The sequence below is a fragment of the Tasmannia lanceolata genome, unplaced genomic scaffold, assembly GCF_043159265.1.
Source record: "Tasmannia lanceolata isolate RefF3 unplaced genomic scaffold, GAP_Taslan_0.1 ptg000054l, whole genome shotgun sequence".
Lineage (NCBI taxonomy): Eukaryota > Viridiplantae > Streptophyta > Magnoliopsida > Canellales > Winteraceae > Tasmannia > Tasmannia lanceolata.
Window position 1 is genome coordinate 3,292,337 of NW_027518731.1, and position 72,089 is coordinate 3,364,425.

The 72,089-nt window shown below is 38.4% G+C and overlaps 3 protein-coding genes across 12 annotated transcripts; 1 reads left to right on the plus strand and 2 right to left on the minus strand.

Moving 5' to 3' along the window:
• Positions 1-2,740: 2,740 nt before the first annotated feature.
• On the minus strand, positions 2,741-27,453 carry LOC143864690 (histone-lysine N-methyltransferase ATXR7-like). 8 transcript variants are annotated; one of them, XM_077375451.1, is made up of 20 exons: positions 27,170-27,453; positions 23,518-23,747; positions 22,755-23,391; positions 22,454-22,576; positions 19,527-19,850; positions 19,067-19,435; positions 18,669-18,977; positions 17,941-18,474; positions 17,266-17,716; positions 17,031-17,186; positions 15,872-16,296; positions 15,673-15,795; positions 15,421-15,501; positions 14,056-14,109; positions 13,810-13,961; positions 12,752-12,798; positions 8,521-8,702; positions 4,492-4,541; positions 3,488-3,536; positions 2,741-3,216 (listed from the first exon to the last, which is right to left on the minus strand). In XM_077375451.1, exons 1-16 carry the CDS (start codon positions 27,224-27,226, stop codon positions 12,777-12,779), a joined length of 4,047 nt encoding a protein of 1,348 aa, XP_077231566.1. In that variant the 5' UTR covers positions 27,227-27,453; the 3' UTR covers positions 2,741-3,216; positions 3,488-3,536; positions 4,492-4,541; positions 8,521-8,702; positions 12,752-12,776. The 8 variants fall into 8 exon arrangements, with proteins under 8 accessions (XP_077231566.1, XP_077231563.1, XP_077231560.1 ...); XM_077375448.1 differs by adding an exon at positions 8,821-8,883 and having other exon boundaries at positions 2,741-3,536; XM_077375445.1 differs by adding an exon at positions 8,821-8,883 and having other exon boundaries at positions 2,741-3,536; positions 8,521-8,707.
• A 1,863-nt stretch (positions 27,454-29,316) lies between these two features.
• Positions 29,317-31,369, plus strand: LOC143864844 (B-box zinc finger protein 22-like). Its single transcript, XM_077375704.1, has 2 exons — positions 29,317-29,798; positions 30,916-31,369. The coding sequence occupies exons 1-2, from the start codon at positions 29,607-29,609 to the stop codon at positions 31,264-31,266; spliced, it is 543 nt and encodes a 180-aa protein (XP_077231819.1). The 5' UTR covers positions 29,317-29,606; the 3' UTR covers positions 31,267-31,369.
• A 4,620-nt stretch (positions 31,370-35,989) lies between these two features.
• Positions 35,990-56,448, minus strand: LOC143864714 (protein STICHEL-like). 3 transcript variants are annotated; one of them, XM_077375492.1, is made up of 8 exons: positions 56,265-56,448; positions 48,491-48,591; positions 46,367-48,387; positions 45,716-45,935; positions 40,308-40,874; positions 38,086-38,884; positions 36,445-36,517; positions 35,990-36,328 (listed from the first exon to the last, which is right to left on the minus strand). In XM_077375492.1, the coding sequence occupies exons 3-8, from the start codon at positions 48,350-48,352 to the stop codon at positions 36,227-36,229; spliced, it is 3,747 nt and encodes a 1,248-aa protein (XP_077231607.1). In that variant the 5' UTR covers positions 48,353-48,387; positions 48,491-48,591; positions 56,265-56,448; the 3' UTR covers positions 35,990-36,226. The 3 variants fall into 3 exon arrangements, with proteins under 3 accessions (XP_077231607.1, XP_077231606.1, XP_077231608.1); XM_077375491.1 differs by having other exon boundaries at positions 56,116-56,448; XM_077375493.1 differs by lacking the exon at positions 56,265-56,448 and adding an exon at positions 55,077-55,648.
• Positions 56,449-72,089: the final 15,641 nt, after the last annotated feature.

The following is a 72,089-nucleotide window of genomic DNA, read 5'->3' on the forward strand; positions in this document are numbered from 1 at the left end:
ATCAATGCCATTCACCAAGGAATCTTACTCGCTATTGAAAAGAAAGTCAGGGTGGAGTTGGATTCTCTAAGGGGCTGTTTGGATACGCGGACTTTAGAATCTGGGATTTCTTCAAAATTGTAGATGAGAGACAAGAGAAGAAGCGGACCAACCATCGTTTTCTGATTTCTCACCATTCTTTCCGTCAGCAAGAGCGTAACAGGTCATCCCATGTTTCCAGGTTTTAGAAATCTCAAGAAGCGGGAGAGATTTCTAAAAGCTGGTTTTCTTACTTAAAATCCAAGAAACGCTGTCATGACAGCACACAGCAGCTTGATCATGAACCCTGTTTTACACTGTTTTTCAAACTAAAACCTGGATTCTAAAATCCACGTATCCAAACGGCCCCTAACTGTTGTTAATGTTCTCAACGGCACCACTAACTGCTCATGGACGAAGAAACCCATGCTGTCAAAAATCAAGAAAAGCCTCTCTTACTTCAAAAGTTGGAGCATAATCCATATATGGAGGGAAGCCAATGCGGTTGTTGACTTCTCTGAAAAATTGTGCCTGTGCGAGGCGACAATTACACCCCCAACCCACCACGTTAAATCATTCCCCCAAACCTAACATCGTAATGGAAGATAGATGGGATGCAAATATACGAGATTGTAACTCCTATTCTTTTCACTTAATTAACTGCTCCCACCTTGCTTACCAACAAAAACAAAGATCTAGGTTTGTGGATCTGAAGCCCCGCCCCCCCACCCCACCCCCACGCACGCACCCACGACCCCCCACAGAGAGAGAGAGAGAGAGAGAGAGAGAGAGAGAGAGAGAGGGTACCTGTTTTGACTAGAAGACTAATGACCTCTTCTAATTACTAGTAATTTCGAGTCCAATAATCGGTATTGGAGTCGTCAAAATCGGTTGTCAGAATCTTAAACGAATAGGACCTAAACTTCCTACTGGCTAAATTGAGACATATAAAGGGTGTAAGCCCAGAAGGCATGATAAAAAGGCAAATAACAAAGATGGAAAATATCCCAACTATATATTTTTATAATAACAACATATTTACTAAGAAAAAAAAAAAAAAAAAAAAACATTTTCATTGCATATTCAACAACACCAAGCAAAGACACTCAATCGCCTGCCTTCAAAAGAGAGTTCAAAGTAGAAAACCTCCATTGACTATTCATCACCCTACACTTGAAAAACTTACATTAATCCATGGTTGCACTCACTTTAGTCGTCACTTATGATGTGCACTTGTAATCTTCTTTCCCTTCTTAAAAAAAAATGCTAACAACCCCTAAACTCAACTTTAATTCGATGTTACAATTATTTGGGCTTGCTCGCCCTTCCTACAAAGGACTAAAGATCGAGAAAGTCTCTTTATTTTTTTTATTTTTTTTGAGGGGTAAAGAAAGTCACACTAGCTACACAAGATGAGCATAAAAAAAAAAGGCACTAGCACTTTCTTTTGAAGCTGGGTATTGGGCCCATCCCATGTTTCGATGATCAGAGGATGCAATAAGAAACAGAAAATGTGTTGCATTAGAAAGGCAAAACGATAAGCCCATTGGGTTGTTCATCTATCAAGGCATCAATGGCATGTCATTAATTCTATTAGGAAAGTAGAGTTTTCCATAAATAACAATTTATTAAAAGAATAATAACAATTTAACCAAGGATGTAAATCTATTATATACAGTACTCTACTTCACTTGCAAGATTAAAAAAGAAAAAAGAAAAAAGAAACAAGAAAGTTGAAGGAGATAAAGAACAGGGAATATGCATACTTGTTAAAAACACCTGCCAGATATCGACCTGCCGGATTCGAACCGGCCACCTAAGGATTTAGATATAACTAAAATCCTTCACTCTCCCATCTGAGCTAAGGTCGGTTACCCAAATTCTTGCAATCAATGTTAAGTCGGGAGAGAAATTTCATGTGGGTTTGCTAAAAGTACATATATTATAGTAGTTTTTTTTTTTTTACATTATTTTTTCTCAATCAAACAAAAAACATTAGAGATATTATAGTCCTACTAGTAGTAGCAGCAGCAGTAATGTATTAATCCCCTACCATCCCATTCCATGTTAGTGAACAAATGCAAAATAACAGCGCGTTTAAAATATTCCATGGAATATTGGTCGGGCAAGTTGTGAGAGATTGGGCTGAGAGTGAAGGGAGCATGAAAAACACTAGAAGACAAAAAATAAATAAATCAAGTAGCCTATTTTTTCAGTGTTTTAGGATTTCTACAGCCGCTTTGGATACTCCTCCCTTGCGAACTAGACTATCCGCCTCTCCATTCACCAACCTCCTGAGGTTTTGGAAGCAAATCGGCCCTCCACCCGGTCCAAGATCTCACCAATGCACTCTGAAAATTTACAGGGATGGGGAGAACTACTGTCCGATAACATTGAGGGAATCACTAAGAGACTATCCATCTCTTTTCCCACCAAAAGTCTTAGACCCCGTAAAATCCCCATCACTTCCGCCGCATTTGAATCCTTGATTTCAATCGGTTCTCTCAACTCTTGAACTCAAATCTGGAGAAATTATATGGTGTAAGGCCTTACAACAATAAGGCCTTGGTACAGTGGAGGTACCACCCTTGATATTTGATCCAACACCAGTTTCTCAAAAAGTGAGCTACGGTTGGATCGAATATCAAGGGTGGTACCTCCACGGTATAGTTGTAAGGCCTTGCACCATATAAAACTCATCAAATATGTCCCCGTCCCCCCCTTTTCACTTTTCAGTTCCAGTTTCATAATTGGGCTTCCATATATTCTACGGAATATGTTTTCATGATTGCCAAACATGCCCCGAGTCTCATGGTTTTGGAACTGATATCTGCACCACCATATTTTGGTAATGGCACTACCCATTTGGTTTTACACTTTTCTAATTATCTTTTCACAGCTGTTACAATACTAACATCGGATCAGAAAAGAGTAGAACGACCAAAATATGGTAGTGGATATCAGTCTTTTAAAATTGAAAAAATGAAATGAAGAGGCCATGCCAGACACCCAACTGGTTCTACTTTGTTAGCCTATGAATCCATGTTACATATATCATAATGGGTGGGTAATTTTTGTAAAATGAACTGCTTGCATTGACAATTGCAAACCTGCCGGAATGATGGACACCATATCATGGGGTGGGGTCAAATCGCTTCAATTATGGACCACACCACTATCCAACGGCAGCGGATGCACCTGCTTGATTTCTTAAAAAATGTTAATCGGTGTACTGTACACCAGAATCCAGATGTTTTATCCCTTTCTCTTTTCTCTTTGAATGAGATCTCAATTTCAGCTACGGTTTCATTAACGATTAACGGTTCTATTTCATTATATTCCAATTCCATTCATTTAAGATCCCTGTGGTGTTACTGTCATTGTCATTTGATTAATTTTATTTTCTTAGCCATTTTTGTGGAACGGTCATTTCAAAAATTTTAGGTTGAGAAGGAGTAAATAAACATACCGTGCATGTTGGAAGCTTCTGAAAAATGGAAATCCCGACACCCATCTGCCTGCAGGGAGAAATTTGTACCGTAAGCTTCAATAATTGTAGAAATCAACTCAGTTATACCTAAGGAAAAAAATACATCAGGAATTTACATTAAATGATATCAAACTAGTGATTGGCTGCTAAATTTTCAGATGAATTTGATTTATCTGCCCTAATCGAACTCACTTTTTAGATGAAATTGATTTATCTTCCCTAATCGAACTGACTCAAAATATCATCTGTTAAAACTCCTGATGAATTTGATTTATATCCATCCCCACGGCCCAAGCCATGGCTTACAAAGTAGTGGAAAATTTTGGTAAATATTGAAGTTTGGCCAAGCTCTTCGAAAGAAAGAAATATGACAGGGGATTCAAAATCTGGTAAGTAATGTGATCACAAGCTTAATATTCGGGGAGCCGTATAATCATTTGAGATTGCAGTGTATTATGTTGATGAAAAATCAATAGACACAACACACATTGACTTAGCCATAAAAGCCATTGTCATGATAAATCTCCTCTTGCTGCGCAATGAACACACCTGTACTTCTCAAGATAATCTAGACGTTTTCAGGATTTATTGATTTTCCATCAAAGTTCTTGGAATGATAGAGATTGGATTATAGATTGATTAGACACACGTTGTGGGCAAAGGATCATATTTGGAGCAGAAATGAATAACCATTACAAATAGGGTTTTTGGCACTTTATACATCTTAACAGAGATCGTTCCAACTTGTGATAAATTAATTGATGTAAGCCACTCAACAAGGCACGAGATTATATAAAGAAAGAATGCCATGTGTTCAAAAAAAACCAAGGGTTTTCCCTTATATATATTGACTGAGCTAAAGAGTCTGGCATGAGCCCGTACAAAGAATTGGAACATCCAGATCCCCATGTGTTCAAAGAAAATTTACAATGTGAGCCTTGAATGAAAGAGAAAACTCATCTACAACAAGAGAAAATGGACACCTGTATACAGGATTGATCGATCACCCATATGAGATAGGCAGGGCTCCGACCTGAAACAGCACATAAGACCCAGATATAAATAATACTTTTTACTCTTCTGCATGTGAATAACATGTGGGTAATTGCTGAGGTCTGAATGCCGTATTACTAGAAAACAAATAAAATAAATTAAAACTAGTGTTTATTGGAAAAACTGTTCAAAAATTCAGTGGATGTATGAGAAAAAAATCCAAGAAAAAGCATGTTTATTTTCCTTATTACATATACAGACTATATATGTGTACTTTTTCTTTTTTTTAAATAAGACAACAATAGGTATAGAAGGATGGTTAAATGCATGTTTTAGCCATAGTTGTCAAACTCTTACGAGTCGTACGAGTCAACTCTCGAGTTGAATCGAGTAGCTGGACTTTGGAGTTGAGTCGCATGGGTGACTCGCCTCTGTTGAAAACTCTTACGAGTCACCTGGTGACTCTTACGAGTCGCTGCGAGTCGAGTCGAAAAAATAAGACTCTTACGAGTTAAAGTCGAGTCGGTGGGTCTGCGCTTTCTTGTTTTGATGATTGAAAACTTGGAAGTTTGAACTTAGAACGTAATTATTTTTTTAATGGTAGGCAATTACATTAAATGCGAAAGAAGACTGAGGAGGTCTATACAAATAAAGAGTCAGAAAAAGAAAAGAAAAGAAAAGAACAAGCCCCACTGCAAGGGAGAACCAACTCAAATAGCTCAACTCTCTCCCTAGAAACACCATCTCTAGCTAAATTGTCCGTCACATCATTAGCTGACCGCCTAACATAATGGAAATAAATCGATGCATCCCCCACCCTCCGTTGGTTCTCGTCAAAGAAAGAGGCAAATCTCCAAGGGAAGGAATGAGAGTCACTAAGGCACCTAATCACATTGAGCAAGTCTAGGAGAGAGGCGATTTTTAGGCGATTCTGTTGCTCCCTCCCTAGGTCGATGGAAACCCTAGGGAGGGTGGCAATTTCATCTCTCTCTCTCTCTCTCTCTCTCTCTCTCTCTCCTTTTTAGCGTTTTTTTCTCCCCTCTCTCGTTGCTCTCTCTCTCTCTCTCTCTCTCTCTCTCTCTCTCTCTCTCTCCGATCGATGTCTCTCTCTCTCCGATCGATGTCTCTCTCCCTCTCTCCTTTCCTGATCTCTCTCCCTCATCTCCTTTTCTTTCATTTTTCTGATCTCTCTTTCTGCTTTTTCTGATCCCCCCTCTTTCTATCTCTCTGGTCTCTCTTTCTCTTAGATCTATCTCTCCTACTTTCTGATCCCTCCCTCTCTCTCCCTTGATGGGCAAGGGAGGTGTTGGTGGCCGGATGATACCCGGAGTTTGGCAGATCTCGCAGGGGATGCAGCAATGGTGACTGGAAGTGCGGATTGGCAAGATCTGGTCCGAGTGGGCCGGATTTAATGGGGAAAGGATCAGGACTGCGTAGGTTTGATGGAGCGAGTGGGCTAGTGAGTCGTCGGAGGTGGTGGACGTGGCAGGAGTATGGAAAAGCGGGGGAAAAAAAGGAGGTTGGATGTGGAGGTGATGGTGGTGGAGAAAAAGTATGGAGGATGCGGACGGCGGTATTGAGATGACCGGCTATTCCAAACACTCCTCTCCCTCGTGAAATGCGGAAGGCACGTGGGATGTCGGAAAGGGTGTGGCGGATGACCGGCAAAGGGCTTTGGGAAGCCGTGAGTGGCCTTGAGTGGCGGAGGCGATGGGTAGCTGGAGATAGCATTGGAATTGCCGTCTGGAGATTGGGGGGTAAATATGGGTTTGATTGAGGTACAAGGTTGGGGCTAGAAGGGCCGAGGTGTTAGGTTAGGATAGGTGTTTTGGGTTGCAGGTAGTTAGCTGTAGTGGTGGAAGGCGGTGGCTAAGACTAGGGTTCGGTGGAAGGTAGGGTAGGGTTAAGGATTTAGGGTTTTGTGGAAGTGAAGAGGAAGAATGTTAGAGTGAACAATGGTGGTCTCCAGGGTTAGGTGGAAGGAAAGGTAGGGTTAGGGATTCAGGTTCTGGTGGATGTGAAGAGGAAGAAGTTAGGGTGAACAATGATAGTCTCTAGGGTTAGCCTGGGGTTTTTGGCTTGGTGGTTTAATGGGGATCCCCCGGGACGGGCGGTGGCGCAAGGTGGAGGCTGCCGAAGATCGGATTCGATGCGTTGGCTATAGCTTCAGGCCTTGAGCGGGATTTTTAAAAATCGAATTCGCCAGCCAGAAAGTGGTGGCGAAGTCTGTGTGACGTGGGAGGTCATGATGGGGCCTACAAATATGGCATTTTTTATTGGATTCGATTCAATTGAGACCATTGGACAATGTTAAGGAAAGGAAGGGGGGATGGTGAAGGCACTCTCGGCTGCAGTAGTAGATGAAGAATTCCAAAGGGAAGTGAAATAGTTATTTGGCATGGTGACATAGCATGGAAATGTAGACCTCTCTGTAGCGGTTGACCCAGAAGATCACTTCTTTTGGTTTTTTACTAGCCTAGGAGTATACTCCTGGCCACCCTTAATTGATTCTATATAATGCAAGTAGGGACTCCTGGTCCCCAATGTAATCTTCATAGTATCAATGAAATTGTCAATTTTCAAAGAAAAAACATTGAGCAAGTTTCCTTCTACCAAGGTTTTAATTTTCGACCGAAATCCGAAATTTCAGGTTTTGGTCGATAACGAAATCAAAATCCATTGTAATCGAAACATTACTTTATTTCGATCGAAATTTCGAGATTTCGATCGAAATTTCATTTATCCCTAAATTTCGAACTTCACCCAAAAATCTGGATTCTAGATAGTTATTTAATATTATCCTGAAATTTCGGTCGAAATTATGCATGAGATAAAATAAGCGTTAAATGATTTCGTTAGATTTCTTCCGAAATTTCAAAATTTCGGCTAAAATTTCAGTTTCGGTAAGTATCGAAACGCATTCCAAAACCGAAATTTAAAACCTTGCCTTCCACCACTACCTTATTCAAATCTTCATTCTCAGTATACTTTATTCCTTAGTAGACAGCACGCACTTCGGCTTCATTAGCGTCTGCGGCTCCAATGGGACCTGTAAAAGCCCATTTCAAAGCTCCAAATTCATCCCTCAAGACTTCCCCAATTCCGACAGGACTAGGGTTCTCCATGCTAGACCCGTCAAAATTTAGCTTCAAAAACCATGTGCGGGAGGCTCCTAGTCTTGGACAATCTTGGGTTCTTGGTCTAAACCACCACAAATCTCCTTCCAACCACACCATAAATCATGGGCGGATACAAATCTAAAGCAAGGAAGGGTTTTCACCCGTTATTAAATTCCAACATAAACTTAATTATTTTTGTGCATGCAAGTTCCAAGCATATAGTTATTTATATTTTTGGCTTAGTTCTTTATCAATGTGCTATATTGGGTTATATTTTTTACATGCTTTATCTTTTAATATATAATTATATTTTTTTTAACTAAATTTTTGTTCTTGTCAAAAACTCTTACGACTCACGAGTCGAGTCGAATCACTAGTCATAAAATTAAGAAATTGAGTTACGAGTCGAGTCACGGGTTGACAACTATGGTCTTAGCTGAATAATAGGATGTGAGTTCACCTTTTCGTTTTGAATTTCTCGCAAGATTTTTACAAATAATATTAAATGAGAATTTGACAAATTATTTGTTGAATCCACATTTTATTCCAAAAATTCATAGTTAATTCTAAAAATGCAAAAAAATCAAATTATTCAGGAATTTTAATACCCTGAATGGAGTATCAGAAATTCAGGAAAAAATAATTTAACGAATTATTTGTTGATTTCACATTTAATTCAAAAAAAATAATCAAAATGTACAAATTATTCAGGAATTTTATAGCCTAAATGGAGTATCAGAAATTCAGGATTTTAAAGAATTTTCCAATTATTTGGAGAATTTTGCAACTTTGCATCCAAGAGAAACAAGATCGATTGAAATGAAGATTGATTCCATATATAAACTTGCCAATGTGGGATTGGCAATAGATATGTAAACCTATTTGAAATGATATACATACAAAGTAAAGAATATAGCCCGATGGAGAGTCACCCTCATTTTCTCTTTAACAGTTACAAGCATCCACCGAGCAGGAAAAGTCAATGAAGCTTTGGTACACAACAAGTGGTCTCCAAATGCTTGGTGATGAAAACTTTGAAGCACTATGACTCCTCAAGTGGAGCAAACAATATATAGACCAATCTGCACTAGAAGACGATGAAACCACATTTAAATGTCTACATAGATCAGCTCAAACTAACCTGCACTAGAAGACAATGAAGCCATATTTAAATGTCTACATAGATCAGCTCAAACTAACCTGCACTAGAAGACACTGAAACCATATTTCAATGTCTACATAGAGCAGCTCTAACTAGGATACCTATTAGCACATATTTCAGATATTTCAGTCACACAGTTCAAAAAGAGGGGGAAAAAAGAAAAAGAAAAGAATGTTCAAGAGAGGTGGAACATTTACTATGAAATCGGCTATAAATGAATTTGCAACATATCTTGATTCAAAATTAAGATACGCGACCAACTATCTCATATCTAAACCGCCAATGTGACATCTATTGCTAGTTGCTACGAGCAAGGTTTTAAATTTCGGTTTCGGCTATAATTTCGGGATTCACCGAAACCAAAATTTCAGCTGAAATCCCGAATTTTCGGTCAAAATTCGATAGAAGTTATCGAAACTACTGATTTTTCTCCCGAAATTACCGAAATTATTATATTGAAATGTAGACCGAAATTTGGTACGTTTCGGGAATTTCGGTTTTGGTGTTGACCAAAATCCGAAATTTCGGATTTCGGTAGAAATTTAAAACCTTGGCTACAAGTGTACACTTTAATCCAACAAACAATACAATGACTGAAAATTATGCCATCATTCATTCACATGTAAGAACAGGAGCTTGGCAAGAAACACTAAGCTAGTGTGTACCATCTATTTCGAGCTTAGTGCATAATAGAAAATGTGATTGTTTTTCTATTTGTAGAGGCATATAGCATGTTTTTCTATCTGTAGAGCCGTAGAGGCATATAGCATCCCCACAATACATACTGAAAATGGTTAAGATGTTCGTTAAGGACCGCCATTTACACGCCATGCCCCCAAAAATAATGCTGATTTGGACAATCCTAATCCTCCAAGTAATGGAATTTCGCTTGTCGGATATGAACCGATACGTCTTTTGTTCCAACCATCAGTTCGTATGCCATTCAGAGGGTGGTTAAGTACGTCAACAGGTGCCATTTCAGGCTGTTTGATGGGGGTCATATCCCTGACCCTTACAAATTTCAGGTGCCATTATCATTATTGGCCATATTAATAAAGGGTTGTTAATATCATCAGTTGGTGCCCTTATCAAAATTCATGTCATAATGCCTTTGGGAGTCACAATCAATATCAACTATATTATTTTAAGCCCTGCAACATAAGCATGACACCCCTGTGGGATCATGTCCCTTAAAAGCACGAAGTGCCCACTCTTAGTCCTAGCTAGAGAGTACTAGTTGGATTTCTACAAGTCTTAATAGTAGTAATGTTAGGATTAGTTTCTATTTTAATTATTGATGTTTTTAATTGCCTTAGTTTATTTCCATCATGAGGTTGTTTTTTAGTAAGTTTTTAATTATGACTGCTGATTTATTTAGAAACTACATAGAACATGATTTTGGTTTCTAAATTGGTTTAGGAGTCTTTTTTTAGCAAGTCATGTACCAATAGTCTACGTAATGTAAGGCTCTCTTTCATATTCTTTTCTTTGCATACTAGCAACCCAAAATTGCACATCTTTTCTCCAAAGAATCTAGGTCTGGATTTTCTCTACTTTCTTTGTCTCCCCTAGTTCTCACCCTCTCCAACTGTCTTTTATATATTTTTTAAAACCTGAAACCATCGACCTTCCCATACCAGTCCAACGTCCACCTTCCTACAACCTCCCATCCATACCTTCCATCACTCCAGCCTACGACCTGCCAAGCAAATAAAACCCCTTCACTTGTAACCTTTATACCCTTTACCTTAACCCTTTACACCCCACGAGTTCCACGACCCCTCTACCTTAGACCCATGAACCTCCCTAAGAGTCTAAGACCAGTTTCAATTTCAAAACACAGCCAGTAATAGCCCAACATTCCAAACCCTTTTTTACTTCAACCTGAACCCTGCGACAGTCTTAGCCCTCACCCAAACCCTTAGATAACCCCTGAATCTACGAAACCATTGAATGCCCACAGCAAAAACCAAAAACCCAATTCCCAGTCCACCGACCACCGTGAACCTTTACAGGTTCCAGAAACGAGCCAAATTACATTCCTCGGCCTGTTAAGTCACCCTCCACCCATAAATGACCCTCTAGTGCCTCTTGTAGATGTGCAGTCCCAAATCTTTCTGTTAGCCCCATATAAACTTCCTCTACCAGATATACATGACGAACAGCATTCTTGACATCCATCTGGTTGTGTACAACAAAATATTGGCTACCGCATATAAAAACCTCACCTTTCTACCTTGCCTTGTATTTGTCTAGGTACCATCAGATATTTGCTTCGGCTTGAAAACCCACTTGCAGCTTAACAGATTCAGGCCTGCAGGTTTGCTAACACTTCTCATGTAGCATTCTGATCAAGCCACCATTTCCTTTTCCATAGTCTCTACCCAGCTATCACTAGATGTTGCCTCATTGAGTATCATTGTCTCATCTAATTGCCTAAGGATTTAGGCTGTTATAACTTGTTTTGTTGTTCTTTTGGCAAACATAAGGATTTTCGTATTACTATGAGATCTTTTCTTTTGGTTTTTACTGGCCTAGGAGTATGCTCCTGGCCACCCTTAATTGATTGTATGTAATGCAAGTAGGGAGCCCTGGTCCCCAATGTCATCTTCATAGTATAAATGAAATTGCCAATTTTCAAAAAAAAAATAATGTAACTGCCGGTAGCTAGAGTAAAAGTCCAGTAGAATATAACACAAATACCACATCACGAGATATATGCCCCTTAACATCACTTCAAATGTTTGTTGGGTCATATAAGTTACTCATCAAAAGAAATTTGAAGTGGGATCAGAATTATGTGAGATGATAGGAACACCAGTAACCCTAGTGGTTATCACTATTTCCCACAAAAAAGAGCAAGTGATAGCATAGTCGGAAAATTTCATCCTAGTAGGGACAGGCGTGCGCGCGCACACAACAATTAAAGAATAGAGCAGTCTGGATCTGTGTTGGTGAGTGCCAGAGTAGGAGAGCCCTAGCCAAGAAAGGTGGATGAAAGCATATTAATAACATTTATCACTGCGTGTGATGCCTAGGTCCATATATGCTTTAGTGCCCAAGAGTAAAACAACATGGATAAGCCTGCCTTGGTGATGTACCGATACTTTCGTTCAGAAGCTCCATTTGGCAATGGCGTTCATGGAAAAGAAAAGTGTTGATTGATGACAATGGATAGACAAAAGTCTTGAATATCCTAGGAGGTGTACTCAACATCTCAGTCACTCCGTAAGTACAAGATACACTTGCCATAATGCTATGTAACAAGGGTGTGATAATAGAGAAAGAAGAAAACACATCTGATTTGTTTTCAAGAAGGTAAATCCAAGTAATCATGTATAATCATCAACAAATATAACGTAATAGCAAGAACCAAATCAAGAAGGAAATTGAGACAGAGCCTCAAATATCATAATGTATAAGCTCAAATGGAAAACATGATATATAAATATTATTCAAAGCACATGAAAGTTCACAATGTTTGCCAAGTTGAGAAATGGAACACAGTTGCAACTCGGACTTGTTTACACGAAACATGAAGTTGTCCATAGCCTCTCAAATTACGTAAGTTGCGAAGAATAATGAACATGCAAACCTAACATGATAAAGATTATAAGTACAAATGGAGATTATGACTTTTTAATTCATAGCCTAACGCAAAAAATACATGAAAACAGGAGACTTCACAGGAAACATGAAGTTATCCTCAAATATATTGTAACAAAAAAATATTCTGACAAATGAAAGGAAAAAATTAATAAACTAATGGTCTCCAAAAACTGATTAAATATCAAGAAACCACGTATACTTGTTATTATAGGGTAACTGTACATTATATCTGCATGGTAAGCAGTACATCCACCTGCATGCATTGCCTAAAAGAACCATAACCAAATGATAAGAAAAATCATTCCAATAAATAAAATATAAATGAAGGAACTAAACATGGAAAGAAAAAATAGTACACACCAGTGGCAAAAACTCTAAGCCCTTCCTAATTCAATGATCCACGGCATCTGTAACAAAACGATAAAATTAGACAACTGCTTTACCAAAATAAAAATTAGCCCATCGGCAACCAGAAGTTCCATTTTCCAAGATTTGGTTGCATTCGTAAGTAGCTTTTTATAAACCAAATCACAAAGTAAAACTAAAATTGAGTATAAATACTTCTTCTGTTAGAAGTTAGAACAAATCATAACTTCACATAATCTAGAATTCCCTTGTAAACAACGTCCCTTAGTGAGTAGGGACCATGGGCCATTGCAGATTTTCTTTGGAGGGAAGGCCTTGAAGGACTTTTCGAGGCTTTAGTAGGCCATTCTACTCATTGCAATTACCACACATTCTCATATGGATTAGGGATTGAGAGACCAGTAGGGTTGTTTCCTTTCTCTCTTTTCATATAGAACTAGTGGCAGTGCAGGGAGAAATAATTCAAATTTAATGATCCCTGCAGCGTTCAAGCAAGTCACATACATGTGGCGGGATCTGGGAAGAAAAGAAACAGATTCATAGAACGTTCTTGTCATGGAAGCAGAACTAAGCAGGTGATCCGACAATAAATTAACATTTGCCAATTTGTCCTACAAGTTTTAGAGTGAGACAATGAAGATCAGGAGACATTTTCTTTCTTTTTTTTGAAATGATTAGGTTACATTTTCTTTTCAGTAAGTATGTTCTTGCTGACACGAGAGAAGCTGAGGGAGGGCTCTCTCACAGGGTCGGAACATTGACAAGAGATCACATTCTTGTCATGGGTTATTGACAGATAGAGATTTCAGTTATCATTTGCTGCCATACCGATACATACTCCTTGGAACATTCCTCCAATCTGTTGCGGAGCATGAGTTCACATGTAACTCATAAAGTTGCACAGTAGTTATCATTTCCACCAAGCAAAAGTTACATTATGAGGATATTTTCAGCCAAATAAAAAAAAAACCTCAATTAAATGAAATGGAAAGCAACCCATTAACTTCTCTCAGTTCAAATTTAAAGGAAAAAAAAAACCTATTCCATACTACCTTTTAGAACCACAATTGCAGGGTATCTTTTTCTCTTCAAGCGGAAATTTGTAGTTGTAACTAATTTCTTCACCAGCAGAAATCTGCCTCTTTGCATAAATGAAGATCTTTTTCTGTCCCTCAACAGTGATCACCTTGGTATAGCAGTTGGGCTGAAAAAGAGAAAATAACAAAGAAAAAGGGAACATCAAAAGACAATTAAGAGCTTCTACTTGTCAAAACGGTCACAAGCGCTCACATAACTACCTCGCATGAATGGTTTATAAACCTTGCTATTCCACCACGTTTGGTAGCATCAACCTACAAATATAGAGAAGATATATAATTATGCCAACACCTATATTTAAAATTACATACAAATAAACAGCGGAAAAGAACTTCCATGAATAGTTGAAAACATGTTTACAATATAATAGCATACAATGGACTTAAAATACCATAACCGATGAATTTTTAGCTTCCCACTGGGCATGTAGAGTTATTGTTAGAAACTCAAACCTAACATCCACTAATGCACATATGCAATCAAGATTTTAAATTTCGACCGAAATCCAAAATTGCGGGTTTCGGTCGAGAACGAAAGTGAAATTCGAAATACACGAAACGGTAGTTTATTTCGGACGAGATTTTGAAATTTCGGTCAAAATTTCGCTTATCCTGAAATTTAAGGGATTTCACCCAAAAATCCAGATTTTTTATATTTATTTAATATTATCCCGAAATTTCAGCCAAAATTACTAAAATTTCGGAAATTTCGTTCGAAATAAAATAGGAGAAAAAATAGCCGTTCAATTGGTTTCGTGGATTTCGCCGGAAATTTTGGAATTTCGGCCGAAAATTTCAGTTTCGGTGCTTTACAGAACCGAAATTTAAAACCTTGTATGCAATGTTAAAGCATGTTGAGGAATTGATCAACATGTGGGTGCATCACATACAGCATCATTCATTTGAGTAATGACGAGGCAAAAGCAGATTTCATAAAAACATTGATTAGCAGAATTTGGGTGACTAGAAGAGGACTGATCTATTAATTACTGCCCACATGGGCAGATTTGTAATTTTTTAAAATAATTTATGGGGGGCAGCATCTAGTAATTTTGTTTTATCTATTTTTGTGTAAGGTTTTTTAAAGAATAACAACAAAGATATCCCGATTTGTTGTAATTGTCATACTAGTCCGCTTCTAGCCACCAAAATTATAGCAAACATTACACATCATTAAAAAAATGTAACCATAGGTAATGACTTGATGATGATCCTTCATGATAAATTTTAAAGCATATGATAACACATGTGACCCACAGTATTGATCAGAAGTTGGGCCAGATTTTGAATGAAAAAACAAAATATATGCATTATGATTAAGCAATTCAACCATCTAGTTATACAAATGAAGAGGCCAAAAAACTACAATAACAGGTTGCAAGAATTTGGAAGTGAAAGGTGGGGCAATTAAGACTCTCAAAGACTCAAGTACAACAAGTACATAACCAACCAGCACAGGATGTCATCATGAAGAACCTAAAGAAAATCTCATAAAATGAAGTACAAAATTGGAATGAAACAATAAGCAACAAAAACTAAACAGGGAAGACAATGTTCTTTAATTACCACATAACCATCATCCAATCTGAAAAGATAACTACTGCCTATTCCCATCTTTTCATATTCACGCTCACGTATATCCGATATCTGTGAAATTCAGATCATTTAGTAAAATAAGAGTAGCCAAAATGATAAAACGCAAATTATAAAAAAAAAATACCAGAATGAAAAGCTAAACCGAACAAAATTAAATAAATAGTTCTTTAATCAGAATAATATACCAATAAGCAAGAAATGGATGAAATTAGTAACTCTTACCCGAGGACGAATCAATTCACCGACATATTCAATTACAAAGTCATCGGCCTCAATTGACTCAAGAGCAACAAGACCCCAATCATGTATCTTGCTTCTTTGGAAACGCAAGCGCTTTTTTCTTGCCTGCAGCAAGAACATGGAATATTCAAACTGATAGCCCCAGTAAATGACTAGGTATGATCCTAGAATTCATTCTCACCTTCAATTGAGTTGTTTTGAGAAGGTCAGCGCCCTCGACAGCAGCAAGAAGGTTTCGGAGCTTAACCCTGTTCGTTCTTGCAGAAAGGCCCTTGGTGTTTGAGCACAATGATGTATTAACCTCAGAAGCTAAATATTGACGGTTAACAAACGGAGTTCCTCTCACACGAGCTCTGTCGGCAGGACTCGCAGTACGTGACCACCTATGCCATTCCCAGCCATTGATGGAAGTTCGAGCACAGCCATCTGACTTTGGGCATTTATCTGTTAATCTGAACCTAGCAGACTTAACCTTCTTTACTGCTAGTTGTGTGTGTTTTTCTTTCTTATTAGCACTCGTATGTGATAGTTTCAAAGCTTTTGCAGGCTTATACAATGACATCTCCTGGCTTAAACCTTTCCTCTTCAGATGTGGTACCTTAGTTGCTGCAAACATGAAAAAAAATATAAAACAGCGAAAAGTCATGTCAAAACATAAAAACTGAAACATATAGGGACCTTTTGGATGCGCGGATTTTAGAATCCAGGTTTTAGTTTGAAAATAGTGTAAAAGAGGGTTCATGATCAAGCTGTTGTATGCTGTCCTGACAGCGTTTCTTGGATTTTAAGTAAGAAGTCCAGTTTTAGAAATCTCTCCCCCATCCTGAGATTTCTAAAACCTGGAAACATGGGACGATCTCCTGCTCTCTTGCCGATGGAAAGAAGGGAGAGAAATCAGAAAATGATGGCTGGTCTCTTTCTTCTCTCGTCTCCCATCTACAATTTTGAGGAAATCCAAGATTCTAAAATCTGCGTATCCAAAATGCCTGGATACACGAATTTTAGAATCTTGGATTTCCTCAAAATACTGGATGGGAGATTAGAGAAGAAGGAGACCGTCCGTGTCGCTTCTCTTTAGAATCTTGGATTTTAAGTAAGAAATCCAGGTTTTAGAAACCTCTCCCCTATCCTGAGATTTATAAAACCTAAAAACATGGGATGATCTCCTACTCTCTTGCTGATGGAAAGAAGAAAGAGAAATCAGAAAATGACGGCTGGTCTCCTTCTTCTTCCGTCTCCCATCTACAATTTTGAGGAATTCCAAGATTCTAACATCAGCGTATCCAAACGGCCCCTTAAGGAAACAACTGAAATTTCCAAATTAACGGCCCAGAACTTACAAATCTTGTCAGAGCTGTTCTCAGCAAGCGCCTTCTGAGATCTCTGAACAGAGCTACTGCTATCCACAACGTTCTCAACTTGGTTAGAATTTTGACCTGAAACCGAAACCCCTTCTAAGCTCCAGTTTGTATCATCTTTTGTGACCTCCTTATTACCTGCATTTACACATTCAAAAAAATGAGTGATATCCTTCAGAAAATGCCAAATCATTATTTACACAAAGGTGAAAACAACCTGTACTCTGAATGTCAAAAGCAATCTTTTTCGACGTATGAGTAGTTGTCGCGCTTGTTGATGGGCAATCACCAGGGGATCCACTTAGAACAGTAGCTTGCAAAGATGCATAGCTCACAAGAGTTTCTGCCGTGAGTTTGATTGGATCATTTCCTGGAAGATTCTCATCCGCATTTTTTAGTTCAATTAACTCAGACCCCATCCCAGACATATCTTGATCTCCTAAGTTATTCCCAGGTTGCTTTGGCAAGCTGTTATTCTCTGAAGCGATACACTGTGACAAAGACCCTATCTTTTTCCGTGATAATCTTTTCTTGCGGAAATATGTATATTTACCAATCACTAAAGAAACTCCAGATGAGCCTGAACTATGAGAATCCTTTGGCCTTACTCTAAGTTTTTCAAGTATAGCAGGAGAATCAGCCCCTCTCCCCGTTTGAAATGGTTGCTCCTAGAATCAACATATGTAAGTATGATCAATATTGGTCCTAAAATAAACATATGCATGTATGATCAGTACAAACTTCAAATATACAGAATATTAAGCATATGGAACCACCAGACTCAAAATCACCAGAATCACCAGCACACATAGATGATTGATAAGGGAAAAAGAAGAGTATATAACAGAAAAGGGTAGGTATAAATGCATGAAAGAAACAAAAGAAACTATACCTCACATACATTATTTACGCATTGTGTCCTATTGGAGACTTCAGAGACATCAGATTCATGGTTTTTCCTCAAAGCACACCATGACAGAAAATAACGATGAAGAGCAGCATCATAAAGAGAGGTTCTCCATTTGTCGAGCACGTCATCATGAATCTTCTGTCGGCACAAAGCCATGGCAACATATATGCCCATCTTAGGAATACATTCATCGACTTTTGATGGCCGGAATTTGATTTTCAGAAGTGGATCAAGAAGCATAGAACCTTCTTCAAGTCCAGGGGGTGGTGGCTCATTAAACTCATGGTCAACAACCTCTTCCACCATGGGTAAACCTAATCTTTCAAAGGCACTTACAGTACGTCTTGAAAAAGAGCCTTGGCGGTTCAGAAAAGGCCTTGATGAACATTCTGGAATTTCTACATCATGAGATGTAACATCACCCACAACAATGCCCACATCAAGAGAACCATAAGCATCAGCACCAATACTAAGAGATTTGGATGTGCAAGAATGCTTGTCACCATCAACAGCATCCTGCAATCAGAAGGTACTTCCATCTTACAAAAAAACTGACCACAAAAAGAGAAATACTAGTTCCTAAACAATAATAAACAAAGACCATATGATTTTGTTGCCAAATAAGTGTCAAATTCCATGATATGAGGAGCAGGTGTAGGTATATTTCCCACAATGAGCTGTACTATAATACAAGGACTTCAAGACTTTACCTCATTCTTTTCATCCTCCAATGCAGAATCGGACAGCTTCATCACTTCCGCCTTTATAACATCTTCAAAATATTCAAACAACGAAACCTTTACTGATAAATATAGCGCTTTTTCTACGCTTTCCTGGATTTCTTGTATGTCTATGGGAAATTTTCCACTGGAGCAAGAAGATCTAATTTGTTTTAGTGAAGCTGCTCCAGCAAAAGAAGAGGACCTGTCTTCCGAAATGGAAGGTGACCGGGCTTGACTTGGTCCAAATCCAGGAGGGCAATCCATGTCGTGAACAGGAGACTCTGGTTCAAAGTCCATCTGTAAAAGCACAGAAATATGAGTGTAACATTCAAGGAATGACGAGAAATAATAGATAAATTCCCTCATTCAAGTAAAGAAAAGCATACATCATCAGCAGTGAGCCTCCCACTCATGTACGGCAATTTTTCACGTGGGGTATCTTGTTCAACAGCAGCAACAATTGGCAAAATAGGATAACCAGACCAACGTTTTCTTTTACGCCAAGCACATGAATACTCTGCCACAGAGTCATAAGAGATAGCATTCCACATGACTTGCATACAAGAATAAAAAAACACCCTGCGTGCCACTGATAATACACCCAAAAAATCTTCAATCCTCCCAGAAGACTTTATACTTGCACGATGCTCCTTAGGAGAATCATCAATAGAAATTGCCTGGTCAGACGTACGAAAGGTGACTTCAACCATAGTACCCGGAGAAGCATAATGACTTCTCTTCACCAGAAGTTCAGACTGTGTACCAAGAAAATAACACAAAAAAGTCATTTCACAGATACACATGTAATGGCATCATTATGATACAGCTTCTTAACTAATGTATTACCTTCCTATCATCCAAAGAACAGGACTTGACAGGCCAATTTGCTAATTCAGGCTTGAGATGTTTCTGAGCTTTCTTCAAGGCAACAAACTCAGGTATAATGCTACTAATTATATCATCTAGAACCACTCGACGAGCAGCTTTCATGATCCCAGAGTGTAGTTGGACAGAAACTTCTTCTGATATTTTGGCTATGAATGTGGGAAGAGAACTCGTATCATGGCATTTAATCTCAGTTTCAGGAAAAGTTTCTGGCCTACCTGAGCTCCATCCATTGATTACAGATGCAAGAGAAAAGGGTTGAAACTTGTTTTCTACATGATGAATCTAAAAAAAATCCAATAAAAAAATTAACAAGAATTAGATAACTACAAAATGCTAGCAAAATAAGTAAGTCATGAAACAGATCTGCCAAAGGAGTACAGAGAAAATTTGCTATCTTGGTGGCAGCACATCAAGACAAGATTTTCACCCATGAAGTTTTGTAGAATTATCTGGCTAAACAATTCTTAAAAAAAAAAAACAGATTCAGCTTTTGGAGCATTGGCAATTGTTTTGCATTGCATTTTGGTGCATTTCAAGATGAGGTTATAAATGTTGTATCAGCATTTTCTCACTTTACTGACTATGCTGACACAGTGGTTGGAGGAAAGTGAATCTTTTTCGAACAGGGAGAAAGCTAGATGATTAAAGAATAAGCATGTATTTCAAGATGAGCTGACGATGGTTGTATCGCCATTTCCTCACTCTACTGCCTATACCAATGCAGTGGTTTGAGGAAAGCAAAGCTTCGGGTGTTTTTATTTGAACAGCAAGAAAGGTAGAGCATTAAAGAACAAGTTTGTATTTGCCATCTCATTAGAGGTGAACTCTTGTGTTATTAAAGATAAGACTTACTCTAAGGTTAAATTATTAACATTTCTCGACAGCGCTTTCCACTTTTTTCCTCGTGGGAAATTGAAAAAAAAAAAAAAAAACAAGAAAGGTGTCCTCCAATACCCAACCCATTCCGACCATTTCCTTTTATTTCCGACTACTGAGGGGAAATCTGCAGTGATTACGAAGAATTCTGTGGGCGAAGCAAAGTCACTCCCCCAAATTCTCTTCCACCCCTTTCGCCCAGTCTAAAAAAAGGAACAAGAAGCACTGAAGAACATGGCCTAAGTCTTATAGAATCCCAGATCGTTTTTTTTTTTTTTTGTGAAACAGGATCCCAGATTTAAATTATTATGTGTTCCATCATTGAACTGCATGACTAACCTGTCTTTTCAAAGAAAATACATAATATCAAGTGAATAAGGTGTATTGTGTGCATCCACTTCCCATTCACAATGTTCAATTGTCTAGGTTAATTAGCTAAGCTGACCTAGTGGACACAGAGAAGAGTAAAATGTTTTCAATCAAGATGCATCAAGGTTAGTTCTAAGATTAATTGATTAAAAACTACTGAGCATCTTATAACTGACAGTCATAGAATGTTTAAGAGTTGATCCAAATTGGTGTCAAGAACACCTCCCATTAGGGGGGGTTTTAAGAGAAAGGGTGCAGGAAAATTCCTCATTGTCTTGAGACGTAAGGAATGAAACATCTCTGGATGTAAAAGACTTATTTTTGGACTGAAAGAGGACATTGTGCCCATCCGAGTTCAACATAATAGTAGTTAAAAAAGGATTCAAGGAATTTACATCTGATGGCAACTGATCTATGATCTATCAAGTATGTCTCTCATTTTTCTACATTGGCATGTTGTGGTGATGGGAGATGACAAAGACTCAAATAGTTAATAAGAAGAAGCTGAAACACAAACTCGATGTAATGAATTCGAATAACATAAAACAATTCTTAGTAATCGAGGCACCACAGCATGAATATGCATCCTGGATCACTCAAGAAAATGCAGAATGGTTGCTAGCAAACCAAGTGAGATTTTGATGTAACAAACGCTAAACCTTATGAACAAATGGGAGGGGAGCTTCTGGATGACCTGAATTACTGAAAATATGTGGCAAATCTCATATATTTAACCATCACTACACGTAATTTGTTAGTTGTTCAATTAAAAAGCAATTCATTCAACAGCCCAGAAACACACAAGTTCTTTTTATCTCATTGCCTAAAAAACTCATAATCTGACAGGGACTCATTGAAGGTAAAACCGAGTCAACTTGGGTGAATAAATGATTAATACAGTGAGGGGGTCAAAGGATTTTTTGATTGATTCAATAGCACAAAAACGAAATTGATCCAAGTGAGTCGAGTTTTTAAACAATGGCTTGTCAAAAAGACACGAATACAAAAGCACTCGAGTTGTGCCTAGCAAACCTTGCAAATGCAAGGACAAAAATTCTGAACGATCAGACTTTATAGGAAAATCATAGCTGATTGCATATACTTAACCATCACCGGGTATAATTTGTTTTAAGTTGCTCAATTGAAAGGCCAAATCGTGGACTTTTCATTACAAAACCAATAAACCGGAAAAAGATGGATTGTTTTGTGAAAGAATTTCTGGACCTATAAAAAGTAACAGCTGAAAATGACTCGATTAGAAGTTGTCAATGTTAAAAGAAATTGCTAGTGTTAAAAGTAAAATCAAATTAAAACTTTAAAGGTGAAAGAAAACAATATGTCTCGTAGAACCAAGGAAAGTATGAAAGAATCCTCATTCCGTAGAAAAAACAGATGTATGCACAGCACAGGAGCTGGTTATGTGGAAGTGGTAACGGTGGTACCTATGCTAAGTGGAAGGGGTATTTACATGGTCTTAACTCTTAAGTAATCTTATCATGAATGTTAAAATTGATCGGTCAGCCCTACATGTTAACGGCTTGACATACTTAGCTGACCAAGACAACCCCCAATTCAACAATTTCATGGGAGGTACAAAAGAAAACACAGCATCCAATAAATTCCAATTTTTTGTGGCTTACCATCAATGAATCATGAAGATATCCACTACAATGCCAAGAATAAATCTCTGCAAGGGAATGTGGCCCATGTTTTCTTCCCTCCACATCCTCAAACACCCAACATGATTCTTCACTGGACTGCAACTGATTTAAAAAGAACAAATCCATAAGAACATAATCGTGTATGAAGGACTTTAGACAATTTGACTTAGTACGAGGAAAACTAAAAGGATGGAAATATAATTTCAGCAATCAAAATTAAAGATGCATTCAAGTAACTATTTGTCTTTATTTTCTATATGGGATGAAAGAACCGAGATACCATTGGCGGACTCAATGAGACCGCGTTAGTTGCTTCTGTGGTTGCCTTTTGCACTTTAGAACCATCACTATGATTGCTAACCCATGACTGTTGTTCTAGCTGTGATCTTGAAGTAATTGAGGAGTGAGCAGGATAATGAACAAACTCCCCATCCTTACTGGAACTGGATACCAAGTCTTTACTGCGAGAAGTAGAACAGTCTGGAGGAACACTGGCTTCACTCGGCAATGTGGTTGCGAAACTTGCAGCCCAATATGCAAAACCCGTGCTCACATGCTCAGGAAACTGTTTAAGGTATTTCAGGGGTACTGGACTGATGAGACTTCCATTAACAATGGGATATACGGGAAGCTCTTCCGGTAAGAATCCTGTAGATAAGCCCTCATATAACTGTTCTTGGATGTATGGCCCACACATCTGCCCATGTTCGTTAATATACATCCATCCACTCACAGAGAGAGGTTGAGCATATTCAGGACTACTCTTATGGTGGCATGTTATCCCATCAATACTGCTGGACTGAGCAATTTCACCACTATTATTTGCAGATTGGCAGCTTCCCACCATAGCTACATGTGAGCCTACTTTTTCAAGTGGATCACAGCAAGAAGAAGAACCATGACCATTAGCCGATAACCTGAAAATGCAAAGCCATACAAAGGCAGAACCACAGACAGAGGAGTTGCATATTAGCCATACTAGGATGCTATATGAAACTATGTGACAATATTAGTGATTTAAGATAATTAGCAACAGTCAATACCCATAAGATGAGCAGCCTTGTGTGTGTTGATGCCAAGGTATAGCAATGTCATCGATCTTACCATCACAAATATATGCATCCAAATGATATTGTTCAGAATCCAGTCTTTTTAGCCTCTTTATTGAGAACTGGTCATACTCATATGGGTAGATTTCTGCAGCGGAGAAATCAGTATTCTCACTGCAACGAGTTGAGGCAACCATGTTACGTAAGAGTTCCTCGCATGAAACCTGAATAATAAAAACATGCAAATTCAAGCTATCACTTCACAAAGATTAATTCATAAACACCAGTCAGAAAAATCAAAGAGAAACCACAAAATGTTGTTTACTCCAATAAACACAATAAAACCACAGTAAAAACTACATAAATTCTATATCCAGGAGCAATCACTGCTCAAACACAAATTTTTTTACTATGATACAGAGTAAAGACAAGGTCAGCACCAAAACGACAAGATACATGAACCTTCCAGGAGTCGTCATTGCTTTAAATTTTAAACTCAAAATCAAGCACTTAAAAGAATTGCTTGATTGATCCAAGTAAACCACAAGACGGTCAAGTTAAAGGGTCGAGTCAGTTTTTAAGATACAGAGATATTGATGATACTCAAAAAACTTTAACTAGAAACGGAAAACGCCAAAGAAAATGGAATGCTTATAAACACTGATGAAGCACTCAAACTCAAACACTTGGAAAAACAGTTTATAGCATAAGCATTTTAAACCCATGTTGGTATGTCGTATCTTCCAATACGAATATGTATCTCACAACACTTCGACAATAAAATGATACAGGGGGTGTGCTTCTTATGGCCCCCATATACAAGACAATATGTCTGATAAGAGACGATATGCCACGTGCTTACAGCACGTATCAGGTGGCAAAAGGAATACAAGAACAGTTTTTCTGAAACCCCATTGTTTCTCATCAAGCTCCATTTTTCCCATTTTTCTTTTGTTTGAGCTTCCAACAGTTGGGAAAGGTAACTAAAGGATTTTGAGAAATCATTTCACAAAACGTTGATAAAAATCTTACCCTCAGATTGGAGAATAATAGCATCAGGTTCAGGTTCTTATTTTTATGTCAATTTTTTAATTTTTATAAAGAAATAGATTTCTACTTTCTGCCAGCTTAACAAGGGTAGATTTCTTTTTTGGAAAGGGGCGTATAATTTCTCGTTGAAATGATAAACCCAGTGTTTAAAAATGCGGATTTGACGCGGAACGCGCCCAAGAAAAATCCTTGCCGACTCGGCGCGGACGCGGCCAAGAACGCAGTTGACACGGTTGAAGCGGTCATAACTTGGGAGAGTCAAAGGAGTTTATTGACTCTGTATGGCAAAACGCGGAATGCGGATGTGGTGCAATGCGGAAAGCGGCCGATGTAAAAAGGAGTCGACTCGGGCGAGTTCCTTGTCGAGTCAAGGAGTTTTTAAACACTGGATAAACCATTAGTTTAAAGACTCATGTCCGGAGAAGAACTCGCCCAAGGACAAAGTGAGTCAACTCAAACGAGTAATTGATTGACACGCGGAGAGGTCTTATTGACTTGGGCAAGTAAGAGGAGTTTTTTATCAGCCCAAAACCAAGTCAATTATGAAGAGCAAGATATTGTTGTTTAAAAAGTTATAAAACCTACTTAGATTTATATTGCTAACTGGATAGTCATATGCATTTACGTGATAGATCTTACAATTTCATCAAAATTTATAGATTTTTCAATTTGTTATTGGATGTTACAGAATACAGACTTAATTATATGCCAACATGATTAAATATATCATATATGGAAATATAACTTATAGAATTTTTTCTGGGAAAGGTAACAATTTTATTCAAAGAGAAAAAAGGAAAACAAGTTTGGGACAAAGGCTTTGTTGAGTTGAGTTGAGTTAAGAAAAAAGGAAAACAAGAACATTACAAACAGGGTAGAGATCGCCCCCTTACTAACGAGTATTTACAAACACCATCATTGACCAACAGATCAGCTACATTGTTGGCCTCCCCTTGACAGATTCACGCATAGTTTTAGAACTCCCACGTGTCCATGTCGACTCTCCCACGAGTTGACTCCCTTTTATCTTGGCCGCGTTCCGCATTGCACCGCATCTGCGTTTCGCGTTTTGCCTTACATAGTCAATAAAAACTCCTTGACTCTCCCGAATGGTGACCGCATCAACTGAGTACTCAGCTACATTGTGCTGAGTTGAATAGGATTTTCTTCGCCCGCGTTCCGCACCGTATCCGTATTTTTAAACACTCATTCACATTCTAATTGATGATTAGCCCCAAGCGCCAAGGTCCTCTATTCCTCTCGGCTCCCTAATTTATCATGTTTTGGGAGTCAGCCTCCACCACAGGGTGGCCATTCAATTTGGAAGAGAAAACCTACAACCCAGTCAATAAGACTTTAGCTTCAACCCTGTAGGAGAAGCAATAATAGCAATGAGGCCAGAAACTCCCGCAAAGTCAAAACCTCGCCATTGCTATCTCTGAAAACGCCACCTACTCTTGTAGGTTCCGCGTTTCCCAATGAGCATTCATCAAACATGAGTTTTATCCAATCAAATTGTGTGTGGGAGAGTAGGTTAGGGAAGCACTTCCGTATCTAGTTTTAGCGAGTTTCTCTTGACTTCGATCATTATATTTTATTTTGTTCTGTTTGTGAATGAAGTTTTTATTCAAAAACGAAAAAAAAAAATCCAAGATTTAGCGAGCAAGTATGTGGGGAAACCTAAGAGACCATACTTGATTTTATCCTCCTATTTTCTTGAATCTCTCAATTTCCTTAAAAAATCAGAGATGCCCCCCACCCTACCCCACCCCACCCCACCCAAGTTCTCTATCCCTAAGAGCCAATTAGCAAGGAGAAACTTGATCTCCTATGCGGCCACTTTAGATACCACTGTGGCCATCGAATGTATGCTACTACAGAAAAAGAAAAAGAAAAAAAAAAAAAAAAAGGTAAAATAACCAAACTTATGTACCACATCTAAGGTATATCATAAGCATCCATGTTAGTGCGGACCCATATCAGTTCCCAAATCATTTTCTACCATTCAAAAATAAATAAATATATATATATATATGAAGGTAATTTCAGCAAGAAAGCCAAAAACTCTTTAAAAAAAAAGCTGTGGATACTCGAAAAAGGTGTCACGAGTAAAACCTTAGCCGAAAGTAATTGGTGGATCATTTTATGCCCTGTTCGTTTCAGATTGTGACAACCGAATGTAACCTCCAGACCTATTATTGGGCACAATCGGTTCTGACAATCTGAAACGAACATGGGCTTAGTGATCAATCGAGGTAAAATATGATTTAAATTGAAGGAAGAAATAAGAAATTAATAAAAAGAAAAGGTGTGGACATACATTCAAACAAGGTCCGAACGAAAAACAGTAATGGAGAGGAGAGAAGAGATGGAATACGAATCAATCTAGGTAAAATAAGAAGATAGTAGTCTCGATGCGAAAACCAAAGAAATCAGGAAGAAGAAAATATTCATGACGTAGAAGAAGGTCAGAAAAACAAAACCCTAACAGACTGAGAAGAAGAGAAAGCTCTAAAATTTATTTCCCTATTTGAAGCACAGAGATGAGATAGTCGATCATGGATTGAGATACAAATCAATTGAAGAAGAAACTCACCGGATCCCAAATTTCGAAACCGATGCCCGATGAGCCGTTCAAGGGAGATACAGGCATCTTGATTACCAAGGCTGCTCACAAGATCTGGAATTTCTCAAAGGAAATCTCTCGATTTAAGGTCTGAGATTGAAGAAATATAATCATAAAAGAAGAAGAGGTATGGATTGAAATCGGAATTAGGGTTTTCATGGTCGAAAGAAAAAGGCTGGATGTTTCATACGTGAAGAAAACGCTTCCAAAACGGAACTCCGTGATGGGAAATAAAACGAAGCGTACAATGGCGAAAATACCCATGGTTATTGGTTGAATTATCAAACAAAAGCCATAGATAGTCCTTGGAGTTGGGCCTGTAGGCTGTAGCTAGCTCAATGGTCGTAGGCTTCCTACAAACATCATCATACGGATCTTTTTAACCATTTTACATTCGATGGACGCGGTGTTATCTAGAGTGGCTATTAATTATGGTAGAACAAGTTTCTCCTTGCTAATACGGGTTTTGCTTCGCATTTGCTGCCACGTCAGCAAAACGCCTGCCTTTGCCAATATAGTGACGAAATCACCAGAGACTACCATGAAGCTCTCTTGGCTAATAAGCTCAATCATTATCATGGGAATCATTTTTGGAGAGAGCAAATCAATCCGTGGGCCTTCAATCTAAGATAGTAAAGGTGGCATATGTAAGAGATCTACACCATTAGTCTACAGGTCTTCTCTGTTTGGTTGCCGGAATTTTTTTCCTTCCTGGGATTTTTGTGGAACAAAAAACTTCCTGGGATATGGTGGGAAAGATTACTTCCTGAAAATATCCCGGTAAAATAAAAATCCCACGTTTGGTTGACCGGACTATGGTGGGAAAAAAAATGCTTTGTTTAGTTGTTTGAACTGTTGGGAAGAAAAAAAAAATCCTTCTTCAAGCTTATTTTTAGTTCCTGGGATTATTTTGGGCACACCAGCCAAACGTGAGTTTCCGGCAGAAATTCCATAAAAGTCCCAAGAAGAAGAAAAAATTCTGATAACCAAAACCGAAATTCCGACAGACATTTCTGAAATTTTGGCCGAAATTTGGTAACACTGAAATCCTTGAATTTCACCTTCATAGGCCAACAAACCTTTAAATCAACCCTGAGATAATACCCAGCTCATCTCCCTTTTGGAACTTTTGGTCATGACCATGGTAAGAGTCTCATTTGATTTTTGTTTGCCATTTGACCAGAAATGTCGGAAGGACGGGATTCCCTTACCACTTGTATCGGTAGAAAGGAAGAAATGATGAAAGGCATGGTGGTGAGGATTGATGAGATATCTGCAGCCCAAAGAACAGGTGCTGAATTCGTCCTCAGTCCAAAAGCATAGCGTGACGTGCAAGTGTGCAACCCCCCTGTACGAATATTGTCTCTTTATCTATCCTCTTCTCCAGCTCTTTATGCAAGGGCGCCCCATGCATCTAGCATTCCTCATTTTATTTTTATATCAAGGGATTTGAAATATACATGATCCTCGTTACCCAAAAAAAATACAATGTTTCCTATCTAAATTAGAAGAAGATTTTTATAAAAAGAAATCGTCATTTTCATTTTTTCATGAAATGTTTCCTATCTCAAGATTGGCCGGGTGGGGCCCACCGTAGATCACCACTTTCAATTAACCACAGCTGCTTGTTTTCTAAGCGTCCACGCGGTATACTGAAATGCTGTAAAATATCTTTAATAATATTAACCTGAAAATATCTTGTTTAAGGACACACACTTTCCTGTCTTTGGAGATAAAATCCAACCGTCGTTTTAATGACAACGATCTAATCGGATGGCTGGATTTTGGACACGCTTCCATGGATGACTGAGCCAGGCTGTCGTGGGGGACCAGACGTATGGGCGAACACCGTTGACCGGAGGAGATAGTGGAGTGTAAAGATATTTTCAAATGCAAGTTCATAAATACCCATACCTTTGTTGTTAACTAATGATAGGACCTACAACAAAACAAAACCGCTGTGGGCCTCCTGCTGTGTACACTCAGTGGCAACAATGAAGGGTTTGTATCATCGCTTGAAGTGGGTAGGGTACCCCTGACTTTTGTAGTGGGATTTGCATAAAATAGAGGGTAATTTTGCTCTCTATATATATGTTTGGATCATTACCAACAAAATATCTCTTTCTTTTTGCCGCCTTCGAAGGAGAAAATAAAATTTTGCTCTGTTTTTCTACAACCAGACCAGCACCCTACGGCTGGGAAGTCGGAAGAGGGGCTGAGAGACATAGAGAGAGAAAATAAAAGATGTGGTTTTTGGATTCCAGTACACACAGAAAGATGAGAGCAGCACAGAAGTAGCTTCTCCCTAGCTAGATCTCTATCAGAGTTGAAAGGAAAGAGTGTGAGGAGGAGCAGAGAGTTGGTAGCGAATATCAGGAAAGTGAGTTAGAGGAAGGAAGGAAGGGCGATGAAGATACAGTGCGACGTATGTGAGAAAGCAGAAGCGACGTTATTATGCTGCGCGGACGAGGCAGCTCTATGCTGGGAGTGTGATCAGAAGGTTCACGCCGCTAATAAGCTTGCCGGAAAACACCGCCGCCTTCCCCTTCTCTCTCCTCCTTCTCCCGGCCACCACATCCCCAACTGCGATATCTGCCAGGTATTTTTTTTATTTATCCTAACTTTAAGTGGTGCCTACCTACAGTGGATGCCTGGACATTGTCCCTCATCGATCTTGTGTCCAATGTTGTCTCCTCCTCCACAACTTCCTCAGTATTTCAATACCAGAGGATTTCCTCCACAGGAGGCTTAGTGCGCTGAGACACAGGCTTAATTGATCTAAACCGTCCACTTGACAGACTTTGCTTTACAAAAACTACCATGTTTTGATAATGACACAAACTCTCCTTGTCTTTTCCTTTTTAATTTGCTGCTGAGACACAGGTTTTTAAGAATTGTAATAGCTTTTTTATGCTTAATTAATTTTAACAGCTTTTGACAGCTGGTTAAATAAATTTAAAAAAAAGGTCTAATGCAAGGCCTATTAAATGGACTTTCTGGATCAGTTAAAGCCACAGTTTGTAGGTTCCCATATATCAGAAATATTCCAGATATATCGGCATATTGGAATGGTGTTTGATATTTAAAGGCCTACTCAACTGCCATGTTTTGATAGTTGCACAGACTTTGCTTCTCTTTCCTTTGTTAAAAATGGTTTCTAAGAGCTTTTTGGGAACCCTAATAACTCGGAAAGCTGTTTAAATAATAAAAGGACAAGATGAGTTACTGCAACTATCAAAATGTGGGAGTGCCAAGATCATTAGCCTATTTAATACCGTGCTGAAAGTCAAGGATGGGCTCACTATACCGTTATGGCCAACAAGATAACTTGAATTTGTGGTAGCCCACGGTGTGGTTGGGCCACAACAAAAAATAAAAAATAAAAAATAAAATAATGCCTTTTTTTTTAATTTTAAATTTTGAATAATGACCAACAAGATGCTCTTAGCCGTCCGATCCAGAACATTCAAGTGGGGCGGTCAAAGGAGTTAAACATTTTTTACGTCCCCTTTTCTTCCCTGGAAGAGCCACCTCTAGTGCATTTATTTATGACTATTCTTTTACACTACAAGGGGCTGTCCCGGGGAAGAAAAGGGGGACGAATATATCATGGCTCTCTCTCTCTCTTGTTGATTACAAATTTGCCAGTCTATTTTCCTTCCATGGTAAAAAGTAAGGACTAGCTCTTCTGAGTTCCCTCTCCATACGATCTGTAGGAGAAGGCCGGATATTTCTTCTGCTTAGAGGACAGGGCATTGCTCTGCCGGCAATGCGACTTGTCAATCCACACGGCAAGCCCTTACGTTTCTTCCCACCAACGTTTTCTTGTCACCGGTGTAAAGGTTGCTCTCCAACAACAACAACACTCTTCTCCACCTTCCAATGGATCCTTAGTCGAATACACAAATAAGAACGTCTCCTCCACCACCACCACCGCAACATACTCTGGGGAGAATATGTCAGGTTTTCACCCACATTGGCCGTTGGATGAAATACTTGGACGTTCGGAATCTGACCGTGGTTATGGGTTTTCAGAGCTTGGGTCTTCCAGGATTAGTAGTCAATAATCTTTTCATTATATGTTCATTTTGTTTGGCAATTTTTTTTTTCTTCTTTCTATCCGAGAGAAGGAAAAGAAAGCTTTTTCCAAGGGATTTGTTTGGCTGTCAATCGGTCATGGTACTTGTCACACTAGAATTGGGCATTTTTCTTTTGAAATTTTGGCAATCTCTTTGCATGCATGCCTTCAATGCTTTTTGCATATCTTCGCTCGACTTCGTACAGTTTACTTAATTTGTTTTTTTTTTTTTTACTTTTTTTAATTAGATTTTGACTAGCTGTTGCAATACTCAAGATGCTATCAACATCCAATTAGAAAAGTTTGAAACAGAGTGAGTGAGTAGTGCCGTTATCAAAATATGGTAGTTTGAATATCAGTTCCCAACCCCAATATATTCTAGCGCCCGTGTAAATGCCTCATATTTCACCAACCCAATATACCCTAGCTCCCTAGTAAATGCCTCATATTTCACTACATTGGTCTTTAATTTTACTATCATGCATCATCAAATCAGACGAACTTGATTCAACTTCAGCTAAGGCAACTATATTCTCACAAAATCTTAGGCAAGGTAAGGGTATTCTCACAAACTCATCTCTATTCCATAGGGGCCATTGAAAGCTTGTCATTTTTTCCCCATGGAAAATGGGTATTCACTGTTTGGGTAACTCACGTTTAATTGATCTGGGGCATCCATCTGATAGGCCCCTATGTTTGATATCCAATGGCCCAAAAATCGCAACCGTCAAACAATCCAAAGATTCTAATTAATCTATTTATTAACGGAAATTGAATGTCCCAGACCCCTTGCTATCTTCAACTTGCAAACATCCTTGCACGCCAACACATGCACTAACATCTTCAAGTCTCTTGTCCGAGATCTTATAAATCTCAACAAGAAACAAGCCAGAATATTGGCCAAACCCATTTAATCCTGCAATTTTACCTGTTTTCGCAATGTGATTCCCATGTTGTCCTTCCCCTTTATCTCAATTATTTTGATTGTTATTTTCTTCTGTTATTTGCATCAAAACTGGTATCAAAGAAGCTCTTGTCCAATAATGGGACTCCCCAAGACTCTACGAGCTTCCCCAAATCTTGTCCAGAATATTCAAACTACCATCCAAGATAGACGAGTTATACAAGTTTTTGACATGACTAAGTGGGATGATGTTCGAAAACAACCTCTGGCTAAAGAGATTATTTGCTTTTATATAATCATGGAGAGAAACTAGAACAATAAGCAGAATAGATAAATAGGTTGAGTCTAGCCGAGCAAACATACAGGAAGGGAGATGGAAAACATCAGATTGGAAATCTAATTCCGACGAATAGGCAAAACAACATGCCGGTATTATAATCATACAGTGTGATTATACAATGAAGAGGAGGTTTCTCCAAGAAACTGTCACAAGCTCAAGCACGACAATATAAGCGTGAAGAGGATTATTTGATATGTATCATATTCATTTTTTATAACATTTTATTTGAGAACATGTATCATATTCATGAAAAATTAGAATTAAAATTGTCAGAATGTTGGAATGAGAACATTGTGTATGTGTAGACGATGAAATTTATAAACATATTTCTCTAAAAGTGGACCCACATCCTAAGTGTTTTTTGATCCAATGGCAGGGGTTCTCGAAATATTTGATTGTTAATGAAGGTTGCGGCAAAGCAAAATCAAGGTCTTTGGTGACCAAAACAATCCAGTGAGAGATGTTGGGTAACTTTAATGCCAGAAATAACTAGCAATTCAAAGTCTGATTACACCACAATTGTTCAGTAACAGGTGTTCCTCGAATGAAAAGATGCCCCATGTGGATGCAACAAAACTACAGCTATGTATAAGCATAACAGTATGACCAAGCACTAAAAGCTAGCTGGATATAAGCATAAGGATATTTATCCACAAGCACATTATTAACATGTAGACTAGAAGGTCTAGACCCATGGCAAATAAAGCTTAGTTCAGCTTAATTCAACGACGTAACATGAAAGGTTTTCAAATCTTTCCAAAAGAAAATATAAACGGAAAATGAAAATAAGGGGATTAAAGAATGTTTGAAATTTCATTTCCTTCCATTAGTGACGCACCTGCAAAATTGATAATTTTCTTCCATAAGCGCATATTATATGCTTATGGGATCTTCTAGACAGAAAACATGGAAACCATCAAAGAAACTAAATGGTAAACAATTTAAGAAAACATAAGGCCCTATCCATTAAAGATCCTGTCCAACTGATGCTAACGGCAACACCAATAACAACGGTGAGACAGAAATTTCAAGCCTACAAAAGCTCCAATTGAAACAAACAAACAAACAAGAAGATTCATATGCAATTCAAACTTTCCAAACTTTTCCAAAAGATTCTTGCAATCGTTTTAATGGAGTTTTGGTCACTATGGTTGAACCAATTCTGCTAAGGAGGACATTCAAAGTGCCCAAGCCCATCTAAAGCATCATATGAGAAGAGATGACGAGGGCGGTTCGAGTTGGAGTTTTGGGGTCGAATCGGAGCCTATAGTTTGGAATTACGGTTGATGAATGAGTAAAGAATTAGGGTTGATGAAGCAGACATAGAAAACAATAAAAACGATTCTATTGCCCCTTCAACTTTAAACAGTAAACATGAGTTTTCCTAAAACTCAGGAAAAACATCACCAAACGCACCCCAGTTCCATGAAAAATGAGGTTGTTTTCATTTCAATTAGAGAATGTGTATTTCCATGGAATTCATATTAGCCAGGAATTGAATTCTCTACATACGGGAATGTTTGGCAACCAAAAAAAAATTCTGGAAATTTTTTGGTTGAAAACTTGTTTCCAGGTTTTAGTAATGCCCTGTTTTAGGCTTGTTTCACATGAACAATATTTGTGGCGGTCCTTATTGCCGTTAGACAATAGCCACCACCCCTCCCTTCACCAAATTCTCATCCATGGCTTATGTTGAAAGAAATTAGCAATAATAGGAAATAAGGGTGGGCAAGAGGAGTGCCACAAACTTGTAAACCCAACTCAGATTGAGGAAAATATTTGGCCAACCCATGACCGTCTCCATCATTTCCATCTCCCAATCAATGTGCCTGAAGATCGACCTAGCTAAGGCCTTTGACAACCTCAGTCGGAATTAAAGCTCTCATTTCTTTCATGCTCAAACATGATGCAAGTGGCTCTCGGGAATGCGTATCCTCTCCATCCTTTTCGATCCTAGTTAATGGAACATCACAGCGACATTTCACCTCAACTGACGGTATCCTCCCTCGCAATGGAAATGCTCTCTCTCATACTGGAGGAAGCTCTACAACAAAATAGCATCTCCACCCACTTACTCTTTGCTGATGAGCTGATCATCTTCTTCTTTTTTATGGGCATTAGCTAACTTGCCTTCCGCCAAATGGTTTACTAGATTGTCTCAATAAATTCTCTTCATGCCCTGCTTTATATGCAAATATACATAAATGTGATTTTTTTTCTCTCGGGAACTAAGCTCACTGACAGAGAAGAGCCTCCTCATAAAGCACGTCTCACCTCTTTAAATAAAGCACCCACTTTACAAATAAAATACAGTTTTCTTTCAAAACCTGATTAAAATCACTTTTATTTTCTCGGTGAGCTTAGTTCACGAGAAAAAAATCACTTTTATTTTTCCTAGTGAATTTTTAAAATACAGGGAGGAAACATAGTCCTGCATTGGAAAGTTAAAAAGTTGGAGAGATGTATATAAAGCTTTTCTCACTTCCCTCTCTTTCTTTGCTGAAAAATGGTTTTTGCAAGTGGTGGACCCGCCCGCACACACATGACTAGGGTTGTAAGTCGATTTTTGACGCACTTCGCATCGTCGTGAGGAGTGATTGGATCATAACATAGAATCGGTCACGTATCGTGATCATTCAGTTGGTCAGGTATGCTCAAACAGTTAGATCTGGAATTGGTGTGATATGAAGCATCAAATCACAGATAACGGCTAGTGAATGATCGGGAGCAATGTGGATAATCTAATCACAATTAGTTCAAACGATCAGAAGTCAATCGAATGTAATCTAAGTCATGGATTGACGATCTAGCGGTTATAGGGGAGGAAGGAGGTTTTACACAAACCAAGTCACTCAAGGATTGATCTAGACTGTAGAATCACAATTACGAGTGATCTAACGATCATATTTCGTTCCAATCTGAAAAGGTGCCTTGTAAGAGCGATTTTCAAACAGAAAGATACCTAAAAAGAGCAGAAACTTAACATTTACAGGAGATTACGAAATTCCAACTGGGGAATTCATTTGATGATTTCCAACGTGATTTCACTCTCTAAAAGCCTTCCTAAATTTGTTGTTTTACCCTCTTTCACAAGTTTTCTTTCTAATGTTCTCCTTTCTTTGTAGATACTCGTCAATCCAAGGGTGATTCAGGGTTTCTTTTTTAGTGCAAAACGTCAACACACAGTTGGTGAAGATTCAATGGGCTTTATTGTATCTTGGAGGCGAATTCGTGGCTCCCCGTAGCACACAAATGGTGTAGGCACTCAAGGAAAACGACTATGCGCCTTGAGGCGTCTCATTTCCATTTCATTTTCTACTATCTCCATCGTTCATTTTCTCCAACACATGCTAGTTCTCAAATGGCTGTTGAAAACTATGCACCAACTAATCAATTCCTAATTGTAATGTTTGAAATATAGTAAAATTAAAAAAAAGAAAAATAATCTCCCAATCCCACGCCTTGAAATTATCAAAACAAGAATTTTCATTAATAATTGTCCATCACTCTTAACCCCTGAACTCATAAATGTAAAGCCATCACAAAAGCAAGTTCTATATTTCCCTTCCTTTATTTCATCCCATGAAATTTGGGGGGGAAAACAAACAAGTAAAAATCCCTACTCTGTTTTTTGATAAACTGGAAGAATGGCTCAATTTAAAAAATATAAAGAAAAAATGTGAATGAAATCTCTGTTTTACCCATTCATCTCCTGATTCTTTTATCTGAGGCCTTTGATTTCCCACAGTGTCCAAACCATAAAAAACGTCCAGGCTTATGTGATCGCACACGGGTCCCTTGCTTAACCTGAATAAATGAATAGACAGAAACACAGTTATTTTCGTTAAATTTTCTAATGAAATTTATAAAATAAAAATAAAAATACGGGGTCATTGTAATGGGAAGATTACTGCAATTCCTACCTTTCCTGTATAGGGTGGTTTCCTAGTTTTCCAGCATAAAAGACCATTGCAACCAGGTCCTGATTCATATCCCCTATTCAAAAATATTACTAATTAGTGATGCAATTGAAGTGTTGCAAACAATAGAAACATAATTAAAGACATTTAATAAGAGTCCTAGATTATAACAGTCAGCAACAGGCGTTAAAAAAGATTTTGTTCATCTGTATAATAAACTGTACCAGATGTAGCACTCAATAAAACTAAAACATGGAGATTTAAACCAGCATGAGATACATATTTCATAAATGTTCTGACATCAGATTAGAACATAAAACTGTACGAGTAAACATTGAGTAGGATCATAAAATGGTTGTAAGCAGTACGAAATTCTTTTATGAAAAAATAGAAATGCAAAAAAAGAAAAACTAGAATAATATGAAAAAGAGATGTGGTCATAGACAATATTCAAACTTCAAAGCTTAGTTAATTTAGGCATTCCATAGCATATATGTGATGTAATCATGGTTTTAAATTTCGGTTTCGGCTAAAATTTCGGACTTATCCGAAACCGAAATTTCCGCCAAAATCCCGAAATTTCGTACAAGCGCTCGAAATACCATTTTTTAGGTCGAAATTTTGTAAAAGAATAAAAATTTAATATTTTTTAACAAATTTCGACCGAAATTTCTGAAATTTCGACTGCAATTTTGTAAATATCGGCTATTTCGGTTTCGGAACGTTTCGGTCTTGTTGAAATTTAAAACCATGGTGGATGTAATAACCGGTGGAGACCGACACCGAAACCACTAAAAACAGAAATGGTCATTTATTTCGGCCGAAATTTCGGAATTTTGGCCGAAATTTTGGTTTTTCCGAAATTTGACCCATAAAATCTGTTTTTTTTTTTAAATTAATTTAACATTTAACCGAAATTTCGGCCAAAATTTAATATTGAATAAAATAATAATTTCGATTTTTGTACCAGATTTCGGTCGAAATTTCGAAATTTCAGGGTCCGAAACCGGTACTGAAACCGAAATTTTAAACCTTGGTAATAACTATATGTGTTATAGAACATCCAGAAATACAAAATAATAAGATATGGACAAATAAAGCATATCATAACTCTCATGGAAATTTTAGTTAATCTATGGCATTTCTGAGTAGTAAGAACTTTAGCGAATTTTAGTTAATTTATGTCATTTTTGTGTAGTAACAACACCAGGGCAACTGATTGTGAGCAGTTTATTCACAAAAATAGTTGGGATAGTCCGAACTAAATATTTGGGCCAATGTCCATTTCCCTGATTAATTTATATCAAACACTGTATTGATTCGTTAAGGTTTAGATTCCTGAAATTATCTGTTTACTTGTGCGGCTATGCAAGGTCTCAGTTTCTAAGCTTGACTTGGTTGAGTCTATGAAAAGAATGCCAGTGTTATAATTATTAACGGAGTTTGGCCCCATTACTTATTGCCTAGATAAACCATTTTGATTTTGCTTACGGTGGATTCGATGAATATAACAGATTTCTTAATAATGGTGAGAAATGATCAAGCAGCTATATTTTGTTCAATGGTACCACGGAGACCAGATAAAGCTAAAAAAAAATGGATGCAAGCATGCCATTTATAATCATATCAAAAGAAGTAACTCACAGGTTCTTTTTATCGAACTTGGCTGCAAGGCTGTTACTATGTAATAAGCTTGGAGACATGGCATTGTGATCAACCCTTTTACTACTTTGGTCCTTCTGCTGGCTTTGTCTGTCGTTAAGTTTCAGAGCTTTAATTTCACTATTTAGTTCATCTTCCCAATGTTTGGGGCATATGGATGCCATTTCATTAGGACGAGAGATGCCATCTTGTGGCAGTATTTGATTCTTCTCGGGCTTTATCCTACTCACTGATCCAGGAGTACCTTTTTCTGAAACTTGTAGCCATGCACTCTCCAACCTTTGCTCATCAATGGCCGCGATTGTGCTTTGCATAAGAATCTCCTCATTTTTCTCTTTTGTATTACACACTTCCATCTTTTCTTCAGCTGAGAAGACTGGTAAGCTTGCCATTTGAAAGTTTTCATCCATCACTAGAGTTACATCACCTGAATCTAGTGTTCCTTGTAGCTTACCTTCAGATTTGCTAAAGCTTTTCCTGGGTAGTTTAATTGATTCCTTGTGTAGATCCTGATCAGAAGAGCCACTTAATTTACTATAATTCCTTTTTACTTCATTATCCATGAGGCCAATCATTTCCATCTCTTTCCCTGACTTAGGCACTGGCAAGTCATGTGACTTTATTCCTATTGTGGGATTTTCCCCATCTGGCATAATTCCTATTCTTACTTCCACATTGTGTCTCAGAACTACTTCAAGTGAATTTGTAATACTGCTCAAAAATCTTTCAGCTCTGGATTTTATATCCTGATCCCCAAATGCTATATACGCAATCAAAACACCTGCATTCAGAAGCGAATTAGATTCATTGGTCAAATAACGCAAATATAAGCACACGCACACTGCACACTGTACACTGTACACACAGTTTTAGGAGTGAATTATCATATTTAGTAAATTTAAAGGCGTAAATTAAAAGAACAACTTTCATGGATGCACATCTCTAGGACCAAGTTGATTTCCAATATTATATTTTGAAGCAAACTTATAAAGCTGAGCTGGATCTGGAAATCAATCCTTTGATTTCCATGTTTGGCTCAAATGGGTCAATGAAAAATTCATGTTTTTAAAGAAGAAAAATGGACTAAGTAAATAGTTTGGTATTCAACGCTTGCCAACCTCGTTGATGCAGCCAAATTTCCAAGTTGTTAGAGTGAGGGGAAACAAAGTCCCTAGAACTTTACAAAGCTGTTGCAGTTTGTGCTGAAGCATTGAACAAAGAGATGGTCATGCATCAAAAAAGAAAGTATATGTAAGATGACTATCAACTAGATGTGGCACATGTTATTTGTTTTCTGCATTACACATGAGCAACTGAAACTCATAATCTGCATTGGATCTTTTAAGCATAACTTAAGCTTCTGTGCACATTATTCAATGTGAGGGTAGTGACAGATGATTAGGATTACAATAAAATTCCCATGCACCCAACACAAGTTCTGAGTCTCTTAATCCATGAATATCACATTTCTCTCTACATGAAAATCATTGTAGACATGTTAGTTTTTCATTATCTCTATGCCAGCATGGTTACATAAATATGTGCAAATCAACATTTACAAATTCACATTAGCCAAATACTTTCACAAGACAAATCTAGGTTGACTCGGGCAAGTTAAACTATATTTTAGTATACACGGTAGGGCCAAGGCCAACTGGCTAAGTTGATTCAGGCATGTCAGTGGTTGACCCCTTAAGTATAGACACTGGCAACAGAGTTCCAAAACTCACTAACAACTTGGAACTCAGCTGAGTTTACTTGACTTTGGTTGGGCTTCAGAAACCAAGTCCAAAGTCCGGGGGGGGGGGAAGACTATTTGATTCAGCAATTATTTCAATATTTTCTACAAAATTGGTGAGTAATCACTGACTCAGTATCTCAGCCAAGTCAATTAGTCAGAAAGCGAAATCAAAAGAAATATTTTCCATTGGAGTCTCAGTTTTTTAACACTGGTCTGTAGTTGTAAGTCATATTTACAATCTTGCCCTGAAGGAAATCCAGACAAAATCATGGGGTGCTGCATAGTAATGGCACCCCAATACAGCATCCTTGTCATGCCTAGAAAGAAAAATGTATAGCGGAAATTGCAACGAATGGAAAGAAAAATGCATATCCAGTCAAACACTTAATGACCATCAAAATGAAAAAGGAACGCTCCTCGCAGGTCTTGGGAAGTGATTTGAGCACCATGGATTATGACATACCTTTGGCTTCCGAAATGGATACCAGCTTCCCATGAGTGCATAACAACTGCCTCAATGTCTTGGAGTGACATCTCTCGATACACATTCTCCAAATCTCCTGCAACATTTCTGGGGTCGTGCATCCAAATACCCTCTTTCCGAATACATTATCTTTACGAGGGTCACCCAATGCATTGCTCTCCACAAAATGGGTGGTGCTGGGCAAGGCAGCAAAACTTAAGTGCTCTAGCATCGACACACCAGGCAATGGTTCACCAAAAGGGCTACAATGCCCATTGGCTGATCTAAGCATTGAAGCTGAACTAGTTTTGCGTAGCCCATGTGAACCATTAGGGTTCTTCCAGTGGGCTGTAGTTTCCGTAGCAGCGTCCGATGTGTCTTCATTAATTTTTGTATGGCTCTGTTTGCTATTGCTGCTTGAATAAGTATCCGTAGCATGCCCAGAACCAAGCTGGAGCAAAGCAGCAGCAAACCATGTTGAGCGCTCACTGGAAACCCTTAGCTGCTTTTCGGCTTCGGAAAGAATCTTTAAAGCTTGCATTAATCTCTCCAATTCTACTTCAGTCACTGGAGAAAAAATTGCCAGGAAAAAGGAGACAATTAGCTGATGAGATCAAACAAGTTTATTATGAAGCATCTAGCACTAATTATTGTCACATGTATTAGAAAATATGTTTAGAAAAGAAAAGAAAAATTAAAAATAGTCAGAGCACTTCCATCTATGAAGGTAATAATATATTGTGATAAATTAGCTGCAGTTCTCTGTACAATGCAAAGGTGTCCAGTGGCTGAAAGAATACATAGAAGCATATATTGTGACATCCAGGAAGCAGCACGGTCTTATACACAACATTTGTCCAAGTCAAAACATGAACAGGAGGTGGACTAGGTGACCCTAGAAATTTTGATTAGCTCTCATATCATTGCAGATATTTGATATTTTTGTAAATGTATTATTATACAAATATTAGTTCATAAAGGAATCAATATAACCATCTTATCTGTAGAGAGAAATACGATGAAACTATATTAATACTCAAATAGTGTATAAATAATATCGTAAATAACCAAAATAAAATTTAGGGTACCCTCCTTACAGCCATATTGTGTTGAATGCAAGCATTGTTACAAAACCCAGACCCAGACTGAATGCCGCGGTGATGAGGTTTCAAGAAAATGAATGTCAAGATAAACATAAGAGGCTGTGTGCACAACCCAAAAAAGGTAAACATAGCCACATGATGGATGAAAGAGCATGATTCTTCTCTTGCAAAAAAGAATATTTATAGGGTTTTTGTAGTTTTCACTTTTTAGGTGATAACAGAGAGAATCATCTGAGTTAATTTTGGGAAGAAGCAAAGCATTCAAAAATATTAACTGCAGCACCCTTAGAAAACCAAAAATGCTATAAATGCTCCTTTTAAATTGAGAACAGACCAACCAGTTCCGATTAAACCAGATGAATCGGCCAGTTTCTTTGTCAAACTGGTTTTTTAAAAATTGTTTTCTTGGTTCAACCAAATCACGAAGTGACCTGTTCCAGAGCTTGGACCGTCTAATAACATGGAACCCAAGTGCCTAATTGGTGCAATTGGCTTGACATTTTTTTAAAGTATTGAATGTCTTTTCCAATAGCAAGGAAGCTTAAAAATAGGCCTTTTTTACTTCCAATGACTGGCTTAAAATCCAATGGCTGGTTTTTAAAGGATACTTCCAAATATCATTTGAGGCATTGATTTATCCACACTAGCATACATAATATAGGACAAACATTAAGGGAAAATAGTTCCCACACATGCACACACAAACCACACTCGAGCACAAGCACATCTGCACACTCCACTGGCACATTTTCTGCTACATTCTGCAGGTTCTAAGTAAACATGGGTCGGGTAGGAGGGCAACGCAATACCTACTACTCTAGCAATACCTGAATTTCTAACCTAAGAAGCATTCTTACACTGAATTACTGCATGTTATGTAGCATTCCCGGCCATATTCTGAAGATAAGACAGTGTATTATTGTACTTGAGAAGCCTCAAATTTGTTCGCAAAGCAGAGAATTGCAAAGGCAAAATCTAAGCGGGGGAAGCCCAAAGTAGGTACATGTTCATTTATAATGCAAATTTCCCACAAAGTGTTACATTCAATTCCACAATTTGATAGTTTATCTGCCCAATAGTTTGCCTTTCAATGGATATCAACTGAAGGAAACAAAATGTGCTTTTCTTTTGAATCTAGAGAACATCCTCCAGGGAGGTGTTGAATCCCCCTTCAAGCATCTTACTAGGCTTGCATGCTAGCCAAAGTGATCCAATATGATATCCCTTAGGAAGATTGCTTGCATTCACCTCTGTTCCTTTAATTAACATTTGCTGACACGTGTTGCGTGGATACTTTGCCCCCTATGCCGAATCTGCACATCTGGATTCTTGTCGTAGATGTGTCCCACATGAATCTTGTTTTTTCGGCCAAATCCGACACGCCATTGTCTCTTTTAAAATGTGAATCTAGTATATTTTCCCTTTAAATGTGTTTTCTTCTTAAATTTTTTCTTTTATAAAAGCATGCTCTTAATAAAAACCCTAATACCTCAATGCTCCACTCTTGAACATCGACTCCCCTTCCCCCTTCTTCTTCGACTCTTTTAATAAAAGCCCTAACACCTCAACCCTCTACCCACAAATTTCTTTTCATGAATATAATTTTTAAAATTTTATTTTATTTAATAAAAATTACAGAATCCACAAATCCTAATTTTTTGGGCTTGCTGAATCCGACACCTAGAATCCGTGTCGGATCCCGGCACGCAAATCGAAATCCATGCAACACAACTGGATAATGATGCCCAAGTTTAGATTCTACATTGAGGAAATTCTTGGATCTCTATAAAGTAATAGAAGTGCTTTATCAATAGGTTGGACAAATTCCCAAAAAGATTCTTCTTGAATATTAAAGAAGAAACCAAGAAAAAAATTCTTCTGGTTCTATCATTGATGTGGGCTACTTTCCCTAGGGATGATTATCCTGAGTTATTCATTGTGGCATTTGGGCGATGGATCGATGTTGAGGATTCTTATTGTGGATTTGGAAGCCCTCCTTCCTGATTTCGTGGTATTTTAGAGTCCTCTTTTTGGCTCTCTTGAGATGTCCAGTTGAGTAGGTTTGTGGTGGATAAGCCTTTTCCTTGCAGTGCTGAGTGTTTGGTAGGCCTTCTCTGATCTGACTGGCACAAGAGGTTCTAAAGAGGCAGAGGTTCAAGCTCGGCTATCTAGAATTTAGCTCTTAGACTAGGCTACCCTTGAATTTATTTATTTATTTTTTGGCTGTTTTTCCTCTTTTCTTTGGGTTCTTCAGTCCATCTCGGCCGTTGGCCTTGCCTCGTTTTCTAACGAATCATGGTCATTAAAAAAAGTAATGCAGATTTTGAACACAAGCATTCTACACAACATACAACACAAATAAGCATAGGGTAAGTCACACACATGCGCACACAAACCCAGCTTCAGCACAAACACGTCAACATACCCATATGCACATTTTGTCTTGGATGCTTGTCTTGAGTTAACATAGCATCGGTAGAAGGGAGTGCAATAAGCCAATAACTAGCACTCATCAATACTGGAACTTCTATCCTTCGAGCCCTTCATTTACTGAATCATTGCAGGTTAGAGAGTCTTTGTAGCCTAATTCTGAAGAAATGAGAGTTTTTTTTTTTTGGTCAAGTGAAGACACCATTTTCGTATAGCAAAGAACTAAAAACACAAAACCTAAACCAGGAAAGCCCCAACACGCTTATAAATTCAGCTGCCTATTGCCAACTTCAAAGAGTTAGTTTGACTCAACAATTTGATGGTTCATCTTGCCCACTAATTCGCCTCTCAATGGATATGGAAACTGCCCTCACTGAGAAGGCAAAGAAGACTTATCACTTGAATCTAGAGAACAACCTCCAAGATGGGGATGTATCCCCCTTCAACCGTCATCCCACGCTGTGCAAGTATGACACCATGTAAAGTCTTCAATATGATGGTGACCTTAAGATTGCATGCATTCACATATACTCATTTAACCAAAATAGGTTCACCGATCTCAACGGATGGGGAAATTATGCCCCAAGTATAGGCTCCATTTTCAGTTTAAGTATTTAATCTGAATTGAATAGTAAAAGTGGTTTACTATGCAACCTAGTATATACAAAGTGACACTTATATTTTCCGCAAGATATTTTGATGCATGGGTTTTTTCCAATACTGTATAAATACTGACAGTTTGGTTGAAGTGGAAGCATGCTTCAGGAGTTCTGTGCGGCCGAAAAATACCTACCAAGTTGAAGGGAAAGTTTTATTAGACAGCTGTGAGGAAAGCCCTGTTGTACAGCTCATAATGTTGGGCCACCAAGAAGCAGCATGTGCATAAAATGAGTGAAGCGGAGATGCAAATGCTTAGATGGATGTGCGGCCACACAAGGTTAGATAGAATTAAAAATGAAGACATCCGTAAAAGGTGGGGGTGGCACCAGTTGAGGAGAAGATGCGAGAGCAACCGCTTAAGATGGTTTGGGCATATCTAACGTAGGCCTTTGGATGCTCTAGTGAGAAGAAGTGACTCGTGCCAAGTTTGTGGAGTAAAAAGAGGTAGGGGCAGACTGAAAACAACTTGGGTAGAAACAATGAGGAAAGACTTGATGGCTAGGAACATAACAGAGAACATGACCTTGGATAGGAGAGAATGGAAGAGAATAATCCATGTAGACGAACCCAACTAGTGTCAGGATTAGACTTAGTCAATTTGAGCCGGGTAGATTCTTTCACATTCTTCATGAAAATTTTCTAAAGTATTCATTAGCCGACCCCAAGTAGTTTGGGCCAAAGGCTTAGTTGTGTTGAGTTGAGTATAAATACTGACAGTTGAAAGTGTAGAGAGTAATTAATGGATGTCCTACAAAAAGATAGCTTCAAGAGATTAAGGAATCGAAATCTAACAAGAAAGAATTCCTTACAGACATGCTTAAGGAAAACCATTTAGTACCAAATCCAGATAATACTCAACTCAACTCAACTAAGCCTTTGTCCGAAACTAGTTGGGGACCAAATACAGATCATGAGTTGTAAAATACATTAAACACCGCAGCAATCATTATAAACTAGTCTTCCTGCATGAAAAGTTATTAAGTGTAGAGTAATTAATGGATGTCCTACAAAAAGATGGCTTCAAGATATTAAATATGCACACAACACTGGTTTTGGAATGGGATTATAACAAGAAAGAATTCATACACTTAAGAGAAACCATTTTGTACCAATGAGTCATTCATTAGCAAAGGATAATGTGCAAGTCATGTCTGCATTTTCTTGTGTGCCATTTGGCTCTATCATAGAAATAGCAAGATAGAAGTAGGTACTTACAACTTCTCCCACCCAAAACAGAACCACTACATTCAGAATCAACCAACCGATAAGTTCCAGCAATGATGTCCATGATAAGGCCTGCTAACTGAGACATCAAGGCTATTGGATCAATGCCAGAATCCATCAGCTCTCGAGCTCTTTTAACTGTTTCTGCTGTCTTTGATGACATGGCTAACTCCAAAAGATCCAGCAATTTCTCGTCTGAAACAACCCCAACCTAGAGCAGTGACAGATATAACTAATAAATTTGATTTAGATCACATATCATAAAAAAAATGCATAAAGAACAAGTTGCACATTCTCCTCTTTTAAGCTTCCAAGCTGAAAAATGCAAACCCTATATTAAAAAAAAACGTACATTCACGGAGAAATTGGCCGATTCAAGTCTGTTGGGCCAAGCCCCAACCCCCAAGTATCAAGTCAAAAGCCAGATTTTATTAATAACCGGCCAAGTGGACCAGCTTTTATAAAAATCAGATAGTTTCCATTGATTTTTCCTGCTTGGGCTTAGAAAACAATACGGCCAACTTCTGGGTCGAATTTACATTTTCAAATACTTGCCAAAAACATGCCAAGAAAGTTCAACAACATCAGTGAGGGATTGATAAACATACTGACGATCAAGAGGGGCATCAAAAGTGAACTTACAAGATCATTTACTACAGATGTAGTGATTCTTTTGCCAAGCGAACTCAATTGATCTAACATCATTTCTGCATCTCGAAGCGAACCATCAGAATGCAAAGCAATCAGATCCAGAGCGTCCACTTCAACATCCAAATTTTCTTCAGCAGAAAGCATTTTCAACCTTCTTACTATATCAGGTTCTTTGATGTTGGGGAAATGATATTTCTGACACCGTGACACAACCGTGCGAGGCAAGCTGTTCTGATCAGTAGTTACAAATATGAAGACAACACGTGATGGTGGTTCTTCAAGGAACTTGAGAAATGCCAACCATGCTTTTGATGGTAGCATGTGGCATTCGTTGATAATGAAGATTTTGTAATGTGAAAATGTTGGGGCCACAGATAAGTTCTTCAACAAGTACCTAACTTTATCTATTCCCTTCTTATTCATAGCATCCACTTCCCTCATGTCGGTTCTCTTTCCAGAGGCAAAATTGGTGCATTCCCGGCAGAACCCACATGGCTTAGTTTCTTCAGTAGACAGGCAATTCAAAGCAGCGGAAAATATCCTTGCAGTTGATGTTTTCCCTGTCCCACGAGGACCTTGAAAGAGATAGGCAGGTGCTATCCTTCCCCTTAAAATGGCATTACTAAGTGACTGAACAACGATAGTCTGCCCAACTAATTCATCAAAAGACCTCGGTCTATATTTCTGACTCAAGCTTATGTGCTCTTGTGTAATTTCGCTAGTTCCCACTGTTAGTGGTAATTCTAGCCCCTCTTGGCTTCTGCAGCTCGACCATCTTTTTCCATCCAGACGACTCAAAGCCTCCAAGTCAAGCTCCCCAAAGTTAGTTGACAGCTCATCACTCGCGGTACCTATTGATGACCATCCACCATCACAACTATTAGTCAGTAAGGGCAGACTATGGGAAGATTTTGGAAATTTTTTCTTCTTGTGTGAAGCCGGTGATCGTCGTTTATGATCCAATGCCTGGCCTCCACAGAAAATGATACTACCCTTTCTCCTTAGTGTATCAGAAAGTGAAGGCGAATAACAACCCCTTTGTTTAGTTCTCTTTGACCAATAGCAAGGAATTCCACATCCTTGGCGCCTCAATAAATCTAACTGATCCACTTCATCCCCGTCGAAAGAAGCCGTAGTATCCCCGCAAGAGCCAACAGTACTGGGGTATCGATCACCATATATATTGTAAGAACTAGTTGATGCGGGTGTATAAGAATAAGATGAATCCTCCCTTCTGTTACTTTTTAAGATTTTGGATGAGTGGGGAAACTTTTCATATACAGAAAGCAATGGTGATGCTGAACGAGAATTGTACCCAGTAGCCTGAGTAAATTTGTAACTCGGGAGCCGCAAATCTTCAGAGTTGCAGTACTCTGTGTCATCAGACTGCTCAATGGAGTTAACTGCTCCTAAAGAACTGGATGGCAGATCCAACTGCTTTGAAATTGTGGAGTTTTTGATATAGCGTTGTTTTGAGATGGCATTTCTCTTCAACTTCCTAACCATTCTACTCGTCGGTGTCTCCGAATTTGCCTCTCTGACTTTAAGGGCCATTATGGGATCCTCAAGATATGTGTCACTCTTAGAATCTTCCTTTTGAACATCACTCAAGCTATCTTCAGGGCTTCCTGTAAACGACCCTAGCCTGTTGTCTTTATCCAGTTTCACCCCACTCTCACTTGACTTACCAGAATTATGCCTCCAATTGCAGAGGAACACCTTTTTCTGACTGTTTTCACTTCTTGGAGGTAAACTGGACTCGGGTTCAAATAACCCAAAAAAGGCACTTGCTCCGTTAGAAGTTCTTCTAGTCCCATTTCCATGGTTCCAATTAGAAGTGGCAGCGACTGATCTAGAACTCAAAGGGGACCTCCAAGACGAACTAGTTTCAGGGTCCCTTAAGAACCGTGCCTTTCTAAGTGCAGTAAGCTCCTTCTTCAAGTGAAGCCCACTTGGACCAACATGGGCATCTGACATTTTCCCTCGTGCTTTCAAAATCCAACTCCAAATCCCTATTCAAGGCAAAAAGGCTCAAAATACTAAACTTTGCTTACCTGTTTCAACTGACACTCAAATACCATGGAACAAATCTAGTTAGATGTTTCAAGAACGCACCTTTTTCTGATCTCAGACCCCAACTTTGAATTCAATAGTCCCAATAATATTTAGAACCGATAATGTGATTCTAGAGGTTGGATCTTCATTTCGCACAATAGCTAAGCATCAAAAAATCAAATTACTAAAAAGAGCACAAAAGAAATCACATTATTGAGCAACTTGATAACATTTAAGCAATATACAAGCAAACAAGTGACAGCAAACAAGAAGTCATTAAACAATTTAGGTGGAGAATCCACATAAACACGAAATTACAGAAATCTAAAGTTACTTCAATAACAGAAATGAGAAATCTAACCATCCGTGCACCCGAGAAATCCCAAGAAATATTCACTTATGCATTTCCGTAACGGTAACCTTCTAGGCCCAAGGTCCAATGTAAAAATCAGATTCATAAGCCCTTTAACCTATGATTGGCCTACACTTTGAATTTATTGCTGACACACGTGTCGTGTCGTGTTCGACACGACACCTGTGTCCACATGTGTCAACACTCCTTTAGACACTTTTACGTGTACTGCTAGAAGTGTCAGTAACTTTAAATGTATGTATGTGTATGAGTGCGCCACTATTTCTAGATTTTTAGGGATTTCCATGTCAGATACCTCGTATCCATGTCGAAACTCAGCACACGAATCTGTGTCCACAAATCATGATTATATGTACTTTCCATTTTAGCCGTGTTCCCGTTTCTAAATTTCGGGAGTTTGCTGTGTCCGACACTTCGTGTCCGTGTCCACAAATCATAGCCTTTAACTGACGCCACCACAAACTCAAGCCCATAAAGGAAAGCAGATATTCTTTTTTGAAGTTTTTACTGTATAGCCAATAAAAAATGGCATAGGAACTAGGATTCGGGTTTCGCAAAAATAAATTCAATTGATAAGGAAAACTGATATTTGGGTCTTGCAAATTTTAGCCAGAAAATCTGAAAAGATCCCTATTGATTTATTCTTTGCTACTGGAGAATCACAAAAATCTAGAGAAGTAGCAAAAAACTACTTAAGAGTAGGAACTGAGTAATGAGGAGGAAATCAGGATTCAATTCAAACCCAAGCCCATGTAAAATCTAGAAGACTAGAAGTCTAGAACTGATGCCAAAGTTCAAAATCCAAAACTTTCTAAAACAGAGAAGCCCAATTATCATGTTACTGGATAAACATATAAAGTCTGTTTAGACAAAAGGGACAGAGACAATGTCACTAAGGGACCAATCTAAAACAAGAAACACAGTCTGGATCTGTAATTGATTATCAAACAAATAAAACATGCAACAAAAGTAAAACTGTCATTGAGAAAACTAAATCTAAAAGCAAAAAAGAAAGCATGAGCTCACCATTTACAGGAAAAAAAGGGGTCTTTTAACAAAGAAACTGCTTTTCACAATTGTAGCTCACAGAAGTCAGCAGAATAATACGAAAAACAGCGGGACAAAAATATGAAAACATTTTACTTTCTTGCATGGTTTTAAATTTCGGGTGGGAAACGAAACGAAATTCACAGTGAGTCGGAAAAGTACCAAACTTCGCCGAAACGTTTCGGAAATTTCGGCCGAAACGTTTCGTTTTGGTAAATTTTCGGTGAAGTACAAAATTTCGGTCAAATTTTTACAAGATTTCATCCGAAACCGAAACGTTTCAGTTTCGCTGATGACCGAAACCGAGATTTAAAACCTTGCTTACTCGGGGACTTCAACTGATAGAATAGCTGAAGTAAATGTGAAGACATTTGGAGAAAGAACTAGCAATAACATGACCAGGACCTTCTAATTATGGAACTGAGGATCCATTATACATTATGTACATTTATGCTATATATAATGGAAAAACATGGGGGTTCGGGGGGCAAGACAAGCCCCCCTCTTATTTAAATGATTATAAATGTAGATTTTCCTATAAATATTAAATAGCTTACATGACAGACAATAAAATTAAGTGAATCTATATATTATTGTAAACTACACAATAATGCAGTTTCAGTGCAAACAAAAAAAGATATGAAAATAAAATACGAAAGGTGTCTCTAGGCCTCATGTATGCCACAGGTCCATAATCAGGTTCGTTGATATGGTGGGCAGCCATGAGCCCAGCCCTTTGAAGTTGGTCCCTCATTGATTGGTTTGATCCTAGCTATGATTTATCTGACACTTCGAATTTTCAGCGGATACATATGTCGATAAGTATCAACACCGACACGTGTGTCAACCCATATGGACACTCCTTTCGACACTTGTAAACATACTGCTACAACGGTCAGACTTAATATCTGCACATCGAGATGTTATAGTGGCATGTCAAGTAAAATACTATTTATTATCAAATATTTATGTTTACCTCCTATTTTATCATTAATTCTTCTGTAACTAATATTTGCTATCGTCCCCTCTCTCCTAAGTCTAAAACAATGTTACTTGGACATAGTTCGTTCCAGCACGCTGTACGGGAACAGGTACAGGGTACGATGGTAGCCCAGTATGTGGTACGATGAGGGTAGGCTAAGTAGGTTCGCTATTTGTGGTTGCGGGTCGGTTTGGAATGCTGATTCGGGTCGCTCCGGTAAACTCTCTCTCTCTCTCTCTCTCTCTCTCTCTCTCTCTCTAAACAATGTTGCAAATATCAACTCTCTTGACATCAACGATAATTGGCGAGGTTGAATTGGGGCCTAGTAAGTGTGACTAGAAAATTAATTTCTTATGATTTTTAAATTTTATTTTATTAAGATTTGGGTAGTCTGTTCTTGTCATTTCAGAAAATCTATGGAATAGGGGGACCTAAAGACTAGGAGTATCTTTAGTGCCAAGCGTTTTTCTATAATCTTTCTTACTTAAGTCCTTCCAAGTTTTGTGCCTTTCACGTTCTGCGCCTCCCCTCATTACAAATTGGACTCTTTTCCAAAAAAAGAAAAAAACAAGGAAAGGAAGAAAAGAAATGGAAGTTGCCATTAAAAAACCCATACCTAGGGAAAATCAACTATGCCTTCCTTCCATGTTTTGGATCTTTCCTCCACTCTTCTCAAAAAAAAGGAAAGAAAGAAAAGAAAGGGAAGTTGCTATTAAAAAAAACCTTTGTTATTCGTATGCCCTTACAAATCTCCATAAATGGATTAAAAACCCTTAAAAGAGGAAGAGAAAGTTGCCATTAAAAACATGTACGAAAAAAAGAGAAAGTTGCCATTAAAAAATTCATACGAAAAAGAGGAAGAAAAGATTAAGAAAACAAACATTAAAAAATTCATACGAAAAGGGGAAGAAAAGATAAAGAAAACAAACTACTATAAAAAAGTATAGCAAGCAATGAAATAAGCAATGCAAAGAACATAAAGAGAAGGGACCCAATCGATCGCTAATAGAATAGGAGGGAGGGCTGGCAGATCTAGGGTCCTCACCAGTGATGTTTTAGCAATCGTAAACCCTTCCCTTTCAAAAACAGTACCGAAAGTATGCTCTTACAAACCGATGCTCTTCTTTATCTCTCTCGCTTTTCTCACTCGATTCTCACAGCAAGAGCAAAAGCAGTTGTTTTGATTGCAGAAAATCAGAAAGGGTGCTGGTTTTAGCTCTCTCTCTCCCTCCCTCCCTCCCTCCCTCCCTCCCTCCCTCTCTCTCTCTCTCTCTCTCTCTCTCTCTCTCTCTCTCTCTCTCTCTCTCTCTCTCTCTCTCTCTCTCTCTCTCTCTCTCTCCTGTTGGTCACCATTTTTTGCAATCCGGGTCCCATTTTTGGCTATGCGGGTCGCAGACGAACTGCGTTTGGGATCGTGCGACCCCAGATTGTGGGTTGGAAGGCGGGATGGCAACTCTGGTAACAGTGGTCTAGAATACTGAACAAATACTCCTCCAATATTATGTTCATTGTATCTTATTGGTTTGTCTTTCTGGATGCATTATGGAGACTAAAGATAACTAGATTAGAATAATGAATGAACTTTTATTTGATAATCTCATTTCTTTATAAAGATAACATTTATTAATATCCCAAAGGTAAGTACTTTAAAATCGAGTATTGAGGGTGGGCAACAAGGTGGCAGCCGGCTCCCATTACAAGCAAGTACTTCCTAGTTCCTATCCCTGTTTCTTACTCCCCAAGACCGCCTCTTTGCACCTAACCAATACTGACTTCCATCTCCAACTTCTCCATTCCTTATTCTTTAATTATCCCATGTTTTAATCTAATGAACTATCATTTGATTATCTCATGTTTATTTGAGACTTATAGTCGTGTAATCATAAGATTTATTAGTTTGTTAAATGAATATCATATTTATTTTGTTGCAAATTTGGATTAGTAATCAATAATTTAATATACGTAAATATATAAGCATATTACATGCATGTCCCTGTTTCTCGATTTTTAGGGGTTGTCGTGTCAGACACCTCGTATTCGTGTTGACACTCGACACACGAATTCGTGTCCACAGATCATAGGATCGTAGAACCTTGATTAAATTCTTGAGGCCACGGATCGTAGGACCGTAGAATCTTGATTAATAAGGCATCCTTGAGGCTTGCTAGGAAAAGCTAAGTGGCTGCTATCGATGGGGCATTGATGTAGCAACGGGACCGATGGGGCATTGATGTAGCGACAGGACCGAGACCATGTATACCCAAGGTCCGATAATTGGGTCTCACAAAAATACTAGTCACAAAAGCATATATCTTTTGCATGAATCACGTTCATGCAAAGAGCCTGCTGACTCTTTTATAGTTATTAAATACCTCATGAATGTAAAGCTATTTATAGCTATAAAATGTCTTAGAAATGTAAATTTCTCTGTAGTAATAATGTAAATTTATTTATAGGTATTAAATACATTAAATAACAAACAACTATATTGAAGGAATCTATTCATTATATTACAATGTGGTTAAATAGATGCAAATATTCTACACATGACTCAACTATATTGAAGGAATCTATATATTATATTACAATGTTGTTAAATAGATGCAAATATTCTACACGACTGACCTAATTGCAAACCCATTGCCATAGCTGATCATTGTGATGCTTTGGGCATGGGTAGCTTTAGAGGAAAAACTTAAAATGTTTGCTTTTTTATTTGGGTTTGGAGGTAAGGAGAAATGTCCTCCTCTAGTATTCTTTGTTCATAAACATGGCGAATCATGTTCCGACATAAATTCTGGGTTAAAAAAATTATTCTACACATGACAATAAAATCTCCAAAAAGGCTAAAAAGAAGAAAGATTATTTATATGCAAAGAAAAACAAAAACTCAATTATCCTGCAGTCCCAATCTAAGGACTTCTGGCCCCATGCACATAAAAAAAGCAGAAAAAAAAACGAACGAATGAACAAAAGATGGTCTCACAATAATAGGATGATCCTAGAATATTGATCGATAATGCATCTTTAAGAGCATGCTGGGACAAGCTAATCAATTGATTCTTATCAGTGTTGCTAACACCCATCATGCAAAGAAATAACTCTTTGTGCCCATGGGGATCTGCAGCAATCATTGATGAGATTTTTGACATTTGCAACTGTAATTCTCTCAACTTACTCCACATCCCTTACAGTGCAAATGGAGTTTCTGACGCGCTTGTTAAGGGAGGTTTTAGAATGACCTCCTTGTATGTTGGACAATCTCTGCCCCAATTGTTATTTTTATGTTATTTAAAAAAAAGATCTTACACTCATCCACGCGGCATGGGACCAAGTCACATAGGTGGATGAGGATCCTCAAACCAATGTTCGTGATCATATGGAGGTTATGCAGAACCCAAGTTTGATCATTAAGAATAAATCTTAATAGCGATCATTTCGGAACTAGACTCCTAAATTTAGGCTCTCGATGTTAAATGTCTCTGTTTTTACCTTATACAAGTTTAGCCACAAATGCACATTTTTTGTGTCTCATATTCGAACATAGCACACGTACACACATATGAAAATGATCACGAACTACAAAAATATGATAAGGATTAATGCACCACAAGGACTCTGGAAATGAACTGGTAAAAAATAAAAAGCTGGATTTCTATTAGAACAAACTACCAAAAATGTGATAGGGATTTAATATATACCATGAAAGCATTTTTATTAGCATAAATTACCAAAAACACAATCTCGGATTTTGCAACTGGAATCCAAAGATTCACAATAACTCCAACAAATACAAAGATAAGATGAACTAGATGTGAGCTTCCAAAGGAAATTTGGAAATCAACTGATAAAATTGCTAGACATAGAGAAGAGAATTTTGAAGCCTAATTACCAGAACCACAATTCAGGTTTTGGATTTATACATGTAAAGCTTTAAAAAACTATTGAAAATAACCAACAAATGCAACAATAATAATGGGAGGAAGGCATAAGCTTGTACATTGAAAATGAACAGAAATGCTTGAAATGAGGAGATCTTCTAAATCACAAATTACCAAAATGATCTATCCGGTTTTTGTAATCATGCACTGAAAAATTTAGAAAAACCAATAAGAAAGATATTATGAGCTTTCACAGTCATTATGAAGTGAAATACTAAAATGGATTGAAAGGATAAGTAATTCTGCATGCATTACCAAAAAAATGATATGCCTTTCTAATCAAACATCAAAAGAATACCATACCTTGCATGGGATCTTTGGGAAAAGACTGATAACTAGACCTGGCAAAATGGCACCCGTACCCGCGGGTACACCCGGCCCGTAGGTAAATTCGCAGGTACGGGTACCTATTTCCCTACCCGTCAAAAAATATACCCGTACCCGTGACCAGCGGGTGGGTCTGGGTTGTGCCCGCGGGTTACATACCTAGGGTTAGTAAATGCTAAAAAACAGTAGACAAAAGTCGATTCATTTTGTTTTTTCTTCACTTCTCTCCTTCCCTCTCTAACCAATCACCAGTGACGAAACAAGAGACTAAGAAAGTTGGAGTATTGGAGAAGAAGACCACCACTTCGCTGCAGCCACCACATCTCCCATCTCCGGCCACCGTCGACAGCCACGCCGCCGCCAAACCGCCCGTCCTATCACCGCCTTCACCACCTCTACCCCACGCAAATCCTAACCCAACTTTGCCGCTATCACCATCTCCTCTAACCACCACTATCAGCCACCGGCCCAATTGCCATTGAACCACCACTTCATCTACCATCTCCCCAAACCCTAACACCACAACCCGAAGTCCCGAACCCACTTATAAATTATAAACCCATCAAAACCCTAATCGATTAGATCCCCTTAATTAGAAATAATTGACAACCCTAGAATTATCCCCATCAAGAGAACTATAGAAGGGCTTCTGCATCTCCTGAGAAAGATAAAGCTTGTGAAAATCAAAACATTAAAAAAAAATTAAGAAAAAAATTGCCGGGTTACCCGTGGGTTTACCCATAAAAAACCTACTCGTAGAATCACGTCGTACCCGTACCCGCGCGGGTTACCCGTTTGCCGGGTCTACTGATAGCATAGGTTGAAATGAATGAAGAGTAATGGAGAATATAAAAGCTAAAACTGATATGGGTTATGTAATTAGGCATCAGAGGATTCACAAAAAGCACATGCAAATTACCAGTAATAACAAGAGAAGAAGAAAGAAAAAAAATCTGAACTTGGGCAATGGAATAACAAAATGCGTGAAAATGCAGACTTTTGGAAGAAAGATTACCAAAAAAAAGATGTGGGTTTTGTAGTTGAGCAGCAAAAGATTCAATATAGGGCGTGAAATTAAACAAAATCAACACAGGCGACAATGTAATGGAGAAGATGTGAGCATTCTGAAAAGGGAAAAAGAAATTTTTTTGAAACACATAGTACCCGGAAATTTTGCTTCTTGTAATGGAATAGGGGGATGGAAGAAAGACATGTGGATGAATTTGGGAGGTAATATTAGGAGAATCTACATAGAATATATTTTAAGATCTTAGAATTTATAAAATTTATAGGGTTTTAGCTGGCGCCCCTGACAAAATGAAATCAAAACTCCCTCCAACTTCGCCGAGATTTCCCCTTTTGTGTTATTATATATTTAATTGCGTATCTTTATTCTTTTTATTACCTCACTTTTCTTCTTTGCTTTTTTCATGGAAATAAATAATATGGAGCAATTTCAAAATAGGCCCCCACCACCATAGCATTGATCAGCACCGTTCATCTATGATGGGCCCCACCCTACTGTAGGCTGGAAACTACACTTGTTAGATGATCTAAACCATTTTCGATGATCCCAACCATTCAATTGTCGGTCCCACCATGTCCGATAATCTTCTCCGTTGAAGTGGATGATTTTGGAATTTGAAAAATATCGGTACAAAAATGTAAGCAAATTGGGCGATTAGGTTTGGGAAATGCAGAAGATTTTTGTATTAGGACCCATCCATTTCAGGGACCAAATGATGTATGGTTTGGATCTCCAAACCATAAGGGCCCCACTTGTACTTTTATTGCTATTATTGGTCCTTAAAATAATTCCTCAATATAATTGCTCTTTAAATTTAGATTTAATTGTTAATGCCAACAAAGCTTAAGGTGCATTTGGATGGCCCAAAGCATGAGTCGGAATCAACATCCACATTTCGATTCCGTTAGAATCAGAAAACCATCTCTGATGACACCATAAATTCCCCCATCTATTCCGCCCCTTTTATTTTGTTCATTTCTTCAGACCAAACTCCTGAATTGAATTGAGTAGAATCGACTATCCATATAGGATGCCGATTCCGACTATGGATTGCGGCAATCCAAAAGCACCCTTGGAAGTATAATCCAAGAAACCCTTTTCATAAAAAAGCATCTAAAAGACATTAATGTCGAATTTAGAAATATTTTACCCACTTCAATTAAATAGCCAATTATAATGATATTTAAGTTAATAAAAGGGAGCAGGTATTTCCGCTCCACTTTTAGACTAATTCACTCCAAGTTGGAGTGGATTGGTCTAAAAGTGGAGTTGATATTTCAGGTATTTCAGCTCCCCTTTTAGACCAATCCATTCCAACTTGGAGTGGATTGGTCTAAAGTTGGAGTGGATTGGTCTAAAAGGGGAGCGGAAATATCAATTTCCTAACAAAATTGATCATGCTAATCCCTTTCCTCACTATTTGAGTTGCATAGATCATTCATTCAATTCATTTGTGTTTTTCCTAGCAGCCTTATGAACAAGTTACATCCATATCATCTCAATTGAATTGTACTTCACAATCTAAATGGTAAAATGCTAGTTACTTTGTGGAAGATTGCCAAGTAAGAAGAAAAAGTCTCCTCAACCAAGACTTTTATGCTTGAGAGTTCACATTCAAGTGAAAAACAAAGTTGAGTGACCTTTCTTGTCAATTAGAGAAACTGCTGTGCAGAGTATGAAGACTGAATAGAGACAAACAGCGCTTGTTCTTATTTGGAATTTGTGTCTGTTTCTTTTATGGAAGCATGTGAGGCCTTTTACCCCCTTTTTAAGGCAAGCAAAGACTATATAAAAGATGTATAAATCTACTTTCTCACCAATAATGTAACAGACATACAATTAAAATAATCTTAGCTATAGTTCTCCATATATAAACTACTGGACCTAGAGACTGTAGTTTAATTCATTTCCTTTAATTTATAGCCCATGTTCTTTTATTTTAGTGATCTTTCTTTTAAATAAAGTCACATTAAGAGAGAGAGAGAGAGAGATTGGTTTCCGGACAGGATCATAGCACTTGACTTCCAGTGGAATTTCTGAAGTCTGTAACTCGTTCTGGGGAGCAGAGCAGGGTTGTCTTATAACTGTCTCTTTAGGATGAAAGTTGTGCGCCCTTGAGTTGACTAGGATGAAAGTTGATGTGTGCTACCTTGACAGGTTTAAATTTTTTCACTTGGGATGGGTCTGGGCTTAAAATTTTGGACATGGGCTTTCTTCGGATATACCCCTATAAAACTAAACTCGGCCCATGTAGAGGGGAAGTCATATTTTGGTGTATCTCTTCATATCTCTACATAGGGCGATGACATTTCCCCTCCCCCGACACCCCCCCCCCCCCCCCCCCCAACCATAGTATGCATTCTCCCCCCTTATAACGTGAACAGTGGGTAACTTTAACCTTGTTGACGTCAAATCACGTTAAAATGGGGGTGAAGCGGGGTGAAAATATCATTTCCCCTCTGCATATTATCAACACCCATTTGATAATCACCGCTATATTTTAGGCCAAGGTAGATCCAAGAGAAAAGTACGGAATTAGGTACAAGTTTCGAGAAATTATGGATTTCGCGTGCCGTTTAAAACTAGCATGAAACATGGGTGATTCTTCAAAATCGAGTGGGGAAAAGACCCCAATACCCTTCTGACATGATCAGAGTCCTCGTATGTTGCCCTTCCTGATGGATGAGATTTGAGAACATCCAATCATTATCTTAAAGGATGAGAACGTGAGGGAGTGAAAATATCATCCAAAAACGTACCACAACAGGACGATCATAAACGATGAGAACGTGGGGGAGTGAAAATATCATCCAAACCGTTCATTTGTTGGGCCACAACATATATAAGATGCACCGCATAAATCATCTCCATTGGATGATCCCAACCCTCAGATCTATATAGGTTTCTATAACGAACAATCCTATTGTAGATAGGATGATTAAGATCATCCAATGGAGATGATTTACCAGGTGTAGTCTATTTCTGATGTGGCCCAATGAATGAACAATTTGGATCATCTATGAAGTGGGCTCGCAATACTTTAAAAAAAATAATGGAGTACTTTAGATTTTAGGTGCACACAACATGTAAAATCTCATAATTACTTAGGTAGCATATAACATCTTGTAACTAGGGTGACATTCCTTTAGCCCCTTATCCAGATTTGCTAAGTAATTGAGAGAGAGAACTGATAATTTAGAAACTAATTTAAGAAAATTTCCAAAATTTAGTGGGATGGGGCATCTTTACGTAAACAATAAGAGAGAGAGAGAGAGAGAGAGAGAGAGAGAGAGAGAGAGAGAGAGATTAGGAACTGGTTTAAGAAAAAAGATATGAAAATAAATGGGGCAACTTTACGGAAAAAATAAAACTAAACAGAGAGAGTTTAGGAACTGATTTAAGCAAAAAAAAAAATCCCGAAAATAAAGGGGCAAATTAACGGGAAAAAAAATCAAAGAGAGACCTATTTAAGAAAAAATCCCGAAATTAGGGGGGCCAACTTTACGAAAAAAATCAAAATAAATCTATCGACTTAAGCCTAATAAAAAAATCCTAACTTTTAGGGAAGCAATTGCCCTCCTCGCCCCCCTCGGCTCCGTCACTGTGCCGCCGGATTCTAGAGTATGCCGCCGAAATATCGAGTAAGCTGCCGGATTTATGTGTTCAAACATCTGTTCCAAACGTATCGAGTACGCTGCCGGAATATCAAGGGGTATGTCAGTGGAAATAGGGTGTAAGTGGAAATAAGGGGTACGGTAGCGGAAATAATGGGTATGCCGGCGGATTCTAGAGTACGCCGGTGGAATATCGAGTACGCTGCCAGATTTTTTGGTTTCAAACATGTGTTCCAAACGTATCGATTACGCCGCCGGATTATAGACTACGCCACCGAATTATAGAGTACGCCGCCAGAATATCAAGGGGTGCGCAGGCGGAAATAATGGGTACACCGGCGGAATCTCATATAGAGAGGTGGTATTATTAGAAGACTCAATCGTTCCATATTGATGTCCACGTGTCGTGGATCCGACCGTCTACGCATATTGGCGACAGCCAAGATTTAAACGGACTCTGGGTTCAAAGAAAGATTTCAAATCCAAACCAAACCGGCTGTGTATAAAGGCGCCAGCATTCCAAACAGTTTTTCAACACGTGTCAAGCATCCATCCGTCTCTAGTTATTTCCGACGGCTAAGATAGAAACGAACCCAAGGTTCTGTCGGTTCAAATACACATTCAGACAAACCTAAAGAAGCCTTGTGAAGCGGGCCAATTTAATGGGCAGTAATGAAAAAAGGAGATTTCTGTTGATGTTAGAAGGGTATCAGGGTCTTTTTCCCACCCGGTTTCGAAGAATCGCCCGTGTTTCATTCTTGTTTTAAAAGGTGCTCGAAATCCGTAATTCCTCGAAACTTGTACCCACATTCCGTACTTTTCTCTAGATCCATGCTGCAAAGATGTTTGGTCATGTCTCGACTGTGATATTGACCCAGGGCTCTTGCGTCTATGGACCCCTAGCACATAAAAGTTTCGGTTCACATAGGGAAAAGGAAATACTCATAAGCATGATAAAAACTTCGGCTGGAATTGTCATCCGCACTCTCTTGTTTCAATAATGCCACTCCACTCCGTTATACTTTAATTAGGTTTGAAAAGTTGCTGCAATTCCAAATATGCTCTCCTTAGCAAATCAAAACAATGGTTAATATAGTACGGGGTTTCATAAAAATAAAAGAGTTTTGATATCATTTTTCATTTAGAATTGAGTAATGTTAGGGAAATAAGCCGGTTTTACCATCGAGCAGGAGTTTCCACTACATCAGAAGCGTCACGGGACGCAGATGGAATTATAACCAGGAAGTGGCCTCGTCTCGTTAAGTCTTCAAAAGTATGTTGGGGGAGAACGTTTGGTGCGCACTCTTGTCTGAGGACCGGTTGGCTCAATCCTTTACAGGATTGGCTCCCGTGACAAGCTAGCCCCTAGACCCAGCAAGCTGTGGGTCTGAACCTTGGTGGCATGTTGAAGGCTTGCATGAGGACCTTGCTGTGTGTGTGTGAAGCACGATGGAAAATCGACTTGCAATTCATAGGCTTGCTTTGAGTGCGGTCTGTGAGTTTTCCAAAGGAATGCTCCAGATTCTTTGGTCGAGGAGGGGGTCCAAAGACAGTGTATGTTGGGTTGGGTTCCCACTTGCATTGCGAGTACAAACAGTGCATGAGGTTAACTACAATGGTGCCTCATATCCACAATACGTATTGTGGTTAGGCCAATCTCTAGGCTTTCCATGAGTTCGTGCAAAGGTGGCTTCAGACGCTCTCACGAGGTGCAAGCCTTGCAGATTAGTCTGTGGGACATGCTTGCTTCCCGGGATGACCAAGCCTTTGGGTTTGGCCGACTGCGATGTGATGAACAATGACTCATTCCTTAGTGGGCTTTGACTATCCAAATTGTCCCTCGATGTGGTGGTGTGAGCACCTGAGTCTTTGGGCTTGGCGGAGCAGATCATGGCTGGACCTGGTCTCGCTTCTTCTAGATGGTTGGAGTTGCCTATCGGGACTTCTCTTCGACGGATTGGTTCATGGCATAGGTCTGTGGCTTGAACTGACAGATCATAAGACTTGGCGGACTGGTGCCATGCATCAACATGCCGCCTCACATTAGATGGACTTGCACTTAGCTTAAGGACCTTGTGTTCAATGGACTCACGATGCAAGTTGATCACGAGAGTGGGTTTAAAATGATGCACGACAAGGGCAAGCTTAGTATCTTGATGAAATGCTTGGTGGCTGTGAGCCAAAAAGATGTGCATGGCAAAAACAAGCTAGTAGTCCGCTGAACATCTTGGAGATCGGTAGCACAAGCAAAACATCAAGAGGTGTTGGGCGTGTGGGGCCTTCAGAGCCTTTCACTAGAGAAGGCTGGCCTTAGCATATGCGTATGTTGGGGTGTCACAGGGATTTGTCTACAAGAAAAAGAAAAGGCATGTAACACAAGTGATATACAACAAGTCCCTTGATTTAGGAAAATAAACAAAAATGTAATTTTTTCCGACACACGGCACATTGTCATTGTTGGTTTATCCCATCGGGCTTACTCTCAGTTACAATATCATTTTCGTTTAGAATTTTGTTTCAGCTACACTATAGAGTATGTGATATATTGCCTTCATTGCCCGACTAACGGATCTGGATGGTCTGATGGATCTAGATGATGTGGGTCTTCTATAGTGAGACATAAACATATATGGGTTTGCTGAAGTGTCCCATTCTAGCTTAGATAAAACTAGTTTTTTAATTGGATGGGACCCAAACACTTGTAGATATCTGTCAAGGAATCCCAGATGTGATTGTACGTACTTTACTATTTATAAAAATAACTTTTTGTATGTTTTAACTTAAAAAGGCTAAACATGGGGGTATTTTTACTATAAAATATTTACATAATGAAAGAGAAAATTTGCGTTCGAATAAAAAAATGACTAAATGAATCAATCTCATTTCTCTGTTGTCTCATTCAATCCTAATATCCATGTCAATCCTAATATCTTTATCTTCTCTATTCGTTGTTCTTAAACTGAAATGCGGAATTGCCCCCATTTGCGATTGTGTTTTATGAATCACCAATATTTTTACCAATATTTGAAAGTATTGGTAAAAAACAACTCGAGGAAGAATTCAAATCCCTTTGTTGTTGATGAAGACGAAGGTTCAAAAATTTCAAGGAGTGAAAATAACAAGATGAAACACACTATAGAGAGAAGATGCATAAGATCTTTACTATATCATAACCTATAAGATAAGACAACTAATGAGGAGAAACCAAAAATATGGGGAAAATTCTGCTTAACAATAACATACTAGACAAACATATTAATGAAGTAAATGAGAAAACACCTATCATAAATTAGAGAATTTCAATTTTGTATCAACCTATTGAAAGTCAGTGGTGGAATCGATAGGTGAGTCGAAAGCTTGGTGCGCTAAAAACAAAAAAAAATTAGATTAATCCATGGTGATGAATTGAAATACATAAGTAAAGAAAACAAAACCAATGATCGACCGTTGCTACCAATCTCTGCTTGATCTACTCCCCGTTAAGTGCTAGCGTTTCTCAAACCCGTGCCATTATGAAAGTCGAAGTAGTGGCTCTGCTCGTTGCACGGATGAAGGAGGAAGAAGAGAACTTTTGGAATCCAATTCTAAAACCAAAAATCCTTATGGCTTCCTTGTTATTACAAGAACTAGAAGCAAAGAGAACTAGATAAGAGAGAAGATAACTAAAAGAAGAAGAAATGATTTCTCTTGGGGAGGGAGGACGGATTTTGGGTCTTGAAAACTTTCCAGAATTTTGTGAAGTATGCATTAGCCCAATTCGTCCAGCACATCTAGTCTTTATATAGACTTCCACGTAAAATTCATTTCCTCGAGGAAACCCAATTAGTTTTGGAAACCTTGCTCAAAGCAAACTCTTTTGTTTATTTGTTTCTAAAACACAACAATCACACATACGCTCAAAATATTTTTCTCCAGTGAGCATAGTTTCCAAATTTTAGGTGGGTCCAACCAAATTTTCTCCTTTCCAATTTAAACTCATTCTCCTTTTTCAAATTTCCATCAATAGGAAAATAGATAATTCCAACCAATAAGAATTGACAAATTATCAGCCAATAGGATTTCACCTAACTCTCATCCAATAGGATTTGAGTATTAATCAAGCACATGCACAAGTAACTCACTTAAGTCCTAACCAATAGGATAAGTATTAATTAAACAAGTGCCCCACTATAATATAGTGCATCACCTCTTTAATTCATCCATATGCACCCTATGTATGGTGCACCTCCTCCATGTATCACATACAGTGAATCCAATCCATTCCATGCATATGATCAAATCTGAAACCCAGATCGTCCAACAATCCATAAGGGTGTAGCGAGTTATGATTGGGATCATCGCAGGGATCCAATGGTCGTTCCTATAGGGGCCACAATGGGCCTCACTGCAATCTCACACAATGTAGTATGATCACATTGGGCAAGTGGCTCCCACCAGAACATTATCCTGAAGAAGAACCATTAGATCTAAATACTTGAAGCACATCCAATCTGCATATCCTTCCTCCAATCCTACATTTAGCGAGTTGGGTCCTACAGGGGTGAACATCAATTACACCCTAGGCTAGACTTGGCAAACGGGCGGTCCGGGTCAAACGGGCCTGGTCAAAATGACCCGTAAAATTTTATGGGTCATTGAGCTTAGACCCGCACCCGGCCCGTACGGGCCGGGTAGACCCGCGGGTCACCCGGATTTTTGACGTATTTTTTTTAAGATTTTTTTTTGTATAGGTATTTGCTAGCCACCTTCTCCGAGGCTACTTTTCGGCTTTTCGCCCATCCTTTGCTGCAGAGATCGGTAGAAGTACGATTTGCTCAAAGGTGGCTAGCAATAAATAATAGCAATATATAATAATCATGCGGTACTAAGTTTTAAATGAAAAATACAGAAAAATGGAAGCAAAGTAGAAAAATTACCAAAAAAAATACGAAAAGAATGTATTAAAATATGACACTTACCAAAAAAACTACAAAGAAAGTTAAAAAATTATGACAATTAGGGGAAAAAAAGGCCAAAATAAAACTTTTGTACTTCTCTAGGGCACCCGCGGGTCCACCCGGCCCGGCCTAGTTTTGACGGGCCGGGTGGACCCGCGGGTCAATTTCAAATGGGTCACAGATTGGTGACCCGGACCCGGAATTTACGGGCGGGCCGGGTGGACCCGCGGGTCTGGGTCACTTTTTCCAGGTCTACCCTAGGCACGCTCAATGGGATATGTTTTGATCTATCAACTTGAGCTCGCAAACGCATTGTTTTCTAAAATCATTTGATAAACTCTTTATCATATCCGTCTCGCCAGACATTCTTTAAAGAGCCTATCTAAGATCGAAATTGTAAATGAATTTTCTCTACGAGGGAGGTGGAGGATTCCTTGTTGGGTATCACTATTATTCCCATGAGTTTGCCCGATGACCTAGTACTACGCCATGATAATCCTATTTGGACTACGATTAGTTAGACCAAAGCTATAGACTCACCCATAGACCAAAACGACCCTCAGGTCTAAGAACATATCTAAGGGTCCTGTCAGACAGAATAAGCTTATCCAAATCCTAGTCCACATGTTATTTTGTAAAGTGATCTGTTCAGTGCGTGATCCAATCATCACACCCATTCCACCTACTTAGGGTTGACTACCTGAGTGACCGAGATAGGCCACCATAATACGTGTATGGAGGCAGGATTGATGCTGGTTGTGTACATGTATGAGATGTCTAATCTCAACCCCAACCAGGAACATTTTAGGTCTTCAAAGAATCGGATGGTCATATATCCCTGCCACATGACCTCTATTAGCATGACCCATCCTATGCTACCTAAGGACAAACACGTGTTTAGAAGCACATCACACACTCCTGTCAGTACCCAATAGATGTCATGAGTCAATAAATAATAGTTTCAATACGACAACTACTAGTTTTTGGGGAAGACACTGTAACACCTATCGACAAAGTGAATAAAGAGAGTTCTAATTTGGAAACAAAGACAAACAATCGAGAATTAAATCTTCAAACAAATGAGGATAGCGCTGAAAAGTTAATTAACAATCTAAATATAGAAATAGAGGACATTACATTAAAGAATAATGTGGAAAACTTAAAAAATATTGCCTCTATGGAAAACAAAATTATAATAGAAATGATGGGCATGAAAGAATCTAACAAGAAAGCAGAAAAAGAAACAAAGACCTTATTGTGAACAGAACAAACAAGAAGAAGAAAATTTCTGTAATATAAATCTTGTATCTCTCTATTCATGAGCTAGATGTATTTATAGATATTACAAAGGTATAATCCCTTGAATAAGGGAATACAAAAAGGAAAATGATCTCCTAAACAAGCAATGATCTATACATAGTATGTACAAAACAAAGCAACAAGATATTCATAGAATGTGTAGGCTGTAGTTGACATTGCTGAACAAGGCAGGAAGCCATACATAGAATGTATGGCTGTAGTTGTCGTTAACACCCCCCCTCAAACTCCAGATGCTTTGGAATGCATTTGAAGTTTGGAAACAAGAAAACGCAAACGGGAGGATGAATGAGACTTAGTGAATAAATCAGCAATATGATGTTCGGATGGGATGAATGGCAAGGAAATCGTCTTCCATAACACATGATCACGGATAAAGTGACAGTCAACTTCAATGTGTTTGGTGCGTTCATGGAAGACATCATTGTGAGCGATCTGAATGGAACTTTTGTTATCACAGAAGAGAGGAATGTGATCAGAAATAGAAACACCCATGTCATGGAGAAGCCACCGTAAACCTCTGTAGTAGAATGGGCAAGCGCACGATATTCAGCTTCAGCACTGGAGCGAGCAACGACTCTTTGCTTCTTACTTTTCCATGAGAGAAGAGAATCTCCAAGAAAGACACAAAATCTAGTTGTGGACCGTCGATCAGTAAGATCACCGGCATAATCAGCATCAGAGTATGCACGAAGAGTAAGTGGTGACTTGGAAGAGTAAAGGAGCCCTTGAAACATCATGCCCTTGAGGTATCGTAAAATTCTGAGAGCGGCAGCGAAATGAACAGAGCGAGGTGCGGCCATAAACTGACTAACAATTTGAACGGCATGACTGATATCAGGTCGGGTAATGGTGAGATAGTTGAGACTCCCGACCAACTGGCGATACAAAGTAGGATTAGGAAGAAGATTCCCATAAGAAGGTCGAAGCTTCACATTTAATTCAAGAGGAGTGTCTACTACCTTAGCATCAGTAATACCGGCTCGACTAATAATGTCAGATGCATACTTCACTTGCGAAAGAAAATATCCAGTGGGCATGTAATCAATTTCAATCCCAAGAAAGTAACGAAGAGTACCGAGATCTTTCATCTCAAAGCATTTGTGCAAATGAGTACCGAGATTCAGAAGATGGATTTGAGGAGAGGGAATAAAATGGTATTTTTTCCCAAAAGACAACATGCCGAGAAATTCTTAATTTTTTTGCTTCAAGATCATAACAACGATATCCTTTTTGTTGAATGCCGTAGCCTAAAAACACACAAATGGCACTCCTTTTACTCAACTTATGTCACTCTCGTGTAGGAATAAGTACAAAACATGTGGATCCGAACACTCGAAGTTCAGAGTAGTCGGGAAGAGAGTGATAAAGACGTTCAAAGGGGGACACACCAGCAGTGATGGATGAGGGAATCCGATTAATGACATAGACTGAAGTTTGAACGGCTTCACCCCAGAACTTACGAGGGACAGAAGATGAGAGAAGTAGTGTTCGGGCCGTCTCAATAATATGACGATGTTTCCGTTCCGCTATACCATTTTGTTCGGGTGTATCAGTACAAGACAACTGGAGAAGAGTACCTTCATTTTTTAGAAATGCATGAAATGTAGTTGACATGTATTCTCCACCGGAGTCGGAACGAAAAATTTTAATGGATTTGGAAAACTAAGTTTTTATCATAGTAGCAAATTCAATATAAACACGTAAAAATTCAGAACGGGACTGCAACAGATAAAGCCAAGTATAACGTGAGTAATCATCAATAAAAATAACATAGTACTGACTACCCCCCATAGAGGAGACATTAGTAGACCCCCAAACATCAGAGTGTACTAAGTCAAATGGAAATAAGGAAACAGAGGTACTTCTAGAAAATGGTAATGCTGGTTGTTTAGCCAGTTTGCAATTAACGCAACATAATTCTTTTTGTACTTGTACTAGTCTTAACAACTTTTTATTGATCATGTAATGGAGACGCGGTGCGGAAACATGACCCAGTCGAGAGTGCCATGACATGAAAGAAGAAGATCCTGGAGTGGAGGCAGCTATAAGCGAGGGACGGAGAGTAGGAGAAAGATGAAGTGCATCCAGGCGAAATAATTGACCAGCTTTACTGCCTGTCCCAACTTGCTTCCCCATCAAGTGATCCTGTACAATACAATCAGAAGAGGAAAATATGACATCAAAACCATGATCACATAGCTGGCCTACGGAAATTAAATTCATTGAGAGTTGAGGAACAAGAAGAACATCAGACAAAGAAAGCATGGAAGATGAATTATTCTTCCCAATATGACTAGCAGTAATAGTGGATCCATTTGCAGTATAAATGACAGGAGAAGTTATTGGTCGAGGATTTTGGAAAGAGTGCATATCATAGGACATGTGATGAGAAGCACCAGAGTTAAAAAACCAATTATCTGAATAAATACCTGAAGGTACCGAGAGAGCAGAGATAGTAGGAGTGATATTACCAATCTGTGAGATAGCTTGTTGAATCATTTCCTGTACAATATCTGTTGTAAGTTGTCCATGAGTGGAAGAAGGAGCAGATGGAGCTTTCTCAGATGAAGCCGCTGCGGCTAGACGAGTATCAGAAGCATTCTCAAAGCGAGTAATCCCCTTCTTTTTGTTGCGCATATTATTGGGAGTGGGTGAAGGGCAATTCTTAACCATATGTCCATACTCTTTACAATAAATGCACTGAATATGGGACATATCTTGATATCCCCGGGTGGATTTGCCCTTCGAGTAGTTACCTTTGGGATGAGAGGGGACAACAAAGACTGAAACCGGATTAGGAAGAAGACCTTTACGAGTTTCTTCAGCAAGTAACTCAGATAAGGCAACATCAACAGTTGGGAGGGGTGAGCGATGAAGAATAGTAGCCTGAATTGTCTCAAAGTCATCCTGAAGAGCCATTAGAAATTGTACTAAGCGCATTTCCTCTCGATAATTGTACCACAATTCTGCATCAGTTGTCCATTTAGGCTCCATAAGGGCTAATTCATCCCAAATTATAGCCATTTGGGAATGAAATTCTGAAACAGATTGGCCCTTTTGATGTCTCAGTAAACGAAGATCTTGTTCCAACTTATATTTCCGAGCAAAATCGGATTGCACATACCGACGAGATAAGAAATTCCATACATCTTTGGCAGTTTCAAATCTGCCAAACTGCATAGTAATGGATGGTACGATAGTGTTGGCGATCCAGGTAACAATTTTATTATTGTTAATATCCCAATCATCAAATTTAGGATCATCCTTTGCAGGAAGTTTAAGATCGCCTGTGACATATTTCCAAAGGCCTTTTCCCTTTAAAAAACTCCGCATAAGAAAAGACCAATGGCTATAATTTGTTCCATCTAATTTAACTGCAACAGTTTGAGAGATTTCAGAAGTCATTATTTCTCAAATGGGTTTCACAAAAGATGATTACCGTAGAGTGAGCCAAGATAGAATGATTCACAAGAAGGCAGGGATCTCCTGGTAGGACTTCCTAATTTGCTAATAATGCCTACACCGATTCAAGTGTTGCAAACGCATTGTGCACAATTGATGATGTCTGGCAGAAGCCAAGCGTACCAAGTGTAGCATGCAAATACAGATGGTTAGATGGTTAGATGGTTAGCATGCAGTACACCAGTAAAGGTCTTCAATGGAAGATGATCAGATGGTTACAAGACCAGAAACAGATGGTGTTGAGGAACTAGCTTGTGAAGAAAACAATGTTTTCCACAAGATGGGAATAGTGACGGCAAGGCGGCAACAGAGAATTTTTTTTTTCTTTAAAGGGGACAGATCGGATTTAGCAGAGTAGCAGAAAAAGAACAAATAGCTACAATAGCAACAATCAATGGAGCAACACCGTTGAATGCCAGAGGAAAGGACGATGGATCGAGCCTGGCTCTGATACCATGTGAACAGAACAAACAAGAAGAAGAAAATTTCTGTAATATAAATCTTGTATCTCTCTATTCATGAGCTAGATGTATTTATAGATATTACAAAGGTATAATCCCTTGACTAAGGGAATACAAAAAGGAAAATGATCTCCTAAACAAGCAATGATCTATACATAGTATGTACAAAACAAAGCAACAAGATATTCATAGAATGTGTAGGCTGTAGTTGACATTGCTGAACAAGGCAGGAAGCCATACATAGAATGTATGGCTGTAGTTGCCGTTAACACTTATTAACCAAAGACAGAAATGCTAAATTAGTTAGCAAAGTTAAAATTCGCTCGGGTAGAGTTATTAGAAATAAAAGTTTGAATTAATTATGAATGGTCTAATTTGGAACCTTAGAGGAATCAAGAATGATGCAACCATTCATAGATTACAAAAGATCATTAAAACGCAGAACCTCTGTTTTATAGCAATCATGGAACCTATTACTAATCCTAATGAAGTGACTAATTTCTCTTGCAAATAAGGTTTGGAAAACAGTTTAGTGCATGAAAATTGCCCTTGAATTTTATTTTTTTATTGCAATTCTCTTCAAATTAATCTCTTACGCTCTTGCAATCAAGCAATAACTTTCAATACTAGTATCAATTTATCTTTCTCTGCTATCTTTACTATTATTTATGCTAGTTGCCCTATTGTTGAAAGGAGAACACTGTGGACGTATCTTGTGGATAATAGTAACCAAAGTGGTTTACCTAGATTAGTCAATATTGCTTTCAACATCATCCTCCATAGTCATGAAAAACTTGAAGGTCGTAGACCCCTAACCAAAGATCAATCAATGATTTTCAAGATGTGATCAACCTAGTTGGTCTTATAGATTTAAGATATTCTGGAAAAAAATTCATCAAGAACAACAACCAAACTGATAATAGTAGTATAAGAGCCATACGTGATAGAATTTTAGTCAATTCTAACTGGATCTAAAAATTCTACGATATTAAAGTAGAATATCTTTCTAAAACTTGCTCTGATCACAACCCCATGCTTTTTAAGATTACTTTTAAGGATCTAGATATTATAAAACCTTTTAAATTCTAGAAAATGTTGATTTAAAATGAAAATTTCTATCAATTTGTTAAAGATGAATAGAATACCCCGATTTACGATAAACCTTTAAACAGACTAACCAGAAAACTTAAAAAGCTCAAAACCATACTTAAGAATTGGAATAAAGGAAGTTAGTCGTAATTTCTTTCAAAATGTAAAAGATGCTGAAGATGAGATCTTTTTGATGGAAATAATTTATGACGAAAATCCCTCTCAAACTAATCTTGACAAAGTTCTAGAGGCTTAAAAAGGCTTAAAGGAAAAACTACTTCAAGAAGAATTTTTCTGAAGACAAAAAATCAGGAAAAATGGCTTAAGAGGGTTATAAAAATACTAAATTTATTCATGCCTCTATGACTACTAATAGAAAATTTTGAATGAAGACAAAATCTGCTGAAAAGTGAGCCTCTGTGGCTGCTGTCAGATGCAGCAGACCATCTGCAAAATGCCTTCTGCGATGGATGCTAGCAAATCCCATTTAAAAATCTACTCTCCGACGAAGAAAACCATTTATGATTCCTCACACTTCAATTGTTGTCATGATCCTTTTGGTGGATAATTGATGTAAGATGCCATGATTAATGCCTCAAGAACAATCCAAATGGAAGAAATAATAATGATAAGTAACAATAATGTGGATGTGACCAGAGTAGGCCCATGTTTGATAAAATCTTGCACTTGCAGGCAATTCCATTAGCATCTCTTTAGCTTCATCTCCATTGTATTCATCTCATTGAGTATCCTTAGTCATGTCATTCCTTTCCATCTTTGTTACTTGAGAGGGAAGACATGTGAGCCTTAAAGGTTAAGAACATAAATATTTCCATTAGAGGACGGTCTTGGTGGGACCCACATCCCTAAATCTCTCATGCTGTACAATCCTAACCATCCGATTTATGGAGACTTCATAACCAAATCTCTCCTGTCAATTAAGCTCGATTTGTGTGTGCATTTAGGCCCTAAAAGGCAGGCAAGCATTTGTTCAGTCTTGAGAGTTCTGATCTAAGAACTTGTTCAACAACAAAGCGTCTCTATTTCTCTCTAGTGATTGCTTTCATATTCGATTTCGA

Excerpts from the sequence above, each read along its gene's own strand:
- LOC143864690 (XM_077375451.1), bottom strand. The coding sequence starts at position 27,226 with ATGCCTGTATCTCCCTTGAACGGCTCATCGGGCATCGGTTTCGAAATT. Across the intron at positions 23,392-23,517 it reads CAAGGCTGCTCATCTTATGG|GTTATCGGCTAATGGTCATG; the intron begins GTATTGACTGTT and ends TTGCATTTTCAG. Across the intron at positions 17,717-17,940 it reads GCGTAAATAATGTATGTGAG|GAGCAACCATTTCAAACGGG; the intron begins GTATAGTTTCTT and ends TGTTGATTCTAG.
- LOC143864844 (XM_077375704.1), top strand. The coding sequence starts at position 29,607 with ATGAAGATACAGTGCGACGTATGTGAGAAAGCAGAAGCGACGTTATTA. Across the intron at positions 29,799-30,915 it reads CCAACTGCGATATCTGCCAG|GAGAAGGCCGGATATTTCTT; the intron begins GTATTTTTTTTA and ends TACGATCTGTAG.
- LOC143864714 (XM_077375492.1), bottom strand. The coding sequence starts at position 48,352 with ATGTCAGATGCCCATGTTGGTCCAAGTGGGCTTCACTTGAAGAAGGAG. Across the intron at positions 45,936-46,366 it reads CATCTGTAGTAAATGATCTT|GTTGGGGTTGTTTCAGACGA; the intron begins GTAAGTTCACTT and ends TCACTGCTCTAG. Across the intron at positions 40,875-45,715 it reads TGTTTTGGGTGGGAGAAGTT|TGACTGAAGTAGAATTGGAG; the intron begins GTAAGTACCTAC and ends TTTTTTCTCCAG.